Genomic DNA, 72,089 nt, shown 5'->3' on the forward strand with positions numbered 1-72,089 from the left:
TTCATATTGTCTCATTCTGTCAAATAGTGCTCAAAATTCTGCAGAAGTGATTTAAATTTTGTCTGTTGTAATAAAACCAATTAGCTTTCTGAAACAGATAAAGCAGATATTGTCTAATCAACAGGGAAAAAAAGAGGTTCATACTAATGAGATCTAGTTCAGGATTTTTATAGATTTTAGTTCTACGAACATCTTAAATATTTCACAGGTTGAAAACATAATTGTGATTGTCTATAAATTTCTGCCAGAAAGCAAAATAAATACAAAAGATATAATTATGCTCATAATCATTACTTGTATATTTGCTTAAGTATAATGGCATAGCAGCACATCTGGTAACATTTAAGTTATTGAGCACAAGCCTTTAGATAACTAACTTTTGATAGCGTCTGGTAAGGGAAGCAACAAAAGCAAAGTAAATACCTGTATATTCATCTGCTTTAAACATTCATTTAAAAGAACACAATTCAGCTTCAGACCCCAAGCCAGCTTTTGCTGAAACTCTTGTCAACCTGAGTAACTCCTTAAATTTTAAGACCTTTGTGCAGAGTTAGCTTGTTGCAGAAGTTGCAGATTTCAGTCTTCACTGAACAATCAGAAAGAGAAGCATAATGAGTATCAAGTGAATGGCTCATTGAGCTTTCCTGTTGAAATGTTCAATTTAAAATACAAAATTGAAGAGATCTATGAACAGTTTACTTAACACATTGATATAGTATAGGAACTTGTGAAGAAGGTTATAAATTTAAGAAACCATTATCTTTTATCAGTTATTGTACATTATGTTGCTTTTCAAATGGTGTTCTTTCAATGAGTATGCCCACTAATTGATTTAAAGACAATGTTTTAATTTGTGTTAATTGTTCATGAATATGTGCAACTATTTATTCTAATTAAGGATTTTGATTATTGTTGTGATTTTTTTTAAAAAAACAATGCAGGTAAACCAATTCCGAGTCACTTCATGACAGGCACTTCAGAAGTAACATTTTTATTTCTCTAGCTTCTATGAATTGTGTTGTAAAAACAATGAAGGGAAAAGTTATCGGTTGATGGGTGTAACACTGGATTTTACCTGGACAATAGCTTTCTTAGTAACCATTACAACATCATTTTCACTAGTCATTCCTGGAGACTATTTTGTATTTCTTCTAATTACAAAGCATATCTAAGTTGTAATACTTGGCAGATATTTTATTTTTTCTGTATGAGTAATTACAATTCATTGTCATGTCATTTTTTTTTCGCAAATTCTTCAAATTTAATACATGGCATGCTTACACATGATTTGTGTATTTTGCTTCCTCAGATAGTTCATGAGTAACTGGAGTGTCAGAAATCTCCTTTCCTTCTGTCTGTCTCTGCCTATTACCTTGTCCTTTTGTAAATGTACTGTTTAATTTTAGTTTTCTGTATTTATAAAAGCAACATTCCCTCTAATTTTGTTACAGCTGTCCAGACCATGCATTGCTCTGAGCAGGAAACTTTTAAATGACCTGAAAACTGTGCAGAACTTTAAATTTAAAAAAAATGAAAAATACAGCTGTGTGGAAGCATTTCAGTTACTGTGTGGCCATGCACCCGCATGGCTTAGAGGGAATAGTGTATATAAGTAAATATTACTTATTGCATGTAACAGTACTGATCAATAAACTGTGCAGATCAAGCATAATACTGGCTGCCTGCCGGGATGTTGTTTATTCTGGTTACCTGTTAAGATTTAAGTGAAGGTGGAATGATTTTGCAGCAATTGTAAATTGCTCATGTGGACGTGAAGGGAGATAAGTGAAAATACTTATTTACATTGGTCATAGCAAGTCAGGTGATTCACTATTATAAGCACCGGAGTATCTCAGTCATGTGATCCTCAAGCTGTGTTTGGGATCATGAGTGATGCTGGAACCGATTGTTACTTTTCTAATCAGGCCGCTGGGAGTAGTTGTTATGCCAGTGTTGCGGGAATAGGTTAATTTTTGGGCCATAATGTGTAATTACAGTTAGAAAAACACTGAGTTCGAATTATAGAATGGCAGAACATAAACAAAGACAATTGGCCCATCATTCCTGTGCCACATATATCCAACTAATCGCACTCTGTGGGGGTGGGTCTCTGTTCCTAAATAAAATACACATAAGGGACTTCATTTGCTTTTGTTAAGTGTATTGCTCAAAGTCCATTAAAGTCCCTGAAGACAGTGTGACTTGATCGTTTTCTGTTCGGGAGCATAGCTATACATCCCAAATGGTTGGTTTTGTTTCTTAATAGTATCAGTCTGCAAACTGTACGCCAAAGGTAGAATGACTTGCAGCCTCCCCCTCTAATTCCCCATTTCTTTTTTGCAAAGACAAATGATTTGCACCTGTATGGTATGGAGACAGCTGAGAATCACAAGTACAGCAGCATAAAAATCAGCAATTTTGAATTCATATATTCACAATATTCATAACAAAAGACGGTTGTTGACAGCTAATCCATTAGACAGTGCCCCAGGCCCAGGCAGCCTTGTTGTTGCATAGTCTCTGAACATGTTGCAAAACTACAAAGATTTTTTTCAACATAGTTACTGCAATCAATATTAAAGTCGTTGTTTTGAAATCCCAAGTAATATTTGTGTTAAATGTAGCAATAGCATTGAATAACATTTAGCTCTTTTCGATTTCTTTAGTCTGTGGTAGACATTTTTAGTGAAGCTTTTTTTTGTTTTCCACATGCAGGCTACAGATGAGGAGAACCAGCCAGGAGGTATGACAGACTCATCTCTATCTGTCTTTATTTTCTCTCACCTAATCCTACCCTCTGACATCTCTGTCGGGATTCTTCAAAATTGGATTTGAGTTTAAATTACATATTTGCTAGGTTTTCAGTTTTTCTATCCACTGAACAAATCGGAAATCAATATGTTGAAGCATCAGTGTGTGAGGGGTGGAAAGACTTGCTTGTTCCATCTTCGTTATTAATTTCATTTTTCAGATTGACCACACTAATGCGGCAATAATGGAACCTGATATTAATTACTAAAATATTGAAATGTACACCCAAGGTTAAAGATTGAAAGTTGGTCTCGTGTTTATTGATAATAATATCCTATATTGATTCCATTGCTACCAAAGCATCTATTCCAGGCCCAGAATGCAATTAAGATCAAGTGACTACAGATTTCTATTCAAATTTTACCCCTGCTGAGAGAAGGCAATGGGAAAACAAAAGGGTAATTCTGCTCTTTGTATTTAATCTATTTTAGTGTGGTGATCTGCAAAATGCACAGAACAGGTAGGAGAAAGTCAGACACTGGCTCAAAATTTGCTGTCACAGGCAAAATACATTATTGAGGTCATCAGAAATTATCACCAATTTCTTGAGGTCCTTAGAGCAACAATATATTAATAAATAAAGGTTTATTGCAGTGCAAGCACAATCTAGAAGCCTCAATAGCATATGCAAATTGATTTTTAAAAAAGCCGCACGTCTTCAGCTAATGCCATTGAGGGATCCACATCAACAAATGCAGAACAAATACAGAAAATAATTCATGAGAATTTAAAACTACTGTAAAATAAAGTTCAGGAAACAAAGCGATGGAAAGAAAAGTGTGAGTGTGAGAATAAAGAGAAGTAGGGAATGAGTGAAATATATAATCTGTTCAATAATTTAAACTTTCTAGTGAGATAATTATTAACTTCAAAATAATGAAACTAAGTAAGCAGTCAATACCAGAGTTTGTTTTTTGGTTGTAATTAAGATTTATTGTGCTTTTCTAATTTTCTTTTGACATAATTATTAATCCAAATAATGTAACTAAAAGTAAATTTTCAATGCCAGAGAGTTAGTTGTTGTCAGTAATTAAGATTTATCATGCAATTTAAATAACAGCTTTCAGTTAAGTGACACCTTTAATAAAGTAAAAAATGGCAACATACTTCAGGAACCCTGTCAAATAAAAAATTGATGCTACATAATGGGATACCTGAGCCAATGATGTAAAACTTAGTCATGGAGTGTCAATTTAAGATTGAGGACAGAAAGAAAGAGAGATAAAAACATTTAGATAATCAATTTTGGTGTAAAGACACTAAAACTGAATGCCCAAGCCCTAAATTGTCTGCAATAATGGACATATGATGCTAATTATGAAATTTGTAAATGTGGCTCCAAGGTTAAAGATTGAAATTCGGCCTCCAGTTTACTCCTTAGAATATCCAATGTTGATTCCTTTCCCAACCCAACCTGCAATTAAAAGCACATGAACACAGATTTCAGCAGTTTATCGGGAAGATACAGATGAAATAAGGCTTATTCAGAAAATTGCTGACTTTTGCATTCAGTAATACATGTATGATGTCAAAAGGATTCTATAATAAAATTGCCTTATTGACCCCGATAGTCTGTGGTGCCCACCTGACTGGACCAACTTGAGTTTGTTATGAAGGGCCAGTTGAGTTGACTCATTGTTATTGAATGTCTTCTAGTGGAGCAAAGCAAAGCAGGCTGTAAGCAGTATCTAGGCCTCAGACAATACATACTGAATATCCTCCCCTGAAACACTGCTGATCTTATGACAGATTGCTGCTACTAGAGGCTTGTGAATTGTTTGCAAATGTCTCTAAAAATGCTGTTACTAAACTAAATAGAAGCATCTTGCACTTATTTTAAATCATTAAAATAAAGGAAACTAAGCATTCACCTTCTTATTGAGGATTCGGGACCCAGCTGAAATGAGTGGGTTTGCAGAGACAAAGGTGAAAAGGTAAAGTTCCTCCCCACACCTCATTTGGCACACTGGGCGGAAACCTTGCAGCTTCTTTTGTGTTTATCTGTTTAATGGGGCTGAGTGACAAGGGTGGGACTCATGCAAAGAGCTTGCCAGATTTGATCATGGCATCTCTTGCTCTGAAGTCAGGGTGCAATTGCCACTACACCACCACCACGGACATCAGAGACAAAGTGGGAGGTAAATTCAGATGCACCCCCAATCTCCAGTTCATCCTGACTTCAACATTTCAATGTGCTAGGGAGGATTTGGAAAGTGAATAAGAAGTGGCTCGTTCCACCTGTTGTTATTGCAGGGAAGCAGAACCTTGATCTTCTTGATCCTAATGTAAATATCTTTGGATCAAGTGGGGAAGACACCAATTCCTTTAGAAGGACCTACCACTTAGTAACAAAGGCTCTAAGACAATCTCTGAGGCACAGAGACAATCTCTGTTTACCAGCAAGTAACCTTTATTGTCTCAACTAAAAAGCGTGTGGGTTCACAAACTAACTACCTGTGTGCACACCCACTAGAATCCCCTGACCCTCCGTGAACAGTCAGTGAAGAGAAAAGGCATTACTCAGAAAAGGTGTCTACACTGGCCAGGCTTCCTCATGGTCCCGATATCCATGTGTCCGTCGTGTCTTCCTCATCCGCGATGGTTGGTCTATGGAGAATTATTGCTGTTATGTATCTGGAGCACCTGATTCTTATCGTGTTCCTCATCAGTTGAAATGATGGATCTCCATCCCATTGCCTCAAGATCACCTGGCTTACCTGGGTCACTCTATTCCAGGGCTAAAACCAACGTTGTTCTATATTTCTTCCCCCAGTCTATATATTGTTCTTTTCAACTCTGGAAGGTCCAAACCAGACAAACTAGGCGACCCAGACACTGAGTCTAATGAGATTACAGATTGCTTCTTTGGTAGGTCCAGCACTTTATTTAATAAATAGCTACTCATCTGAGAATGGTTTCAGGTTTAGCAGGTCATTTCCTGAAGCTCCTTTTGGCTGCATTGAATTGCTCTGATTAGGTTATCCCATAGCAGGAATCAGCTCAGAGTTCACAAAATGGGGGGAAACAAAGCATTGGTTTGTCTCTTCCCCTGTCCTTGATTCATCCAAATTTCTAGACTGTAGTTCCTTCTGGCCAACAATCTGAAATGTCAACAATTCCTTCTGCCCCACAGATGCTGCTTAACACACTGTGTTCTTCCAGCATTTTGATTTTTGTTCCTTATTCCAGCCTTTGCAGTCTCTTGCACCTCCATTGTTAATACTACTGCAATTCTGAGGCCGGTAAATGTGAAAGAACCAAGCCAGAAAATGGCAATAAATCCAGTCAATGGTCAACTTGTGAAAAAGAATGTTTGCCACTTACTTCTGAGCTCTAATTGATTGCCGAGCTATAAAAGGAAATCACATTGAATTTTAATTATTCCATGAGAAAAAAAAAACTCCTCTAATTACAATGTTCAGAGAGATCTGTTGGTATGGACATGGAATGTTTCATGTAACAACCAAAGCATTTTTAAGTGCCACAATTATGCTTTTCAACTTAATGAATGGTTGCAGTCCTTTCTTGTTATCTTCATAGTTGAATTATCATTGTGACTGTATTGTAATTCCGCCTAATCTTTCTCACAAAGTCTGTCGTAGGTCAAGAAGATCGCAATGGGATGAGTGAGGAAAATGAACCAGGCAGGAGCTGTGAAACAACCCAGGCTGTAGAGTCTGGCAGTCAAGATGACTCTAACGAGAAATATTGCCCCCATCTCATGCTGGTTTTTATGACTGAACCTGCAGAAGAAAGTCCGGAGAATCTTAAAGGTCAGTTCAAAACAGTTCAGAAAAGAAATCATTGTCATAGTTCAGGCAGTATCAAACTGAAGGATTCTAGTGAAGTTTCAAGCTAAAGGTGAAATACTTCACGTAGCCACATTCCTTTTACTCACTCCTACGAGTCCACACAATTGAATATGTATCTTACAAAAATAAATCATTGCTTTTCCCCATGTTGGTGACAAACACAAACCCTCAGTAGGTACAAGAGCTGAAAAAAAATCTTGTTTACAACATTGCCCTCTTGAGTACTGAAATTCATTTGCAGTTCTCAAAACTGCACGGTCACTTCTGCTGTTGTCAAGAAGAAATAAAACACCGTAGAACTGCAGTTGTAGTATTCAATCCCTTGTGATTTGTGTGGAGCAGAGATTGCATGTTGGAATGCTTAGTGATTTTCCCCATGAGCTGATTTGCTGTGGATAGTAGAAGCTGTAATATCAAGACTTTCTTGCTTAGTTATCATCTTTCAATTCAATGGTACTATAATCTCGCAGAGGTTTTCACTGCTGGAATAATGCCTGTAATAGAGGGTCTGCTGTAGGTTAAGTCACTGCATTTATGTCAGTGAAACTTGAACTTAAATCCAAACTTGAAGGATGAGTCTAAAGTGTCCTTTTCGATAATTTACAAGTGCTCCCAGTAATATGAATGTCATGGATTCACACAGCATGGAAACAGGCTATCTGGCCCATCATAACCTTGGTGGGCTCTCTCTTTTGCATTAATCCCATCTTCCAACGCATGGCCTACAGCCTTCAATGTCTGGGGAATTCAAGTGCTCACCTAGATAGATCTTAAATCCTGTCAGTGACTCATCTTCCACCACTCTCTCAGGAAAAGCACTGAAGGTACTCAGCACTCTGAGGGCAAAAGGTTCCTTTCAGATCCCCTTTAAATGTTTTACTCTTTACCGTAAATCTGTCTCCTCTAGCTTTAGCTATTGCTGATATGGGGGAATGTTTCTTGAAGACTGCCCTGTCCACCTCAGATAATTTTATATACCTAAATCCTGTCTCCTCTAAAGTTGTTTTACTCCAGTGAAGATAGACCTAACATTTTCAGTCTCTCCTCAATTCTTCCTCTCAGGCAACATCTGGTGAATTCTCTCTGAACCCACTCTAGCACTATTACATCTTTCTGGTAACCAGAACTGAATACAATACTCCATTTGAAGTCTGACTAGTCTATTATAACGTCAGAGCATAATCCCCTTGTAGTTGTATTTATTGTCCTAACTAATGAAGGCCAGTATTCCATATGCTTTTTTAACAGGTTACCTGCACTAACATTTTCAGACGTACATGGGCTTGTAGACCAAGTTACCTCTGTTCCTCTCTCTCTACTTCCTAGGACCTCATCAGTAGTCACAACATCTATCACCACACATTTATCTGCCATTCCCCAGCCCATTTCACCAGCAACTACACATCTCCCTGTAGTCCAAGTCTACATTTAGCTCTGTCAACATCTCCAGCAATCTAAATGTCACCTGCATCTGGTTGGGATGATGTTGGAGTCAATTGTTAAGGATGAGGTTATGGAGTACTTGGTGACACAGGACAAGGTAGGACAAAGTCAGCATGGTTTCCTTAAGGGAAAATATTGCCTGATAAACCTGTTGGGAATTCTTTGATGAGATTACACGTAGGACAGATAAGGGGGATGTAGTGGATGTTGTATATTTAGACTTTTGGAAGGCCTTTGACAAGGTGTCACACATGAGGCTTCTTACCAAGTTAAGAGCCCATGGTATTACAGGAAAGTTACTAATATGGTTAGAGCACTGGCTGATTAGTAGGAGACAGCATGTTGGAATAAAAGGATCCTTGTCAGGTTGGCTGCCAGTGACTAGTGGTGTTCTTCAGTGGTCACTGTTGGGACTGCTTCTTTTTATGCTGTATAGCAATGATTTAGATGATGGAATAGATGACTTTGATGCCAAGTTTGCACATGATACAAAGATTGGTGGAGGAGCAGGTAGTGTTGAGGCAACAGATAGGCTGCAGAAGGACTTAGACAGATTAGGAGAATGGGCAAGAGAGTGGCAAATGAAACACAGTGTTGGAAAATGTGTGGTCATGCATTTTGGTAGTAGAAATAAATGTACAGACTATTTTCTAAATGGGGAGAAAATCCAAAAATCTGAGATGCAAAGGGACTTGGGAGTCCTTGTGCAGAACACAAGGTTAACTTGCAGGTAGAGTCGATGGTGAGGAAAGCAAAGGCAATGTTAGCATTCATTTCAATAGGTCTAGAATACCAGAGCAACGATGTGATGCTGAGGCTTTATAAGGCACTGGTGATGCCTCACCTTGAGTATTGTGAACAGCTTTGGGCTCCTCGTCTAAGAAAAGATGTGCTGGCATCGGAGTGGAATTAGAGGAGTTTCACAAGAATGATTCTGGAAACGAAAGAATTATCATACAAGGAATGTTTGATAGCTCTGGTCTGTACTCCTGAAATTTAGAAGGATGAGGGGGAATCTCATTGAAATGTTTCATCTGTTGAAAGGTAGAATAGATGTGGAAAGGATGTTTCCCATGGTGGGGGAGTCTAGGATGAGAGGGCACATCTCAGGATAGAAGGGTGTTCATTTAAAACAGAGATGCTGAGAAATTTCTTTAGCCAGAGGGTGGTGAATTTGTGGTATTTATTACCATAGGCAGCTGTGGAGGTGAGGTTGTTGGGTGTATTTAAACCAGAACTTGATAGGTTCTTGATTGGACATGGCATCAAAGGTTACGGGGAGGGGACTAGGGAGTGGGGCAGAGGAGGGGAAAAAGGATCAGCCAGGATTGAATCACAGAGCAGACTCAATAAGCCAAATGGCCGAATTCTGCTCCTATGTCTTTTGGTCTTATAGTCAAGTCATTCACAACAGAGTCATAGAGCAATACAGCACAGAAACAAGCCCTTTGACCCACCTAGTCCATGCTGAACTATTAATTTTCCTGGTTTAATTTTAGTATTAATTTTACTCAGACATGGATCATAGCCATACCCCTCCCATCCATGTACCTATCCAAATTTCTCTTAAATACTGAAATCAAACCCTGATCCAACACTTCCATTTGCAGCTCATTCCACACTCTCATAACCCTCTGAGTGAATAAGTTCCTCCTCACGTTTCCCCTTAAACATTTCAGCTTTAACTCCTAACCCATGACTTCTAGTTTTTGTCTCACCCAACCTTGGTGGATAAAGCCTGCTCACATTTATTCTATCTATTCCCCTCATAATTTTGTGTACATCTGTCAAATCTCCCCTAATCTTCTACACTCTAGGGAATAAATCTGTGACCCATTCAAACTTTCCCTATAACTCAGGTCCTCAAGTCCTGGCAACATCCTTGTAAATGTTCTCTGCACTTTTTCAATCTTATTGACATCTTTCCTGCAGGTAGACAGCCAAAACTACACACAGTCCTCCAAATCAGGCCTCCCCAAAGTCTTGTACATCTTCAACATAACATTCCAACTCATGTACTAAGTACTTGGACTTATGAAGCCTAATGATCTAAAAGCCTTCTTTACAACCTTATCTGCCCATCAATCCACTTTCAAGGAATTATGGATCTGTATTCCCAGATCCCTCTGTTCTACTGCACTTCTCAGTGCCCTACCATTCATCATGCAAGTCCAACCCTGATTTGCCCTCCCAAAGTGCGAGACCGTAAACTTGGCTGCATTAAATTCCATCTGCCTTTTCTCAGACCTTTTATTTCAGCTGCTCCAGATCCTGCTGCAAGCCTTGGCAGTCTCCTTCGGCGTCCATCACACACCAATCTAGGAGTCATTCACAAATTTGCTGATGAAGTTTGCCACATGATGATCCAGATCGTTGATATCAATGTTAACAACAATGGACCCAGTGCTGATCCCTACAGCACACCACTAGTTAGAGAGGCAACCATCTACTGCCACTCTCTGGCTTCTCCCACGAAGGCAATATTTATTTCAATTTACTGCCTCATCTTGAATGCCAAGTGACTAAACCTTCTTGACCACCCTACTAGACAGAACATTAGCAAAGATCTTGCTAAGGTCCATATAGACAACATCCGCTGCCTTGCCTTTAACAAATTTCCTGATAACTTTGTTGAAAATTTTTATAAGATTGGTTAGACACAACCTACCACACACAAAGCTGTGTTGACTGTCCCTAATCAGTCCCTGTCTATCCAAATACACATATATCCAGTCCCTTAGAATACCTTCCAATACACCCACTATTGATGTCAGACTCACCAGCCTATAGTTTCCTGGCTTATTCTTAGAGCCTTTCTTAAATAATGGAACACCATTAGCTATCCTCCATTCCTCTGTCACCTCACCTGTGGTTAAGGGTGTTTTAAATATCTCTGCTAGGGCTTCTGCAGTTTCTGCACTGGCCTCCTACAGGGTCTGACAACACCTTGTCAGGCCCCGGGGGTTTATCCGCCCTCATTTGCCTCAAGACAGCAAACACCTACTCCTCCGTAATCTGAATAGGGTCCATGAAGTCAATGCTGTTTTGCACCACTTCTTTAAATTCCATGTCTATTGTTTAAGTAAACACAGTTGTAAAAAATAAAGTTGTACAGCTGATCTTCCAGAGGACCAATTTTCTCCCTTGCAATGGTTTTGTTCTTAATATACCTGTAGAAGCCCTTGGGATTCTCCTTCACCTTGTCTGCTAGAGCAACCTCATGCTTTCTTTTAGCCCTCCTGATTTCCTTCTTAAGTGTTCTTTTGCATTTCTCATACTCCTCAAGTACCTCATTTGCTACTTAGCAACATGCTAAACTATACGATCTTCCTATTTCTGGTATCACCAGTTTGTGACACAAGTAGCAATCCTGAGGTTACAATCCTGAAGGTCCCGTCCTTTAACTTAACACCCAACTCCTTGAACTCACTTTGCAGAACCTCATCCTTCTACCTACCTATGTCATTAATACTGATATGGACCACAACCTCTGGATTCTCACACTCCCACTTAAGAATGCTATGGACTCAATCTGAAATGTCCCTTACCCTGCCATCCGGCAGGCACAGACCATCTGGAATCTCATTCTCTTCCATAAAACTTCCTGTCTACTCCCCTAATCAATGAATCCCCTATTACTACAGCTCACCTCTTCTCCCCACTTCTCTTCTGAGCCACAAAGCCAGACTCAGTGCTAGAAGCTTCCTCAGCTAGGTTATCCACCCAACAGTATTCAAAGTGTTATTGAGGGGAGCAGCCACAAGAGTACTCTGCACAGGCTGCCTGTCCTCTTTCCCAATGCTGCCAGTCACCTAGTTCCATGTCCTGTACCTTGGGTATAACTACCTCTCTATTTGACCTGTCAATCAACCCCTCAGTCTTCTGAATGATCCAAAGTGCCAGCATCAATCACTGTAGAACACCACATGTCACCTGTATCCAATCAGAAAAATAACCCTTTACCATCTCTCTTGGCCTCTTCTTGCAAAACCAATTTGGATCCAATTTGCCAACTCACCCTGAATCCCAAACATCATAATCTTTTGGACCAGACTCCCATTTTGGACTTTTCAAATCCATGTGAACCATATCTGCTACACTACCCTCTTTGATGCAGTTTGACTTTTTGAGAAGGTAATAATCAGATTGGTAGGACAAGATCTGCCCTTGTCAAAGCCACAAGGGTCATCTCTGCCTTTCCATATAATAATTAATCTTGTCCCTCAGATTTTTAACCAGTAACTTCCCCCCACTATTAATGTTAGGCTCACAGGTCTGAAATTGCCAAATTTTTCCCTGCTGTCTTTCTTGAAAAGAGGGATCATGTTTGATGGCCTCCAATCATTTGGCACCTCACTTGTTGCTAGCAAACATGTAGAACTCTCAGCAAAAGCACCTGCAATCTCTTTTCTTCCCATATGAGCTGGGATAAATTTCATCTAGCCTTCAAAGTAAATTTATTTACAAAGTAAATTTAAGCCTTGGGAATTTATAAGACGATTAGTTATAGGAGCAGAATGAGGCCATTCAACCCACTGAGTCTTTTTCACCATTCCATCGCAGCTGATTTATTATCCCTTTCAACCACCATTCTCCTGCCTTCTCCCCGTAACCTTTGATGTGCTTACTAATCAAGCACCTATCAATCTCTGCTTTATATATACCCAATGACGTGGCCTCCATAACCATCTGTGGCAATGAATTCCATAATTCACTCTTAAGCTCCTATGACATTATGTAGCTTCTCTTTATTAATACAGATTTGCACCAGAATTTCACTTTTCCCTTCACTGAATTCTCCAAATACGAAGTCTGTTTCTTTTGTGAAGAAGACCATAAGACATAGGAGCAGAATTAGGCCATTCAGCCCATTGAGTCTGCCCCACTGTTCCTTCATGGCTGATCCCAGATCCCACTCAATGCCATACACCTGCCTTCTCGCCATATCAATCAGGAAATAATCAACTTCCCACGGACTTGGCCTCCACCACAATCTGTGGCAGATTCCACAGATTCACTACGCACTGGCTAAGAAATTTTCTCCTTGCCTCTATTCTAAAAGGTCACCCTTCAATTTTGAGGCTGTACCCTCTAGTTCTGGATACCCCTACCAGAGGAAATATCCTCTCCACATCCACCTTATCTAATCCTTTTAACATTGGGTAGGTTTTTATAAGATCCCCCTGCAATCTTCTAAATTCTAGTGAGCACAGGCCCAAAGCTGCCAAACGCTCCTCGTATGTTAACCTCTTCATTCCCAGAATCATCCTCGTGAACCTCCTCTGGACTCTCTCCAGTGACAACACATCCATTCTGAGATATGGGGCTCAAACTGTTGACAATACTCCAAGTGCAGCCTGACAACTGTCTTATGAAGCCTCAGCATTATCTCCTTGCTTGTATATTCTATTCCCCTTGAAGTAGATGCCAACATTGCATTGGCCTTCTTTACCACAGACTTAACCTGTAAATTAACCTTCTGGGAGTCTTGCATGAGGACTCCTAAGTCCCTCTGCACATCTGATGTCTGAAACTTCCCCCCATTTAGATAATAGTCTGCACTATTATTCCTTTTACTAAAATGCATTATCATACATTTCCCAACACTGTATTCCATCTGCCACTTTTTGCCCATTCTTCCAATTTGTCTAAGTCCTGCTGCAATCACATTGCTTCCTCAGCACTACCTATCCCTCCATCCATCTTCGTATCATCCACAGACTTTGCCACAGAGCCATCAATTCCATTATCCAAATCATTGACAAACAATATGAAAAGTAGTGGTCCCAATACTGACTCCTGAGGAACACCACTGGTCACTGACAGCCAACCAGAAAAGGCCCCCTTTGTTGCCACTCATTGCCTCCTGCCTGTCAGCCACTCCTCTATCCATGCCAGTGCATATCCTGTAATGCCATAGGATTTTATCTTGTTAAGCAGCCTCATGTGTGGCACCTTTTCAAATGCCTTTTGAAAATCCAGGTAAATGACATCCACTGCATCTCCTTTGTCCACACTGCTCGATACTTCCTAAAAGAACCCTAACAGATTTGTCAGACAAGATATCCCTTTACAAAATCATACTACTTTGACTTATTTTATCATCAGTCTCCAAGAACCGCGAAACCTCATCCTTAATAATGGACTCCAACACTTTCCCATCCACTGACATTAGACTAACTGGCCTGCAGTTGCCTTTATTTTGCCTTCGTCCCTTCTTAAAGAGTGAAGTGACATTTGCAATCTTCCATTCCTGCAGGACCATGCCAGAATCAAGTGATTCTTGAAAGATCATGACCAATGCATCTGTTATCTCTTCAGCAATCTCTCTCAGGATTTTATGATGTAGTCCATCTGGTCCAGGTGACGTCCACCTTACCTTTGAGTTTTCCTAGCACTTTTTCCTTTGTAATAGCAAAGGCACTCACTCCCACTCCCTGGCACTCATAGATCTCTGGCACACTGCTAGTATCTTCCACAGTGCAGATAGATGCAAAGTTCTCATTAAGTTCATCTGCCATTTCTTTGTCCCCCATTTCTACCTCACCAGTATAATTTTCCAGTGGTCCAATATCAACTCTCACATCCCGTTTACTCTTTATATAAATGAAAAATCTTTTAGTGTCCGGTTTTATATTATTGTCTAGTTTGCCCTCATATTTCATCTTTTCCCTTCTTATAGCTTTTTAGTTGCCTTTTGTTGGATTTTAAAAGCTTCCCATTCATTTTTGCTACATTATATGCCTTTCACTTGGCTTTTATGCAGTCCCTAGCTTCCCTTGTCAGCCATGGGTGTCTACTCCTGCCATTTGCGAACTTATTCTTCTATGGGACACGTCTGTGCTGTGCCTTGTGAAATATTCCCAGAAACTTCAGCCATCTCTGTTCTGCCGTCATCCCCACCAGTATCCTCCTCCAATCCTCCTGGGCGAGCTCCTCTCACTTGTCTGCATAATTCCCTTTATTCCTTTGCAATACTTATACATGTGACTTGTACTTCTCCCTGTTGAATTGCAGTATGAATTCAATCACATTATGATCACTGCCTCCTAAGGGTTCCTTTACAATAAGTTCCTGAATAAGATCCGGGTTATCAAGAGAGCCTTTCCCCGAGTAGAGTCAAACACAAGCTGCTCTAAAAAGCCATCTCATAGGCATTCAACAAGTTCCCTCTCTTGTGATTTGGCACCAACCTGATTTTCCCAATCCTCTTGCATAATGAAGATCCCATTACAGTTGTATCATTACCCTTGTTACATGCCTTTTTCAGCTCCCTTTGCAATCTCAACCCCACATCTTGACTGCTATTTGGAGGCCTAGATATGATTACTATTATGTTATTTTTACCCTTGCAGTTTCTTAATTCCACCCACATATATTCAATATTCTCTGACCTTATTTCACCTCTTTCTGAAGATGCAGTTCCATCTCTTACCAACAGTGCCACACCACCACCTATGTCTTCCTGCTTGTCCTTTTGATACAAAGTATGTCATTTGAGGTTAAGCTCCCAACTATGACCTTCTTTCAGCAATGACTCAGTGATGCCCATGTTATACCGATCAATCTCTAGTTGCACCTTGAGTTTGTCCACCTTATTCTGAATGCTACGTGCATTTAAATATAGTACCTTCAGACCTGCATTCTTCGTCCCTTTGAATTTTCGCTTTGCGGTACAACTTAACTCTTTGCTCTGTCTGCATTTGTACCCAATCACTGGCTTGTCCTTCCTTACATTCATGTTACATCCATCATCTACTTGTAAACCTGTTGGCTCATCCTCAGCTCTATTGTACTGGTTCCCATCCCCCTGCCATATTAGCTTAATCCACTCCCAACAGCTCTAATAAATCTAGTAAACCCTCTAGAATACCAATGAAGAATAAAAACTTGGCAAATCTAAGTCCACAGGACAGAAATGATCCTTTAGACTCTGATCATAAGATATGAAAAAATAAATAAAAATGGAACATAGTGAAATACTCAGCATTCTGGTGAGCGTTCAATGTGCAGGAACTGAGTTTTTCATATGTGCTGTCAGCAGCCATTCAAAGCAGTTCACCATGTTTGGCGCCAGTCCCACTGGGCGGTAGTCATTTAGTTCTGAAGGCATAAAGTTCTTTGGTACAGGAATTTGAAGAATGTTGGGATAGCAGCCTGGATGAGTGAACTATTGAAAATGTCTGTGAAGATGTCTGTCTATCAGTCATTACTGTGGTATCAGCTAACAGGTTGATGGAGCTCTAACCTTTAGATTTAGTCAGAAAGAATCTTCTAAAGTCAAGATGTGATTTTACAATGATCTGGTGTTTGTGGTTACCTTGTTAAAACCGCTGATCAGGATTTTGTTCCAGATGTATTTAACTCCATATATTGAATATCCTAACTTACATGGTAGCATTCAAACTCAGATCTTTGGATCAGTAGTCCAGATTTTGGGTTGCCAGACTACTAATATAACTCAATGTTCCCACAATCTTTCAGTGAATATCAACAACTTGCCATCTTATTGTATTGTCCACAGAGCACATGGACACGAACTATTCTAACTGATTGTCACGTGATCCAATCCAAAATGCCTTCTCTCAAGAGTTATGATAACAAACATACGTTGTGTACTTTGACACGATTTCCTCGGTTTTCCTTCTGCCTCAGATCCATGGAAAATTCGTACAGAAGTAGCATGCATTGGTATTGCAAGTATCAAAGTCTGAAACTGCTCTGAGAGAGGTGTCTGTGCCTGTTTCTAATTGGTGGTGTAGTTGATGCTTGAAGCAGATTGTCAATTGCCATTGTTACTCTGAGCAGGTTCTTGGCAACTGGATCAAGGCCATCAGTTCTTTCCACCAATTATTATAAACACTCTGTTCAAACTTTACTTAGGTCAATCCACTCTCTTTCAATTCACACCACTTAAATAAACTAGTGGCTATGTTACTATGTGCCTCCTGTACTCCTCCTGAGTATACTATGGCTATAAAAAGTATTCACCCCACTTGGAAATGTTCATGTTTTATAACATTGAACTTGTTTGAACAAAGTGTATGTTTGTGATCTGCTGCTGAAGTCCATCCACTTCAAGGTTTGGCGCATTGTGCACCCAGAGATGTTCTGCACACTACTGTTGTAACACATGGCTTTTTGAGTGATTGTTGCCTTCCTGTTAGCTTGAATCAGTCTGGCCATTCTCCTCTGACCTCTTTCAATATCAAAGTGTTTTGGGCCACAAAACTGGGTGTTTTTTTGTTTTCTCACACCATTCTCTATATAGTGTAGAGGCTTGTGTGTGAAATTCCCAGGAAATGGGTAGCTTCTGAGATACCCAAACCACCCCTTCAGGCACCAACAGTCATTTCACGGGCAGAGTAACTTGGATCACATTTCTTCCCTGTTCTTATATTTGGTCTGAACAACAACTGAACCTCTTGACCATGTGTGCATGCTTTTACGCATTAAGTTGCTGCCACGTGATTGGCTGATGGGATATTTACAGGTGTACGACTCTACCTAATAAAGTGGCCACTAAGTGTTCATCCCATGGTCCTCTAGAGGCTTTTGCAAATCTTCATATAAATATTTTAATTTGTCATCCACAATGTCTGTGTTTCATATCATTTCTGTTGTCTTCATGAGAGGCATTGCTAGTGATCCCCCAGTGAACAGCTCAACCCATGTCAAAAATTACTGGAAACAGCACTTCCATTGATATTTAGCTCAAGTTATAGCAGCATGTTCAGGAAAAACCCTGGGGAAATTACCGTTCAATGCCTGATGAGTTATTAATAATCTTGTGGTGCTTTTCTCTTTGGTGACTGTTTAACCTGTATGATGAGATTTCATGTTTGCACTCATTACCAGTGCGAAGATGAAATGCAAATGAACATTGCAAATATCATGATAGTCAGACAGAGTAAATCTGCACTACTTGCCCCATCCAGCTGAGCAAAGGCAGCTGCTTAGGTAGAGCAAATAGAGCTGATCATGTAAGATCCATTTTTTTTATCCTCAGGCTTGAAAAAGAGTAATGCCATTTTCAGCTAGTCAGGTTTTCGAGTAATTTCAGTGAATGAATTTCTAGATGCAATTGGTTTCAGTTAGGCAATTACTGTAAAATCCAATGTAGAAGTTGATTTTCCAGGATTTGTTTTTGAAGCGGCCAAAAGCTTGAGGTGATTTATAAGTTATAGATAATATGAGTTACAAAGCAGTGTGTATATTGGTTAGTCTTTCCAAACTATGTTTCACAAGAACAGTACATCAGTCTACCAAATGGATTCCCTGTCCACTCACTGCCAGCCTACAGTGCAAACCAGCCGTTCAACTCCTGCTGCCAGACAGAGCTCTCCCACGTGTCAGACTCACTGTCCTCTGCAACTTCCACACCGGCCTTTTCGCTCCCACTGCTGCCCTAGTCTTCCCACGTCTGTCGTCAAATTGTCTCTCTGACCCTGTTCGACTGCACTTCCACCTGACTAACCTGACATGAAAGACTTATAGTACTTGCTTATAATGCTGATTACTGCTTTTCTCTATCAGCTAAAGGTATGCCTTTCAAGCTTTGGCAAGTTTTTCAAACCTTGTGATCAGGGCGGCAAATCTCCATGTTCTGTACTCTGCAAAATGTGTGGGGAATGAACAGCTCTTAGCCAACTGAATTGAAAGCACAGTGTGAATAACTGCTGAGTATTTTCCTGAAACTGAATGTAAAAATGGTTGTGACAAACATAATTGTATACCCGATTTACTGACAATTATATCTTAGCGTGCAGTGCTCGTTATACAGGGAAATAGACCCAGTGGCCACTTTATTAGGAACACCTGTATACCTGCTCAGAGAAGAACAGCCTAACTGGTTCAAGCAGACAGGAAGGTGACAGTAATTCAAATAGTAATGAGTTACAGCAGTGGTGTGCAGAGGAGCATCTCTGGATGCAACAGCAGAAGATCACAAACATATACTCAGTGGCCACATTATTTGGCACAAGAGGTACCTAATAAAGTGGCCATTGAGTGTATTACAGCAGCAGCAAGATTACACCCGAAAACAATCCAAAAATGAATCATCAGTTACTCACGCTTTAATTTTGTTGACTAAGGAAGGGAATTTAGTCAATGCAGCAAGAAAGCCACCAGTTCTTTTCTGATGTTTTCAATTAATCATTTACACCCATCAGAGCCACTGAAATGGGTAACTGGACCTCAGATTACCATTTCATCTCAAAGAGGGTTTTTCAAACAGCTGAAGACTGACTTTTCTGACAATTTTAATTATGTGTTGTCCCAAGGCTAATCCCATAGCTATTGTTCTTTCTTCCGAGAAATAGAACATAATGATTAAGTTTAACACTTGTCATATTCAACATTAACTGTTATTTTCCAACTGACAGCATGCTGAATTCCCCAGTGAAGCACAACACTTCTTTATGATCCATATTAGGATGTTTTGTGACAGATCATTACTGCACGTCAGTGTATCTGGGTTACCACCTATACATCAAACACCAAGCAAGTCAATGTATCAGTTCTGAAATAGCTTCTACTCTGTTTTTAAAAAAACTGTTTCACTGCTTACTCATATCTATGATCAGATTGTCATTTCTAAATCTTTTGTATGTAATGTGACTTTTTTGTATTAAATCCTATTTGCTACCTGTATGTGCAGACGGATGATAAGTCCAGGGCAGAAACATTTCAATACCTGTTGGTCCAATATTAGGTGATTATATTAGCATATTATTTCTTACCATGTACTTTTTATAAAGAATATTGCAAAATCTCTCTGACACCATCCGAATAATACTATGAATTGTACCAAGTGTGGAATATTATGAATCTCCAGACTATAGCCTTAACATTACTCATTATTTGCTTCTAATTAAAACGTATACTCATCTTGTTTCATATGAAGTGTGGATGGATAGGTAATTAGTCATCTTTCAGACTGAGAATAGTTGTGGCCATAGACACATTAACTCTCAGTGTGCTCTCTGCTTCAATGCAAGATATGTGTGACACAATTACTATTTCCAAGTACTTCATAAGCTGATTTTTTTTTCTGATATCTGTAGATGTTGATAAGATATTGTTTTAAACACAATTATTTATCTTTTTTGATTTATCTGCATTCATTTTGCATGTTTCTATTTACTTCATTTATGCATATCTTGCAATTCGCAGAAAGGCCATCATTGATGTCACAGTGGTCACTTCCAAATTAATATATCAGTTTTTCAAAGCATTTAGGGTGTGTTTATTCCCCGTAGATTTAGGCAGTCCAGAGAGCTATGAGACTCTGCACTGGTGATCAGTCTGCTCTCTGAGTTACTTGTGGAGTTCATAGATGTGAGGTGTGACCATGAAGAGTGAGTAATCAGTCTTCATGGAGATTGAATATCTGTGTGAATGTGTGTCTCTCATATTGCACAAGATGTCCGGGAATCCAATGGAGGAAGTCTCAGGGGTTCAGGCTGATGAGAAGACTCTGAATTCTCTGTCCTCTGGGTAAGAAGAGTCACCAGTAAATGCAGGGGTATAAAAAGCCTAAATCGTGTATCCTTTCATCTGATGGTAAACATTAAATCCAAAAACGGAAGAATCTTTTGTGATTTATAGTGACATATAACCAATAAACAAAAATTTCCCCTGTGAGTATTATAGTACAAAATAAGACAATATTTTGTTCCATGGTATGAAGGCATTGCCAATCTTTTAAAAAAAAAAGATCAAGCTTTCTCCCCCTTGGCTGTATCCAGTAATGATAAGCTATTACACGAAACTTGTATTTTCAGGACAAATGGCACACAAAACAGAAGTGAAGGATTTTGTCAGAAAATCCAAGGTCAGCTTTATATTGTTACTACCTTTGATATTAGGTATCTTCTTGCACACTTTTTGTTTCAATTTCAAAAGGAAAAGGTTATTATAATATTAACTTAAATCCTGATAGTTACTAAGTTGGCAACAAATTATTTTTTTATTTTGTGTGCTGTTTTGGTGGAAATTTTAAAATCGTGAACTGTGCAATCTATGTTCACTACTGTTTTGTACTTATAGCACATAAAACAAAAGAAAGTGGAGCAGAAGTAAACTTGCCAGTAGTTCAGCCGGTAGGTCAGTGATTGTATGATGTGATGGGAGCAGTGTTTGGTTGTTAAATGCCAATTATTATATGAAGGGTAACGCATTCATGTAGGCATACCAATGAAACTATTTCATTTAAAATCAATGACATTGGTAACAATGGGATGTAATATTTAGCTATACTAGAGCAATCAGTGTAGTTTGCATTTTAGAAATGTTGTTAGCCTCATCTTTCTTTTAGCCGGCCTGTGGTATAGGGCATCCACACCAGAGTATGGGGCAAGTGATCCTGGGTTCAAATGCGGCAGGCTCCTTTCATGCTTTCCAACGATGCTGGGTTGAGCATTGACCTAGCAACTTGGCCTTGTAATAAAACAGACAAATGCTAAAGAAATGGCAAGGCCATCACCTGACGAACCACTAGGTGCAGAGAGAAACTAACTCATCATTCTTTGGAAAGGTTACTTCCAAATTTGTCTTCAGTAGTTAAGCTATTTTTACCTCTTTCTGAAAATTTTCATCTGCTAAGGTACTCAAATCAATATTTTCAAACCAATCTCAGTTCTGTCAATAAAGAGGAATGGATTTTTAAAAAATCATGTCACCTCAATTTAGTCTAGTTTCCTTTTAAGACACCCTCCTTTTGTAGGAGAATGGAGGGAATATTAATCAACTTGTGCCCCTGACCTACTTTCTGCATTTCCTGATAACTGTGTTAAGGCTTGGGAGCAACTAGCAAATAATTTGTAGTCAGGAAAAGACTTCAGGAGGAAAAAGATAATATTCCTCTTCATCACCGGCAGTTTAACAGCAAATTGTGGCAATGCTCATCGTTCCCAATCTATCCCTCAGTTATTTTTTGTAAACAACATCTGTCAATTGTTTCAACATAATCACAATCAGTGACTCTCACATCTGATCTCAAAGGAGACATCCCAGGAAGATACAGCAAAATTTACAGCATGGCTTTCTACTTTTCCATCAATGGTCACTCTAAAGGTGGAGTTCAGAAGATCCAGGCATCCAGCAGCAACCATGCCTAACAGCCAGTCACATTGAAGAGCTCTCGTAGACAGCAATCCAGTCAACCAAATCATATTTTTAAACTAATTTTTGAAATATTTTACAGAGATATAGATTAAGGATGAAAACATAGATGAGATTAAGGTAGTGGGTGAAATATAAACTTCAATTATGCAATAATTTTTTTTGAAAGTTAATATTTTTATTACATATTACAACCCAAACATTATCTTTCAAGAATCAATAGATTGTGGCATTGTACTGGATGACTGGAAAATTGAAAATGTTATTCTGCTATTTAAGGAGGGTGAGAGGCAGCAGAAAGGAAACCATAGACCTGTTAGCCTGACATCAGTTGAAAGTTGTTGGAATTGATATTTAGGGATGAGATTATGGAATACCTGGAGGCAAGTGACAAGATAGGCCAAAGCCAGCATGGTTTCCTGAAAGGAAAATCCTGCCTGACTAACCTACTGCAATTCTTTGAGGAAATTACAAGCAGGGTAGACAAAGGAGATGTAGTAGATGTGGTGTACTGGGATTTTCAGAAGGCCTTTGACAAGGTGCTGCACATGAGTCTGCTTAGCAAGATAAGAGTCCATGGAACTACAGGGAAGTTACTAGCATGGGTGGAGCATTGGCTGATTAACAGAAAATGGAGAGTGGGAATAAAGAGATCCTATTCTGGCTGGCTTTCGGTTACCAGTGGAGTTCCACAGGGGTCGAGTTGGGACTGCTGCTTTTTATGATGTATGTCAGTGATTTGGTCTATGGGACTAATGGATTTGTGGCTAAATTTGCCAATGATACAAAGGTAGGTGGAGGCGGGGGTAGTATTGAGGAAACAGAGAACCTGTAGAGAAACTTAGATAGTTTAGGGGAATGGGCAAAGAAATGGCAAATGAAATACAATGTTGGAAAGTGTATGGTCGTGCATTTTGGTGGAAGAAATAAACAAGCAGACTATTATTTAGATGGGGAGAGAATTCAAAATGCAGCGATGCAAAGGGACTTAGGAGTCCTTGTGCAGGATACCTACAGGTTAACCTCCAGGCTGAATCAGTGGTGAACAAGGCGAATGCAATTTTGGCATTCATTTCTAGAGGTAAAGAATATAAGAGCAGGGATGTGATATTGAGGCTCTATAAGGCACTCGTGAGACCACACTTGGAGTATTGTGTGCAGTTTCGGCCTTCTTATTTTAGAAAGGATATACTGATATTGGAGAGGGTTCAGAGAAGATTCGCGGGATTGATTCCAGGAATGAATGAGGAACATCTGGCAGCTCTTGGGCTGTATTCCCTGGAGTTCAGGAGGGCGAATCTCATAGAAACATTCAGAATGTTAAAAGGCCTGAACAGATTAGATATGGCAAAGTTATTTCCCATGGTAGGGGAGTCTAGGACAAGAGGGCACAACTTCAGGATTGAAGGACATCCGTTTAGAACAGAGATGTGAAGAAACTACAAGTCAGAGGGTGGTAAATCTACAGAATTTGTAGCTACAAGTGGCTGTGGAAGCCAAATCTTTGGGTGCATTTAAAGAAGAGATAGGTTCTTGATTAGCCAGGGCATGAAAGGGTATGGGGAGAAGGCAGGGGAGTGGGGATGACTGGAAGAATTAGATCAGCCCATGATTGAATGGCAGCGCAGACTTGATGGGCTGAATGGCCTACTTCTGCTCCCATATCTTATGGTCTTATGACATCTGAAGTAAATCTTTTAGGATGAGGGAACACATGAAGTAGTAATCATGGCACCGTGTGAGATTTTTAAAATGAGTCAAAATTCAAACAAATTCAGGGAAAGAAAAAATCAGAATCTGTTTACTCACTTAACATGAACTGTTGCACAAAATAAAATAGACATTCACTCTGAGCCAGTGCAAGGATACAAGAACAGATCAGACAAAATGGCTAGTGACAGTGTGTCCTTGTGCCTTAAGAGACCTCACTGAACTCTCCATCAAAGTTTTTATTTGGAAAAATTGTTCATGGGAAATAACACTGGACAACAAAGTTTTTGCTTCCTGAATACTTTTAGGTGTATCTTACGGCTTTTGGGCTGCTGATCATGAACGTCACCATGAAATTTCCCTATCACGCTCCACTTATTTTGAAATCACCTATATTTGTTATTTCAATTCATAATTCAAATCACAATAACTGGTGCCAAGGTTAAGGAAGGCTTTTTGTTGGTCCACAAATCAAACCGGTCATCAATGACAGGAAATTCAAAGAATTTCGAGTGGGACCGGAGAAAATCACATGGAAGGCATTCAAGGATGTTGTTGAAAACTACAGAGCTCCAGATTATGTGCAGCTGGTGTCAACATGCTTCAAGCATACAAAGCAATGAAGTGCAACACGTCACTAAAGATTAATTTTCTACATTCCCATTTAGACTTCTTCCCTGCAAATCTTCACACTGTCAGTAACGAGCATGGGGTAAGTTTTCACCAGGACATTACGGTCACAGAGAAATGCTATCAGGGCAACTGTAATCCATCAATGCTGGCTGATTATTGTTGGACTCTTAAGTGAGAAGCCTCGGGCACTGAGTATAAATGAAAATCACCAACAAAACATTTTTTAGCTTCATTCAACTATTGCAATGTGTCAGTGCCATTATACAATTAAACACATTATATTCAAGAAAAGTTAATTTCTTGTTTCTCCAACTTCCTACGTGATTAAAAAGTAGTTTGAAATTATATTTATGTTCAGCTTCAAGCCGTCTATCATAAACAAAAATAAAATTCTGAGGAAGCAACATTTTCAAAAAATTTGTTGTCGTTGTAATTATAATTCTTAAAGCCACAATTCTGCATAAAAAGATTGCAGAAAGAAACATGCTTTGAGGCTTCACCATTTTTTCAGTAAGATTATGTTTGTCTTCAGCATGGCATCAGCTCCACTTCCCTACCTGTTCCCTAAACTCTGACTCTTTTGATCTTAGATATGTCCAGTGATTCAGCCTTCACTGCTCTTTCGTCCTTCAATGCTTTGTGGGTCCTTTAATGCTATCTTGTTTAAGCACATTCTTCTATAACTGTGTTCTTCTACCTTGTTTTCTAAGCAATGCATAGCTACCTTTATGTGTTCAATATTGTGGCTTTTAGGTAAAGTATGATACGCTTTTGCTCAGAATTTATTTCCATTGTTATCCAATTCGAATTTCTTTCTTCCAAACACTCACTTCCTGTTCCTCCTTGTCACTCTAGAAATTCAACCAAGAGCTGTGGATGTGCCTGACAGCACGTTTAGGATGATGACTTTTCCAACACAAAGCTTCTTTCTGGAGCTTTGTGAGGGAGTTGCCTGTATTGTCCTGGGGTCACCCATCCTTGGTAACTCCACGTCGACTAAATTTTACCATTGTCGAGTCAAAGTTCAAAAAAGTTTGAAAGTTCAAAAGTACATTTATCAGCAAAGTATGTATACTATATACATTCAACCTTGAATTCGTCTTCTTACAGACAGCAACAAAAACAGAAACCCAATAGAGTCCATTATAAAAGAAGACTGTCAAATGCCCAAAGTGCAAAAAAGAACAAATTGTGCAAACAATAAAAAGTTAGCAAATACCATTCAGAACTGAAGTTTACAAAAGTGAGTTCACAGCCATGACGCCTGTATTTATCACCCCAGCTGGTCCAGGAGCGTGTTAGTTGCAGGCCACAGTTTCAGTTCAGCACAGAGACACCGAGCAGTGAGCTAAACCTTGCCTCCAGCCCCGACAGTCTGACCTTTGCAATCTGGTCCTGTGCTTAAATCGGACAAATATGTACTCATTCCCTAATCTCAGACCTGGGCTCCGCCACCTTGATTTGGCCAATACTCAGCCTTTCCAATCTAACCTGGTGCTTAAATTGGTCAAACATCTGCTTGTTCCTCACTCCTGGGCCCAGGTCCCTCCACCTTGCCTCAGATCTGCAGCTTTGAATCGGCTCTAAGTCTGTTCCAGCAATGCCCAACCAATGGCTTGTTCCTCACTTTCAGGCTCGGGCCCCGCCACTGCCGTTCAGCCCGTCCATGCCATGTGCAATTGTCCTGCACCTTTGAGACTTCAGTTCACACCGCAAAAATGCCAGGTCATACATGTGGTTCAAAAGCTCAACTCTGAAAGGAAAGTTACAGTGATTGTTATCCAGAAGAAGTGTGATTAATAAAGTAATTAATAGATTTGTTTGCTGTCAGTACGGCAAGCAGTGTTTCACCAGCTCCATCTTTGTTGTTTCTTCTTTCTTCTCTTTCCTTTAATAACTGTTTGATAAAGCTGTTGCAAAGAATGGGCGAACCCAGACGCAGGACACTGGCACGGAGACAGAGTTAGGATGCAGACGAGAGCGTGAGCGTGGCTGGAGCTGAACGGCAAACAGGAGGGTGAACAGAAAAGCAGGAGGCAGGCAAAACTTAACTTGATACAGGGCATTGTGGAGTTGAATGGCAAACAGAGACAGGCGGCAGGCAATGCTTATCTTGACACGGAGCGTTGCTGGAACCAAATGGCAAACAGGAAAGGCAAGCGGCAGGCAATACTTATCTTGACATGGAGAGACAGAGTTACACGGGTAAACCTCCATACTGAAGTAAAACTTAGAATACACAATCCTAAGCGGCCGGGAATATGAATTACCACACTGGTTAAAACAACGATCTGGCAGTGAGTGGATGCGAAGCTGAGATATTTATGCTGCAGGTTTAGATGAGTATCAGATGTGTCACAATCAAAGGGAATTAGGGGAATATGGGGAATTAACAGCCAGGACCGCGACAAAAGCTGAAATTAGTAAATATACTATTTTTATAACTTTATGTGGTATACAATCTGTTATTTTGTTTCGACCAATAATTGTGTATCGGCAGTATTTACACAGCATTTGCTCAAATCAAGGTTTCTTTCATTGGAACATCACAATGTTCCTGTTTGGTTGAACCCCAAATCATACCGACTCTAGACATATATCGTTTCTGAAAGGTGGCCTTCTCACTGCTGAGTGATGTGCCTGTTAGCAGAGGTAGCTAACAGGCCAAGTTTGCATAGCAGCCCGATGAGAGGGCTACACATGAAATAGAAAAAGTACCTACATTTCCCTGTGCTTCCAATCATCATCTAACCTCCATTTAGTATGATCCAGAAATTCTAGTCAAGTTTCATATTAAATAGCACAGCATATTCAGATGAGAAAATCCTTAACTAACTTTAAATGCTGTACTACTCTTATACTAGATCCATGTCAACTATATTTGTCCATTAAATTCAGCACAGAAAATAATGATTCCTCTTCAGTGTATTGATTGTTCATAAATATCAAGATGTGCTTAGATATGAGTTCTGTGATTTTACCGATGTTGAACGAGTTGTGACGGTTTTCAAGACTTGGAGGTGCACTGTTCCTTTCTGCCTCAAGTCTTCATTCTTTCAGCTGGCAGCAGATCCACATTTCCGATGTGCAGATTAAAAAGCTAATGCAAGTCTCTGTAGAACCTGAAATTGATAGTCCACGAGACCATAAAAGAACAAAACATCGGAGCAGAATTAGGCCACTTGGCCCATCAAGTCTGCTCCACGATTTAATCATGGCCGATTTATTGTCTCTCTCAACCCCCTTCTCCTGCCTTCGCCCCATAACCTTTGATGCCCTGGCTAATCAAGAGCCTATCATCCTCTGCTCTAAATACACCCAATGACTAGGCCTCCACAACCATCTGTGGCAATGAATTCCACAGGTTTGCCATCTTCTTGTTAAAGAAATTCCTCCTTATTTCTGTTCTAAATGCACGTCCCTCTAATCTGAGGCTGTGCCCTTTGGTCCTAAACTCCTCCACCATAGGAAACATCCTCACCACATCCACTCTAACTAGGCCTTTCAGTATTCAATAAGTTTCAATGAGATTCCCCCCCCATTCTTCTAAATTCCGGTGAGTACAGATCCAGAGCCATCAAACGCTCCTCAAATGTTAACCATTTTATTCCCAGGATCATTGTCATGAACCTTCTCTGGACCCTCTCCAATGCCAGCACATCCTTTCTTACATAAGGTGCTCAAAAATGCTTACAGTACTGCAAATGTGTTGTGACCAGTGCTTTATATTCCATCCTTGCTTTTATATTCTAGTCCTCTTGAAATGAATGCTAACATTGCCTTTGCCTTCATTATCACTGACTCTACCTGCAAGTTAACCTTTAGGGCATCCTGCAGAATCAGAATCAGGTTTATTATCACTGGCATGTGCCATGACGTTTGTTAACTTAGCAACAATAGCACAATGCCATACATGATTATACAGAGAGAAAAATGCAAATCAATTGGAGTAACTATATACAGTATATGTATATTAAGAGGATTAAAAATAGTGCAAAAGCATATTTTCCTATTCTACATAATCATCTTTTTCAGCCTTCTATGCAGGATTTAACATTTCTAGACTGGCATAGAAAGGGCATTAGGTGTTTTGAAGATCTTCTCATGGATAACCGCTTTGCAACTTTTGAACAATTGTAAAGTTTGGCCTACCTAACACTCATTTCTTTAGATATCTCCAAATTAGACAATTTTATTACCAAACTTTCCTGAGGTACCTGTTAAAAATGTTGTGGATTTGTTTCTTCATGTGAATCCATTGGGTAAAGGTTTAATTTCTACTCTTCGAGATATGTTAACGATGTTGAAGCGAGCCCCCTTCGACAAAATTAAAACTGCCTGGGAGAATGATTTAGATTTTTCTTTGTACGACGAGGTTTGGGATTCAATTCTCAAGTCAGTTAATTCAACTTCTCTATGTGCTCACCACTGCCTTTTACAGTTCAAGGTGGTACACAGGGCTCATATGTCTAAAACTAAATTGTCGCAGTTCTATCCTGATATCAGTCCCTGTTGTGATAAGTGCAAAGGGGGTGAGGCCTCTCTTATTCAAATGTATTGGGCTTGTCCCAGCTTGGAGAAATTCTGGAGAGATGGTTTTTCAATTTTATCTCACATACTTAATTGCTATTTGGAACCTAACCCTCTGATTGCTCTTTTCGGTACTTCGGGAGAAGCTGACGTGCATTTAACTCCGACTAAGCGTTGTACATTGTCTTTCACCTCTCTTTTGGCCAGACGTGCAGCCCTTCTTAGGTGGAGAGATGTTGCCCCACATACTCATGCTCAATGGCTCAGAGATATTATGTCCTGCTTAGACCTTGAAAAGATTCACTTCTTAGTTCAGATATAAAGTTCCAAAAGGTGTCGGGACCTTTTCTTGAATATTTTCATAATTCCCATTTAGATTAAGGGTGCATCCCTACTTTTTTTTTCTTTTGCATTTAAATCCCTTACTTCCAGCTTCTTACGGTTAAGATTTATGGATTTTTTTTTAAATGTGTAAACATATTATAGATTAGTTAGTAGGCAATATACCTTTTTATAAATACAGCTCTGTGTTGATATAGTTCTGACTAACTTTTTTATATATTGTTAAGTTGGGTTGGAGTTGGGCAGTGGGAGGGTGGGGTGGTAACTAACTTTATACGAATCTACTATGGGTTCTTTGCTTAATATGAATTGTACTTTGGTAAGTTTGTTTTGCACTGCATAAACCTCTTTTATTGTTTTTTTTTGTTTTGTTGCATTGTAAAAACTCATAAAAATTAATTTAAAAACATTTTTAAGAAAAATGAGGTAGTCTTCATGGGTTCAATGTCCATTTTAGAATCATTTGGCAGAGGGGATGAAGCTGTTCCTGAATCAATGAGTGTGTGCCTTCAGGCTTCTGTATCTCCTTCCTGACAGTAACAATGAGAAGAGGGGATGTCCTGGGTGATGGGAGTACTTAATAATGGATGTTGCCTTTCTGAGACACTGCTCCTTGAAGATGCCTTGGGTACTATGGAGGCTAGGACCCAAGATGGAGCTGACTAACTTTAAACTTTCTGTTCTGTGCCATAGCCCCACCACCAGCATCACCATCCCTCAAAGTGATGCAGCTTATCAGAATGCTCTCCACGGTACATCTATAGAGTTTTTGAGTGTTTTAGGTAACAAAGCAAATCTGTTCAAACTCCTAATGAAATATAGCCGCTGTCTTGCTTTCTTTATAGCTGCATCGCTACGTTGGGACCAGGTTGGATCCTCAGAGATCTTAATACCCAGGAACTCCATGAGCACTCCCAAGTCCCTTTGTACCTGTGATTCCTGAATTTTCTCCCTGTTCAGAAAATAGTCTATGCCTTTATTCCGTCTACCAAAGTGCATGATCATGCCCTTTCCTACACTATATTCCACCTGCTGCTTTGCTGCCCATTCTCTAACCTGTCTCAGTCCTTCTGCAGACTCCCTGCTTCCTCAGCACTATCTGCTCCTCAACCTATCTTCATATTGTACGTAAACCTGGCCACAAAGCCACCAATTCCATCATGCAAATCACTGACATATAATGTGAAAAGTAGCAGACCCAACACCAACCCTTGTGGAATACTACTAGTCACCATTAGACAATCAGTAAATCTACCCCCCTTTCCCACTCTTTGCCTCCTGCCAGTCAGCCAATCCTTTGCATATCCTGTCCATTATTTCCTCAAATAATTCCAACAGTTTTGTCAGACATGATTTCCCTTAAGAAAACTATGCTGACTTTGACCTATTTTATCATGTGCCTCTAAGTACACCAAAACTTCATCCTTGATAATAGACTCCAACATCTCCCCACCACTGAAGTCAGGCTACCCTAGTCTATAATTCCCTATCTTTTGCCTCCCTTTATTCTTAAAGAGGAAGAATGGCCATCTGTCATAACAGCCTTCTGCAAAATTAAGAAAGATTGGAGATTCTGTTAAATGTGCGGCACTGTTAGTGTCAGCAACTACCATATGTCTGGTCCAGTTACAGTATGTTCCTGGAGTCTGTGATGGTTGATGCCATGAGAAGGGAAAAATTAATTTTTTCCATCAAAACCTTTTTGCATCTGTCCATCTGCTGCATGTTTCTGTTCATAATTATATTGTCAGGAGTGAACACCACACCAATCATGCAGAAAAAGTCTGTTTTTTTTTTGGATTGATGAAACCCTTGATTATGCAATGTGGCATCACTAGATTAATAAAATATTCTTAATTTGATATTTAGAAAATGTGTGGCAACTCTCTCACCGAAAGGACCATGTGGTTGATCTATCCCAACAACTGGAGATATGTATTTCACCCCAATCTACAACCTCCATGTCATTCACACTTTTCGCTCTTCCATTAGCCTTAGGGAGCTAATCCTGTTTAACATAGAACATAGAAATTTATAGCACATTACAGGCCCTTCGCTCCACAATGTAACTTTCTCTAGAGACTGCCTAGAATTTAGCCTTCTACTTTTTTAAGCTCCATGTACCTGTCTAAGAGACTCCTAAAAGACCCTATTTTATCTGCTTCCATCATTGCTGCTGGCAGCACATTCCACTCACCTATCACTCCCCGTGTGAAAAACTTACCTCTGGCACCCCTCTGCTATTTCAAAGCACCTTAAAATTATGCCCCCTCATGTTAGCCATTTCAGCCCTGGGAAAAGCCTCTGACTATCTACATGATCAATGCCTCTCATCATCTTATACACCTCTATCAGGTCACCTCTCATCCTTCGCCGCTCCAAGGAGAAGAGGCCAAGTTCACTCAACCTGTTCTCATAAGATACACCCTCCAATCCAGGCAACATCCTTGTAAATCTCCTCTGCACTTTCTCTTTGGTATCCACATCCTTCCTGTGTTGAGGTGACCAGAACTGAACAGAGTACTGTAAGTGGGGTCTGACCAAGGTCTTATGCAACTGTAACATCACCTCACAGCTCAAACTCAGTCCCACGGTTGATGAATGCCAACACACCATATACGACTTCTTCTTTGAGCTTATATCAGGTGGTAGGCTAGTTATTGTGAATACAGCACACTTCCTCTGTAAAAGTCATGAGTAAACCTGCTAGGTTTATGTGATAATATATATGTACAATATGTGATATATATATATATATATATATATATATATATGTACAATATCTGAAATACATCTTATGGAAATGTTTGTTTGATCAGGAACTTCAATAAAAAATAAATTACAAAATAAAATTAAAATAGGGATACATTATCAATGCAGTATTATTTGCAAAGCAGGCTATTTGCTGACAAATTACACATTTTATATAATGTATAACACAAATAGTCAATTACTGTTCATGCTTCATCACAATACGTTCTCAGTGACCATCAATAAATAAGTAAGGCTGTTTATCACTGTATAAAAACTTCTGAGTTTTAAGGTATGCCATGTCTTCTGTGTGCACTTTGAAGCTTTGTAAACTAAATATGGAGATGGCTATTTTATTACAAAAATACTTGTCACAACAGCATTCACAACTAAGTTATTTATCCCATTCTCCTATACTATAGAAAATCTAAGTAAGTAAAACATGATTGATATGATATATCTCAGAACATACAAGAACTGCAATCACTATTTCCATGATGGAGTAAGAACAAATACTTCGCACTTCCATGAAAAGAAGGGAAGTGGACTGGCAATTAGCCAACTCTTTTGTTGGTACCAAGCAGGATACTTCTTCCTTACTCACTTCAAAGACAGAACTGGGTGTTTGATGTCACATTTCATTCAAATGATAAAAACATAGGGCTTACTTAATGCAAAAGTTTAATAGATTTGGTTGTGCAAATGAAAATGAAAGAGCAATTCAAGAGAAGATTAGCAGTCATGTATGAACTTGATCCTGCTGACATATTAAATCAGATGGCGATTCTTGATTTGTTGGAAATGACATGACTTGAAGATACTGAGCAAACTGCAGGTATTATATAGTGTGAGATTTTATTGCAAGTGCAGAGGTTTGATCCCAACATAATTTGAATCATAGAAGGAAGCTAGTTTGTGAAGTGAAAATTATCCAAATGTTGTGCTTTGGATATTAAGTTGCAAGTGCATTTCAAGAGACATAAATACTAGAAGCTAGGAATGGAAAGATTTGGAGGAAAGATTCTAATGGAATGAGTATTTATGTTGTTCTTAGAAAAGGATATTTTGGAATGAAGAGCACATCTACTGTATATCTGATTACTTACCCTGTTTTTCATTGTCTTGCAACCCATCTTGTTCACAGCTATACATGGTGAGCTTACAAGGGAAATGAACACTGTGTCAGAAAACGGGAAATAAACACCGTGTCAGAAAATGTGAAATATATGATATTCTTAAAGTAAATAAAAAACATCATATCAATGAGTATCCAACAGGATTCAAGTGATATACGCAAAAGAGTCTGCAGATGTTGGAAATCCAAAGCAACTCACATAAAATGCTGAAGGAACTCAGCAGGTCAGGCAGCATCGATGGAAACGAACAAACAGTCAATGTTCTGGGCCGAGACCCTTCTTCAGGACCGAGAAGAAAGGGGTAAGATGTCAGAATCAAAAGGCAGGGGGAGGGGAAGGAGGCTAGCTAGAAGGTGATAAGTGGGTGGGAATGGTTAAGGGCTGGAATAGAACGAATCTGATGGGAGAGGAGAGAGGACCAGAGGAGAAAGAGAAATAGGAGGGGACCTAGGGGTAAGTGGTAGTTAGGTGAGAAAGGGTAAAAGGTCAGAGTGGGTAATAGAAGAGGGGGGAATTTTTTACTGGAAGGAGAAATCAATATTCATGCCATTAGGTTGGAAGCTACCCAGATGGAAATAGGTGTTGCTCTTCCACCCTGAGGATTCGAGTGAGCAGCTTGCTCTGAAGATTATTGAAACAACTACTTGCCAACTTTTGGTTACACAGAACTGTGAAGCTGTTACCTTGCAGAGAGAGATGAAGAAGGAAAACGCCCCAAGTGACAGACACTGCTTCTCACTCTACCTGTGAATAATACTGTTCCAAAGGTGCTGGCGATCTATTTATTGTCATAGCAAACAGCATTTATCTTTCCTTGTTTTCCTGCACTGGAATAGCAGCAAGATCAACAGTCAGCTGAGTAGCAGTGGGTCATAGTGAGAAGCAGCACATTAGCAATTAAACAATATTCGATCAAGCAACCTGCACTTTGGTGAGTTTCAGTCCATTCCCATTTTGTTGATTTTATGATAGATAGATAGATAGATAGATAGATAGATAGATAGATAGATAGATAGATACTTTATTCATCCCCATGGGGAAATTCAACTTTTTTCCAATGTCCCATACACTTGTTGTAGCAAAACTAATTACATACAATACTTAACTCAGTAAGAAATATGATATGCATCTAAATCACTATCTCAAAAAGCATTAATAATAGCTTTTAAAAAGTTCTTAAGTCCTGGCGGTAGAATTGTAAAGCCTAATGGCATTGGGGAGTATTGACCTCTTCATCCTGTCTGAGGAGCATTGCATCGATAGTAACCTGTCGCTGAAACTGCTTCTCTGTCTCTGGATGGTGCTATGTAGAGGATGTTCAGAGTTATCCATAATTGACCGTAGCCTACTCAGCGCCCTTCGCTCAGCTACCGATGTTAAACTCTCCAGTACCTTGCCCACGATAGAGCCCGCCTTCCTTACCAGCTTATTAAGACGTGAGGCGTCCCTCTTCTTAATGCTTCCTCCCCAACACGCCACCACAAAGAAGAGGGCGCTCTCCACAACTGACCTATAGAACATCTTCAGCATCTCACTACAGACATTGAATGACGCCAACCTTCTTAGGAAGTACAGTCGACTCTGTGCCTTCCTGCACAAGGCATCTGTGTTGGCAGTCCAGTCTAGCTTCTCGTCTAACTGTACTCCCAGATACTTGTAGGTCTTAACCTGCTCCACACATTCTCCATTAATGATCACTGGCTCCATATGAGGCCTAGATCTCCTAAAGTCCACCACCATCTCCTTGGTCTTGGTGATATTGAGACGCAGGTAGTTTGAGTTGCACCATATCACAAAGTCCTGTATCAGTTTCCTATACTCCTCCTCCTGTCCATTCCTGACACACCCCACTATGGCCGTGTCATCAGCGAACTTCTGCACATGGCAGGACTCCGAGTTATATTGGAAGTCTGATGTGTACAGGGTGAACAGGACCGGAGAGAGTATGGTTCCCTGCGGCGCCCCTGTGCTGCTGACCACCGTGTCAGACCTACAGTCTCCCAACCGCACATACTGAGGTCTATCTGTCAAGTAGTCCACTATCCAATCCACCATGTGAGAGTCTATTCCCATCTCCGTTAGTTTGTGCCTTAAGATCTTGGGCTGGATGGTGTTAAAGGCACTAGAGAAGTCAAGGAATGTAATCCTCACAGCACAACTGACCCCCTCTAGGTGAGAGAGTGATTTGTGCAGCAAATACGTGATAGCATCCTCCACTCCCACCTTCTCCTTATACGCAAACTGAAGAGGATCCTGGGCGTGCCTGGTTTGTGGCCTCAGATTCTGTATTATCAGCCGCTCCATGGTCTTCATCACGTGCGATGTCAAGGCAACAGGTCTGAAGTCATTCAACTCCTTTGGTTGTGGTTTCTTCGGTACCGGGACAATACAGGATGTTTTCCACTGTCTGGGTACTCTTCTCTGCTCCAGGCTCATGTTGAAGATGCGCTGTAGTGGTTCTCCCAGCTCAGTCGCACAGGCCCTCAGTAATCGTGGGGAAACTCCATCCGGTCCAGCCGCCTTGCTGGTACAGATCTTCCTCAGTTGACCTTCCACCTGTGCAGCCGTAATCCTGGGCGTGGGCAAGGTCTCCTGTGAGTGGCTATTTTCCTGTGAGGGAAGTAAGCCTGGTGTGGATTTCTGCGGTGAGGATGAGATTGAGCTGTCGAACCTGTTGAAGAAGTTGTTCAGCTGGTTCGCTTTCTCCACATCTCCACTTATGTTTGCCCCCCGCTTTGCACCGCATCCGGTGATGATCTTCATCCCATCCCACACCTCCTTCATGCTTTTTTTCTGCAGCTTTTGTTCTAGCTTCCTCCTATACTGCTCCTTTGCCCCCCTTATCTGTACTCTGAGTTCCTTCTGAACTCTTTTAAGCTCCAACCGATCACCATCTTTAAAGGCCCTCTTCTTCTGGTTTAGGAGGCCTTTGATGTGACTAGTGATCCAGGGCTTATTATTGGGATAGCAGCGAACAGTTCTAACAGGGACAACTGCATCCACACAAAAGTTAATATAGTCCGTTGTGCATTCAGTGACCTCCTCAACGCCCCCACAGAGCCCCCCTTGCAGTACATCCCAGTTAGTAGTTCCGAAGCAGTTTCTCAGGGCCTGTTCAGCTTCAGGAGTCCACTTCCTAAAAGAGTGTGTGGTAGTGGGATGCCTCATCACAATTGATTTATATCTGGGCTGTAACAAAACCAGGTTGTGATCAGCTTTCCCCAATGAAGGCAGTGGGGATGCACTATATGCCTCCTCTACGTTTGCATACAGTAGGTCAATAGTCCTATTACCCCTGGTGTAGCAATCCACGTACTGGGAGAAAGCAGGTAGTGTCTTGTCCAAAGTCACATGGTTGAAGTCCCCTGTAATTATCACCAGTGCCTCAGGGTGCTGTGTCTGAAGCCTAGCAACAGCGGAGCTGATGACGTCACACGCTACCGTTGCGTCGGCATGCGGCTGGACATACACATTCACCACAATGACGCTTGCGAATTCTCGAGGCAGGTAATATGGCCTCATACTCATGGCGATCAGCTCAATATCTCTTTCACAAACGGAGATCTTTGTACTCACATGCCCGGGGTTACACCATCTTTCGTTAATGTAGACAGCGAGTCCCCCTCCTTTCTTCTTCCCACACTTTTTGGCATCTCTGTCAAATCTTACCGTAGTAAAACCAGGTAATTCTACATTTACATCCGGGATTTTAGCCGTCAGCCATGTTTCGGAAAAACACATTAAACTGCATTCCTTGTATTCTTTAACATTCCTTACTAATGAGGCTAGCTCATCCAATTTATTTGACAGCGAGTTCACGTTCCCCATAATGACCGAAGGAACAGCGGGTTTATAACGCCTCTTCATCTCCGTCCACTTATCCCTTATCACTTATTATGGTTAGATAGCGTAGGAGCATTGACAGTATAGATCAGAAATAAATTGGCCGTAGTCATTGATGAGCCCAGGCAAACTGATTCTTTGGATTATGATTGCTGAGAACATGACAGAATAATTCAGTGATAAGTTTGCTGATCAAACTTTTGTCTTGGTTTATTATGAGGATGCAAGCGTAAAGTCAATGCAACAGGCTCCAAGTATTCTCTGGTCAGCTACTCACAACACTGCTGTTGTTCAGAATGCATTCAGGTTCTCACTTACAGTATGAGGCTCCGAAAAGCCTCAGCAGCTGAACACACTCTCAAGTTTAGCTTTATGGGTAATAGAAGTCATAATCAAGTACATGCTTGTACAGGTGCAGTGGAAAACTTATTGGAGCAGCATCACAGGAACATAGCAACAGATACAGAATAGTCATAAATAAAAGCATAAATTAATAACATCAATTATATGAAATTTTACAAGAAAGTTTGTGATTAGAGCAAGAAAAAACAAAGTGCATTGTTGTGCAAAGGAGGCAGTGCTGCTATGCTGAAGTAGTGATTAGATTTGTGCAGGTTGGTTCAAAAATTGAATAGCTGAAGGGAAGGAGCTAATCTTGAACATGGTGGTGTGGGACTTCAGGCTTCTATGCTTCCTTTCTGATTCTGAAAAGATGTTGATATTTGATAAGAGATGTTGCCTTCTTAAGGCAATGCCTCATTCAAGTCCAACATCTGTAGAAAATAGACCTGCTAGATAATGAGGTTCAGCATTGAAAGGCCAATCACAAAACCATTGATTTTGTAGTAATTTCACCAATCATTGATGTCGTAAAATGCTCACATTTGAATGGGTGCACATGTAGCCACACAGATGCAAACTCAAGTTTTTTTTATGTAGACTTTTTGCTCATTTCTTTGGTGGAGACATGTTGACTTCAAAAACAAGCAAATGTTCCTCCTCTGTTTACTCATAGTGATAAAGTGGAGCCCTATATTGGAGCTGTGTGGTTGTGTTTTATAGCAAGCATGCAGCTAGCTCTCAACATCTCAAAGCTTCCTTAGGCCTGTAAAGTGCTATATTTAATTCACATTACTGAATGAGGCCTACATTATCTCTGCAATGTGAGGAGCTGTGACAAAGCTCAGAAGTGTTTATTGAAATATCATAGAATATCAAATGCAAACAAGATTCATTAAATCCTGTTTACAGCAAACATTCCCACTGCTGTCAAAGGTTTAATGCTGTTATAAAAAAGCTCTGTGGCATTACTTCACTGATTGAGAGTGGCAATGATGAATCTTTGTTCACTCATTATTTTGACAGATTTACCTAACAACAAGTGTGCTGATTCACAGTTTACAAATGATCACTTATACAGTACTTCTGGCTCACTGCCCTGACTGCCATGGTTAAGTACAAATGCATAAGCAGATTATCAGGATTATTGATCTCCATGTTAACTTTAGTGCTCATTATCTGCTTTAGTAATTCTTGAAGCATCTTGCTTGTCTGATCATGGGCTTTGTTGAGTGACAAACTTTTACAAATGATTCAAAGCACATTTATTATCAAAGAATACATAAATGATACAGCTTGAAATTTGTCTGCTTACAGGCAGCCACAAGGCAAAGAGCTGAATAACCCAAATTAAACATAAAGACTAAAAACCATTGCGCAGAGAAAGAGAACCAAAGGAAAAAACGCAAATCATGCAAACAGTAGAAGCATTCCGAGCCAGACTGGGCTGCAGTTCTGCTCCCAGAGCAGCCAGATCAGTTCACAGCCTCGTTGCTGCGGAGTTGAGGAAATCGATCTGTTTTACACAGGACTTACTTTATTTTTCCATAGTGGGACCGTCTACTTTTCAGGGTAGTTCCTACAACAGTGGCAGTACTTTCTCGTGTGTCCTGCTCACCTCACTGATGCTGATGATTGTTGTTTGCTAACGTTCATAAGTGAACTCTTCTGACCAGGTATTAATTTTTATTCACACAAGCAGTTTTTGGTCACTTTATGCTTTGTATTCTGAAAGTATGAGGTCGTTGCTAATGCGAGCACCTAGGGCAGTATGATATCCTTTGAGGGCTATGTTTTCTGAAAGATCTCTCTGAAGATCTGGAACTTCACGTTTTGCAGCAGGTGGTCTCAAGTAGCTGGACGCTGATCAATCGTCTCTTCAGCTTCATGTATCATAGAACAGAACAATTTTCTCTTTTCCCACATTCTGTATTGAAATGGAAAGTTCTGTCCACGCAAGTTCTGTTGCTTCACTCTCACCAGCTGCAGGTGAAAACACGCCAAACCCTGACGTGGCAGTGCCATGAATCAGACAATGGCATCTGTCCACTCTCTGATATTCTGTGTATCTCCACTATTCAAATGTACACTGCAGATTGATGTTGTGCGAAAAGAAATCCCTTTATATTTATGTAACACACACAAAATGCTGGAGGAACTCAGCAGGCCAGGCAGCATCTATGGAAAAGAGTAAACAGTCGGTGTTTTGGGCTGAGACACTTCATCAGACTCATAACAAAGTTGCCACGTGCTAGTTTTACTGATCAGTTAAAATGTATACAGGTCCAATCTTAAGAGATTCTGTAGATGGTTCAATCCTTTGAAACATATTCATAGTCAAACCCGATATGTCAGTTGCCATTGCATTTCTACAGGATAATTGTGTCACACATCAATAAAATTGGGAAATTGTAGGCTTGGAAGATAACTGCAGGAAACAGGAGCTTTTGGTTGTTACTCATCACAACAGTGCAGGCAACGGGTGGAGAACCAGCCCAGTTCTGAAATGTTCCACAAATAATTAAAAATAATAAAACCTCTTCACCATTTCCTTCCAAGATTTTCGATGATCTGCAGATATTCTCTGGAGATCAGACGGTGACTACAGGCAGCACCTACTGATACCAAATCAAATGCTGTTTAGAATTAAATCAGCTTCAGCACTGTTGTCTGATTAAGCTCAGAAAGAGTTCTGTCATTGACACAAGATTAATATATAATGGATGCAGGAGCTGACGGATTCACTGAAGAATCACTTTCATTTGTGGGAAAACAGCTTAACACCTTGAAGGTAGTGATCCCACTCACATAAGAGTTGCTATGGTTACCATGAATGTCAGTTCTTTTGAAACTGGACATTTAAAATCATCTGATCAGAATAAGTTGGGAGTAAAGAGCCACTTGCCTGTGGTTCTGCTATATCTTTCCCTCTGTGTATTGATCTTGAATCACTCAAGCGTATCCAAAATAACAAGAAAAAATCTGCTGAATGTCTTGCTGCTAGTTTCCATTCACAGCTTCCATCTTGTCCACAATAATTCAACCACCTGTAAATCTGCCTGCACTCTTTGCCACTAATGCATTAAACTCCAGGAGTCTTACGCATTCCTATTCTGTCATCTCCTCAGTCCCTTACACATTCCATGAATTTCTGTCTCTAGTATACTCTGTGCATTCCCATCCTCATCAGTTAAGCAGGAAGGCGAGGCTTCAGTATTCTTATGTGAAACCCCTTGGGAAAACTCTTCACCTCTCCTTCTTCCCTTTCTTCTTTGAGAAGAATTTAACATCAATCTCTGTAACTCCTTCAATCTGCAATGGAATCTTGCCACTAAGCACATCATTTCCCCCCCCCCCCCGCCCATTCCCACTCCCCAATTTCCAAAGGGATCACTCATCACTCCCTATGTGACTCCTTTATCCTCTAGCCTCTCCCCATTGATTTCCCTCCTGGCACTTAACCCTGCAAGTTTGACAAGTACTACACCTGCCCCTATATCTCCTCAGGGCCTCATACAGCCCTTCCAGGTGCGGTGACACTCCACTTCAGAGTCCAGCAGGGACATCCATTGTATCCAGTGCTCCCAGTGCGGCCTCTTCTACCTCGGTGAGACCCTGCGTAGATTGGGGGCATCACTTCATCAAGTGCTTTTGCTCCATAAACCACAAAGGGCAGGGCCTGCCATTCCAATTCAACATCCCATCTGCGTTCCGACATGTTTGTCAATAGCTTCCTGTACTGCACAATGAGGCCACACCTAGGCCAGAGGAGCAACACATAATATTCTGTCCGGGTAGCTTCCAACTAGATGGCATTAACATGGATTTCTCTAGCTTCCAGTAATTTCCCATGTCTCTTTTTCCACTGGCCATTCTGATTTCCCACTCACTTCTTCTCAGCTCGTCACCTTCTCATTGATAAGCAGGTTTCGAAGATTCAGATCAATGAGGGAGAAGGAGCACTCCAAATTTCCTGCAAGGTATCTTATTAGAATAAAATAAATGATATGGAAAAAGAAACATAAAGATAAATAAAACTTAAGTCTTAAACAATGTGTGAAAGAAAACTGATTTTTTTAAAAAGTCCCACGAACTTCAGCTAATTGATGCAAAGGATTATCAAAGGAACAAGTCTAAAACAGAGTACTGAATAATTAATCTAGTAACAAGTCTCATGCACTTCTGCCTGTTGGCCTGGAGACTCTTAGATGTCCTTGGCACTAAGTGAGATTCCAGTCTAAGGACTGAAGTCTGATAAACTTGCTCACAGTTCACACTTATATAGTCAAGAAAGCCTGTGCTTCTTTTCGAGTCTACACGTACTAGTCAGCAACAATTCTAAAATTATTTCCTAATGATCAAAGTACAGGCAAGATTTTACTTTTCCACTGAACTAGTCCCACTTGCTTCTGAAAATCTTATCAGTCACGACTTTACTTAGCCAATCAAAATGGTTTCGCTCAACTTTGAAGAAGAAAACAAGTTTTCGCATCCCTTAATGGCTTATATCTGTACACTTCAAGGATTCGTGGATCTCATGAATCAGTACCTTATGCTTTACTTATCTTTCTAACTAACATACTTGTTCATTATAAGTACTGTGATCAGACAACTCCATTCCAAGTAAAAAGATTTGTTTTTAACCTTTTCATTACACTCATTAGTTCCCTCTGGTGCCTTCTCTTCTTCCCTTCATTCTATAGTCGACGGTTAGATGGCTTCTTCTTCAGCCCCTCTCCCACCAATCACCTCCCAGCTTCTTACTTCATCCCTCCTCCCTCACCCTCCTTCCCCCTCACCTGGTTTCACCTATCACCAGCCAATTTGTACTCCTTCCCTTCCCAACCCAAACTTCTTAACCGGGCTTCTGACCCCTTCCTTTCCAGTCCTGATGAAAGGTCTCAGGCCAAAATGTCAGCTGGATTCCCCTCCATAGACGCTGCCTGACTTGCTGAGTTCAACTGGCATTTTGTGTGCATTGCTCAAGCTTTGCATCTCTTGTATTTATGACTAAAATTCCGTATTCCACTCAGGCCTTTTCCATAAATGAAACACTATTTCTTTTTCTTTGTTGGAGCAGGACTTTTTTACATTCTTTACTGGAACATATTATTCACAAGGATAATAGCACAACAGGAAATTGAAGGCTCTGGGGACAATGGGTTCTGATTTATTGTTACCAAGTGCTTAGTCAGTTTAAAATGTCATATTGAATAGTAACAGACTACAAAGGTTTTGCTCCCTCGCAGTTTGCATCACTGTTTGCAATACATCACATAATTAAAGCAGACTAAATTATTCAAGAGCAAATAAATTAACACACTGCTGCTATCTAAGAACATATAAAGACACTTGTATTTCCTTGAACTAATATTCTTTTGCCAAGGAATTCCACTCAATATCACTGTAGGTTGCAAAGGGCAACCCTACCTTGTGCTTAATGTTAATTAAGGAATAAGCTATTTCTGGATCAACTCATTAAAGTTATCATGATATCTGTAGGTGAATCACTGATTTTAGTTGTTGAAATACCAAACCCAAGTAAATCATTTGGTATCTGTGACAGTATTGTGGGCCACCTTCTGCACCTTGTTTGAGGTCAGACGCAAGTGTTAGTGGAAGCAATTGATCATCTTAAGCCTCGCAGTATTTGTACCATATTCACATCAGAGCTTCAACAGGCACGTGAGTAAAGGACGAATATTTTAAACAGTCTCTTAAATCTATCTGTTTATATTCCTTTATTCACTATTTAACTCATTCATTTAAAACTTTTTAAACCAGCTATTTAAAAACTGACAATAAATTATAGATGATTCAATATATAGATAATAGTGCCTAAATTAATTATTTATATACTAATAATTAATGAACTAGATTTCAAAGTATGTGTGATTTTGAGTGCATTTTCTATTATAAAGGCCCACTTATGGAGCAACAGTATGTCACTAATGGGTTTTGGATAAAGAAGAAGTCTTATGTTGGCACAAGAGATTCTGCAGATGCTGGAAATCCAGCGTAAACAGAGCAGGTCAGACAACATCTATGGAAATGAATTTCCATAGACATTTTTGGCCGAGTCGCTTCTTCAGGACTGGAAAGGAAGGGGAAGATGGCAAAACAAGAAGATGGGGGAGGGGAAGGAGTACAAGCTAGAAGATGATAGGTAAAGCCAGGTGGGTGGCGAGGGGAGGGTGAAGTAACCTCAGCACAGTGCCATTGGTTCTCTTCACACCAAACAACACAGTGATGAGGTTACTCTGTTTTATTGATATGTGACTGCCAGAGAAGGGCTGAGTCCTCGACTAGGTTCTCAGCACAGTAGCCCTGTCACTATCATATCTGTGTCTGTATAATAGGATAATGATCCTTTTCAGCCGTGATTCCTTTGTCACTTGTGTTCCTGGGAATGCTTCCTGACAACTAACTGAGGGATCAGTGTATCTGTTTTGACAATGTTGATTGAGTGATGAATATTGGCCAGGACAGCAGTGATGACTAGCCTGCACTTCTTCAGAATAACACACAGAATCAGAATTCACCTGAGAGGGAGCACGCTTTAATGCCTTTTCTTAAATGAGTGCTGCACTGGAATGTCAGTTAGTATTTTTGTGCTTGAATCACTGGAGTGGGACTTGGACCTGGCCTTAGAAATGATAGTGCTGCCGGATGAAATGTTTAGCTGTGTGCTATCAGAGTGCAGCAAATAAGAAAGTTAGGAACTATATTGAACTGAACATTAAAAAATACTCCATCTATTTTAGCTTATCTCTAAAATGCTGGTATTCCTCATTATTTTCAATGCATTCATATTGTTCCTGTGTGAGATTAGATTTATGCAACTCATGGATCAGACATCATTACCAGTGTTACCTATGTTTGGATCAAGACTTATTAATATTCAACATGGATATTCTAAATATAATGGTGTAGTGACTGAAAAGTGTGATCTGCTGGTTTAGACTGTGGTAAGAACTTGCCACAGGGAAGGGTTCTGACAGTACCATTTGCTGCTCCTGTATGTGAAAAGAAGTCACTTGGTATGGGGAATATTGAAGATCTGCCAGACACCATCCCGTGAGATCCTTAGCTATGAGATTAATATTTTCATATTTATAAGTGGGCTATGTTTATGCGTCAGTGAGTTTGTGGCAAAAGGCTGGCAATGATGAGGAAATCACTGCTGAGGCTCAGCACTCGCTGTGCTGGCAATGATGAGGAAATCACTGCTGAGGCTCAGCACTCGCTGTGCTGGCAATGATGAGGAAATCACTGCTGAGGCTCAGCACTCGCTGTGCTGGCAATGATGCGACCCTCTCTCACAGCTCACCCACAAGTACACTTGGACTCTTAGGAGAATTTACTTTGGGATCTCATGAGAATTTACCCTCTTTTCTGGAGAGTCACTTTCTTAATGAAAGAAATGAGTTGTGAGACTGGACATAGAAAGCAGGCAATAACATTCCAGATGTGTCTGTAAGATGTTAAGAGGCCCGTGACAAATTTTTGTTAGTGAGTGGTTAAATTTCTCAGACAAAATCTAATCCAAACTCAGACATAATTCTCGACATAATACTAGAGATGAAACCCCTGGGATTAATGAGAAAGAAATTGAAGGCAGTGATGGTGTTGTCTAAATGGGCATTAAAAACATCCTTGGTCACACCTATCTGTGCCTTGCACACTAGATGATGCTGAAGAATGCTCGGTAATTACAATCAGAAGGCATTGAATTTATCATTCAGTTGCCCATCACATAGATAAGAAGGAATAATTCAGGGATTCATTTTTGACTATGAGAATCTTTCTCAGTCCTCTACCTGGCCCAATTCCATGTTCACTGGTTGTCTTCCAAAATATCAATGACGTAATTACAACAATAATATGATCAAATATGTTATCTGTGAAAAGGGAGAGAGTCTGAATGGAGAAAGGGGACTGATGGAGAGGTAGAATGGGAGGGGTGAGAGAAGAATACAAAGAAGAAAAACAGAAGGAGAGAAACAAGAGCATGGAAATTGGACTAGTGACATGTCATTGACTGGAGAATGAGCGATCAAACTAAGCAACATGTTAATTAAAGATGTATGGGCTCCTTCCTTGAAAGACACTGAATCTCTTGCCTTGCTCTTCACTTCCTGTCACTTTCTCACCCTCTCTCGCCTGCGCCATCTTTTTCCTCTCTCTCATCACTCTCTCTCTCTTTCTCACTCTCACTCTCTCTCACCCTCACTCCCTCTCTCTCACTCTCGACTCTTCAAACACTCATGATTCCTGCAGCTTTGGGGCTCAGAAAAAATTGTACTTGAATCAGGATTATTGTGTGGGGGGTGGGGTGGGTACTCCTGACAACCTCGTGCCTCATTGCAATCTTCTAGTAAGTGATCCATTTTAATTGGGGACCCATATTTTAAAAAATGCTGCTCCACAGCAATTAACAGAAAGATACATAAAATAATGCTAATTTGTATTATTGTAATTGCTTATTTGATGCTTTCTAATATAAACTATATTCACACCTCTCTATTTTCTAAGTTACATATCAACATACATCAAAAGATTCTGATAAACTGGACAACTACTTTGTAACATCATAATTCACTTAAAAGCAAACAAATAATTCTTCATTCTTAAATAATATTTTTGTGGTCTGAAGTTTAACTGATGTTCCATTTTCTTGTTTATATCTATGCTACTTATCTGGAAATTAACTTCAAAAATTACTTCACATTTAACAGTAACAATAACTATTTTTAATATTAACCTAAATGCTATAAAATAACATGACCCAAGGGTCTAATTTGTCAATGCTTGCAAATGTGTTTTAAACATTTTAATATGATCTGTAACATTGCATCTCAAGATTGGATTAGTCAGTATATGTCCGGTACAAACATTCATTTCTACAGCAGCTCGATAAACCTGTTTAAAGATTAAGAACTAAATCCTAAAGCTGACAGATAAACAAGCTCTTAATGAGCCTTTATGGAATAGTTGCTAATGAAACCAAAGGTAGCTGTGAGCGTTTCTTCAAGCTCCTTTCAACATGACTAATGAACCTCTAGCCCCATAACTCTTCTGTGCTTAAATTGTCTCCACTTAAACATGTTGTACTACAGTCCAGCACCAAATTCATATCATTATGCTGTGCCACATATTTTTTTCCTCTGGTTTCCTTAATCAATTCTCAAAGAAAGCAGTTAATCCTATCTGTCTCTTTGCGTATCTCAAGAAACTTAAGATATTAAGACAGTGACAAACGTGTCTCTCGTAATTAGCCAATCATTCAAGGTTAACTTTCTTTGGCAGGAAGTATTTAATGTGTTAAATTTTCTGTATCAAGATAGTTAAAACTGCTGCTTCCTGCTTGTTGGAGTGTGCATCACATTGCTGGTTCATTGGGGTTTGTAATCAGGCCTGCCTCAAGATAAAGCTCTTCATTATATAAAAGTGAAAAAAAATCTTTACATGGCAGTTTAGAATTAATAGACCATAAATGTTCCACTAGCAATCACTTACAGCCAGTTGCTTAGGCCCAATAACTGGGGTAGGAGTAGATACATGGAACCAGGGTTCAATATTAATAGAACCAGACGACTGTGCAGTTAGCTGGTGCTAAGAGCGGTTCAAGTACATATCTAATTTGTGTTCCTGCTGTCTTTTGCACTCCATTCACTATTCATTCTAATTTACACAAGGAAAGAAATAACTTGCTACTTGGAGTTGTGAGTGGCATTCATGTGCTGGCCTTCCTTGTGTTGCAAGAGCCTCAGGAAGGGTAAGAGCCTGGTTTTTGAAATAGATCTTTTGCCAGATGAGAAGAAGTGATTTTTTTAAACATGCTTTACTGGATTCCAGCTGTCATGGTTTTTTGTAGCTATCATATATGCTCAGAAGGATTATTACATCCAATCCAAGGAAAATCTGATAACGTTGATGTACCTACGTTGATATTTTCCTGTCATCTGTGTCCAATTTAAATGATTTTCCAGTCACAATGGTCTCCAATCAAAATAGAAATACCTCTAAAACCTAGAACATAAAACCTCATTTTATAACTGAGAGAATTCAGTTTAGAAGCTTTGAGAGATTGGGGAGCTTAAGGCAAAAGAACCCTTGGGATTGATGTCAATGATATAATAGAACTCACCATGCAGTTTGAAAGGGGGAGACTAAAATGTTTTAGTATAACAGTGGATAATTAATATACAGAGGCATTGGAGAAGCGCTGGCCAAAGTAGATTGAAAGGGGACACATGAGCATGGATGAGTGTAGAGCAGTAATGGCTGGAGTTTCTGGGAGTAATTTGGAAAATGCAGGATTGGCACATCCTAAAGAAAACCAACCATTCCAAAGTGAGAATGAGGCAACAAGTACTCACAAGGTAAACCACAAAGTACACTGCAGATGCTGTGGTCAAATCAACATGTACAAACAAGTTGGAGGAACTCAGCAGGTCGGGCAGCATCCGTTGAAACGAGCAGTCAGCGTTTCGGGCTGAGACCCTTCATCAGGACTGAAGAAGGAGGGGGCAGGAGCCCTATAAAGAAGGTGTGGGGAGGGGGGAAGGTGCCAGGTGAAAAACCAATCAGAGGAAAGATCAAGGGGTGGGGGAGGGGATAGGCAGGAAAGGTGAAGAAAGAATGTAAGGGGAAAGCACTATGGGTAGTAGAAGAAGACAGAATCATGAGAGAGGTGATAGGCAGCTGGAAAAGGAGGCAGAGTGAAAGTGGGATGGGGGAAGGGAGAGAGAGGGAATTACCGGAAGTTGGAGAATTCGATGTTCATACCAAGGGGCTGGAGGCTACCCAGATGGTATATGAGGTGTTGCTCCTCCAACCTGGGTTTGGCCTCATCATGGCAGTAGAGGAGGCCATGTATGGACATATCCAAATAGGAATGTCAAGCAGAGTTGAAGTGGGTGGCAACTGGGAGATCCTGTCTGTTGTGACAGACGGAACGTAGGTGCTCAACGAAGCGGTCCCCCAATTTGTGTCAGGTCTCACTGATGTAGAGGAGGCCGCACCAGGAGCACCGAATGGAATAGATCACCCCAAAAGACTCACAAGTGAAGTGTTGCCTCACTTGGAAGGACTGTTTGGGGCCCTGAATGGTGGTAAGGGAGGAGGCGTAGGGACAGGTGTAGCACTTAAGCTTGCAGGGATAAATGTCAGGTGGAGATCTGTGGGGAGGGACGTGTGGACCAGGCAGTCACGGAGAGAACGATCCCTGCAAAAAGCGGAGAGGGGTAGAGAGGGAAAGATGTGCTTAGTGGTGGGGAGGAGCAACACTTCATATACCATCTGGGTAGTCTCCAGCCCCTTGGTATGAACATCGAATTCTCCAACTTCCGGTAATTCCCTCCCTCCCCCTTCCCCCATCCCACTTTCACTCTGTCTCCTCTTCTAGCTGCCTATCACCTCTCTCATGATTCTGCCTTCTTCTACTACCCATAGTGTTTTCCCCTTACATTCCTTCTTTACCTTTTCTGCCTATCTCCTCCCCCACCCCTTGATCTTTCCTCTGATTGGTTTTTCACCTGGCACCTTCCCCCCTCCCTCCACCTTCTTTATGGGGCCCCTGCCCCCTCCTTCTTCAGTCCTGATGAAGGGTCTCAGCCCGAAACGTTGACTGCTCGTTTCAACGGATGCTGCCCGACCTGCTGAGTTCCTCCAGCTTGTAATGACTCACAAGGGAAGTCTAAGACAGCATAAAAGAGAGGATGTACAATAAAACAAAAAATAGTGAGAAGCTAGAGGACTGGGAAGCTTTTAAAACCCAACTGAAGGCAACCAAGAAGAGAAAAGATGAAATATAAAGATAGGCTAGCCAATAACATAACAGAGAGGCAAGAGTTGATATCAGACTGCTGGAAAATGATGCTGGAGAGGTAGTAATGGGGATCAAAGAAATGACAGATGAACTCTTAGTATTTTGCATCAGTCTTCACTGTGGAAGACACCAGCAGCATGCTACAAATTCTAGAGTGTCAGGGAGCAGAAGGAAGTGTAGTCAGTGTTACTAAAGTGAAGCTGTTTGGGCAGATCTGAAGGTAGGTATGTCACCTGGACAACTGCACCCCAGGGTTCTGAAGGAGGTAGTGGAAGAAACTGTGGAGGCAATAGTAATGATCTTCTGCGAATCACTGGATTCTAGAATGGTTGTAGAGGACTGGAAAATCACAAATATCACTCCACTCTTTAAGAAGGAAAGGAAACAAATGACAGGAAATTATGGGCCAATTATGCCTTGACTTCAATAGTTAGTAAAATGTCAGAGTCTATTAATAAGGATAAGGTTTTTGGGGTTCTTAGAGGCACACAATAAAATAGGCCAAAGACAGCATGATTTTTGTTGTGCACTTAATATTTCAAGTAATATTTGAGTAATAGTGTAAATATATTGTTTGATTAGCATTCTTTGTTGTTTACATAATTTATTATGGGTTGTATGTAAAGTACATGAATGGTCATTATGCCATCACATCATATATATGCACCCCACTAAATGAGCAAACAGAGTGCGCATGTGTCTCCTGCCTCTGTATTTTTCATTCAATTACTTTTATATTTTGGAGTTGCAAAACATAACAGTGGCAATGAGGAAGTTTTAAACAAACATGAGATGATTACCTACCTGTGGAAGCGTAGAGAGACACTTGAGTTTTAAAAAAGCACAGAGAAACGTCTGAGTTTTTAAAAAATTGCAGCACGTATTCTTTGGGACTGAAGAGATGGTTGGGTTTAAAGAAAGACAAAAAATTGACAAAATTCATGGTTTCAGAGGCAGTGAGTACCAAGTGATAATAATAGTATTTTTTTATAAAGCAGAAATGGCTGGCTACAGCAGAATATTAGAAATGTTTGATTGTACAAAAGATAACTGGTTGCTGCATATGGAATGAATTGAACAGTATTTTGAAACAAATGAAATAGCCAATGAGAAGCAAATGTTAGTTTGCTAAGCAAAGTGAGTGGATGAGTACACAAGTTGCTTAAGTCTAACTGCTCCAACCAAGACAGCTGAAATGAGCTTTGCTTATATCATGAAAGCAATGTTGGAACATTTAGAACCAAAACCATTGTTGATTGCAGAAAGCTTTAGGTTTCGTAAGCAGAATCAAAAGGAAGGGGAATCTATTTCATCATACATGGCTGAATTGAAAATAATGGCTGAGCATTGTTAATTCAGTGATGGGCTTAATAATGCACTGAGAGTTGTTATTTAGTTTGTGGAATCTTACAAGAAATCATTTAAAAAAACAGCTTGTGCTGCCTTTATGGCAGTTATTTAGTTTATAATATTTTCGCTTAGTAATTCGTGTGTTAGCATTTTTTAGTTAAAGTTAGGATTGTTTAAGTAAATTCATTGTCTGTAATATATCGCGGCATGCGATGACGTCACATCCGGTTTCGTCGCGTCTTGTGGGAAAATACTGGTTTGGGAAAGACGGAAAGGTGGGGGGCTCACATGTGCAAGTCCAGCGCAAGAAAAGTTGTCTTCTACGCATTAGAAATCACAGTGGAGCAACACTGTAAGTTCATAGATAATCGATATGTTGAATTAAAATGTTAACGCTGATTCCGTTAAAAGTAACGACGGTCGATAAGGTTTATGTTTTCATTAGTTAAAGAGTTGCGGATAGTCGTGTTGAAGTGTATTTAAAGCAGTCAATGGCGTAAGTAGATTCTGACTGTATGCTGCACTTTAATGTAATGTAGTTGTTGTAGTTTTACTTTTGCAAGTATTCACGATGTAAATGTGATATCTAGAAGGAAACAAATACTGTACAAATCTTGTATTGTTTTATCAACAGTTTTCACCATACGTTAATGTGGAAGAGTGAACAGTAAATGGTTAATCTTACTGTGACCCTGTTTTCATTAATGACGGTTTACTTCGGTGTTTAGTTCGGGTTCCGTTACACCCGAGCGAGAACACTACACAGCTCCTAACTGGAGCACAACCCACATTATAAAGAGCAGTTGAAACTGCTGTATCAATGGAAACTACAGTCAGAGACACAACTGAGTTGCAGTCAGAAATGAAAGTGACCATGAACTTGCAACATCTGAACAGAACCTGTCTGAATGAATTGTGCTACCATTATGGCAGGTGCTCACATAGCCCAGACCAAAAAAGATTTAAAGGTGAAATTTGCAGAAAATGCAGCAAAGTAGAACACATACAAAGAGCAGGTCAGGCAGACAAAAATAAATTACCACACAAGGAAGAGATAAATAAAAAGTCAAGTTGCAATTTCAAAAAGAGCACTAATCTGCATGTTGTTGATGAAAAATCTGATAATGATGAGAGTAAGACAGGACTGAGTACCCTTGAGATTTACAACATGAAAACTAACAAGAGACAAACAATATAGCTTACACCAGAAGTAAATGGCAAATTAATTAAAATGGAATTAGACATTGGCTCGGCTGTTTCAATTATTCCACAAAATGAGTTTGAACAGTATTCAAAGATACTGAACTAAAGCCTGCAGATATCCAACTAAGAACTTACACTGGAGAAAAGTTAACTCCTGTGGGAATCACATTTGTAGCTGTGAAATACAACAGCACAAGCCACATTGAGTTTATATGTGGTAAAAACAGGTAGACAGTAGACCGGTAAACAGGTAGACAGTAGACAGGTAAACAGGTAGACAATAAATTGACAGTTTTATTTGGTATAATTCCTCAATATATTCATGGTATTTCTCCATCAGACCGACATGTAATTGCATTTGTTACATTATTGGCCAGAAAGGCTATTTTGTTGAAATGGAAAGATGTTTCTGCTCCTACTTTGATACAATGGTTTTCTCATGTGATGTTATGTCTTAGTTTGGAAAAAATCAGAAGTCGAACTTTTGATCCTCAATTCAATTTTGAGAAAAGGTGGGGTTCATTCACCCGCTATTATCATCTGATTTGAGTTAATTAATATGGTTTCCTTCCGACTTGTCTTTAAGTGGATTTGAGTTGGCGGATTGATGTTTTTTTTGGAAGCTTCTATGATGTTTAGTTCCGGGGTTGTGCTCCCAATGTTTTGTTTTTTTTTTTGTTTTTGTTTTTTTTCCGTCTGTAGGGTTTTTTTTTAGTTAGTAGGGTTTTTTTCCTTCTTTTTCTTTCAAAAAAAATTCTTAACACTTTATTTTTTCTTATTATTGATATATTGCTTAGCTCTGTTAATCAGTTATTTGCTAATTTAATTATTTATTGTACATAATGACATGTTGACTCCTCCCCACGGATCTCCCACCTGGCCCTTATCCCTGCAAGCGTAAGTGCTACACCTGTCCCTACACCTCCTCCCTTACCACCATTCAGGGCCCCAAACAGTCCTTCCAGGTGAGGCAACACTTCACTTGTGAGTCTGTTGGGGTAATCTATTGCATCCGGTGCTCCCGGTGCGGCCTCCTCTACATCAGTAAGACCCGACACAGATTAGGGGACCGCTTCGTCAAGCACCTTAACGCTCCGTCCGCCACAACAGACAGAATCTCCCGGTTGCCACTCACTTCAACTCTCCCTCTCATTCCCATTCGGATATGTCCATACATGGCCTCCTCTACTGCCATGATGAGCCCAAACCCAGGTTGGAGGAGCAACACCTCATCTACCGTCTGGGTAGCCTCCAGCCCCTTGGTATGAACATCGAATTCTCCAACTTCCGGTAATTCCCTCCCTCTCCCTTCCCCATCCCACCTCTACTCTGTCTCCTCTTCTAGCTGCCTATCACCTCTCATGACTCTGCCTTCTTCTACTACCCATAGTGCTTTCCCCTTAGATTCCTCCTTCACCTCTCCTGCCTATCCCCTCCCTGCTTCCCCTCCCCCACCCCTTGATCTTTCCTCTGATTGGTTTTTCACCTGGCACCTTCCCCCCTCCTCCCACTTTCTTTATAGGGCCCCTGCCCCCTCCTTCTTTAGTTCTGATGAAGGGTTTCGACCCGAAATGTTGACTGCATCTTTCAACGGATGCTGCCCGACCTGCTGAGTTCATCCAGCTTTTTTGTACGTCTTGACTTAATGTATCTTTTTTTTGTTAATCTTCAATAATAATTAATAAAAAAGATTTAAAAATGAAAAACAGGAAGAACAACATTTTGGAGTCATGGGTGGCTGAGACAACTACAACTTGATTGGAGATCCACCCACCATTTGCATGCCACATCCCCTACAATATAGTCAACTGAAAGTGAATTAGGAAATGTACTGGATGATGCCACGGTAGTGTTCAAGGTTGGCGTTGGAAAACTCAATCATATCAAAGGTAAAAAAGTGTCAAATGAAAATGCCACACCCAAATTTTACAAAGCCTGTCCGGTTCCTTACACCATCGGTGATAAAGTAGCCAGTAAGATGGATTGCATGGTGGCTGAAGGAATTCTTTTCAAGGTTGAGTGGAGCCCATGGGCAATGCCAGTGGTTTCAGTAGCCAAGACAAATATGTCTGTCAGGATCTGTGGTGATTTTAAGGTCACCATCAACCTAGCACTGAGAGAATAGAGAATATCTTTGCAAACCATTCTGGAAGGAAACAGTTCAGTAAAGTGGAGGTCTGAGCCATAAGCAATCACAAAGGGTTTTATCATTATAATAGACTTATCTTTGGACTAGCATCTACACCTGCATTCTGGCAGGAAGTTATGCTGCAGGGTTGCTCAGGCACTCTGTGTCACCTGGATGACATCATAGTTACCAGTGAGGATGTCAAGGAATCTCAAGACAGTGTTTAAAAAAATTAAAAGGTTAGGGATGCAGAGCATAACATAACAAGTGGGAATTCATTAAACCAAGCATCATTTACTGTGGTCATACCACACAGGTGTGCTGAGAAAATTCAAGTAGCGTTTCATTCCTACAGTTCAGGAAGAAATGTCAATGGACAAAGCAGTGTGAAGTGCCTTTCAAAAAGATAAAAGAAATGGTGATGTCAGGCTCTCTACTCACACATTGTGATCCACATCTCCTATTGAAGCTTGCACGTGACACCTTGCTTAATGGTATAGGTGCCGTTACGTCATATTATGAGTGTTGGCAATGACACCCCATAGCCTTTGCATCATGTTTTCTTACTGCTGCAGGGAAAAAGTATGTAAAAGTCAATAGAGAGGCCTTGAGTCTGCTTTAGGGTGTAAAATGTTTCAACTAGTACTTGTATGGGAGAGAGTTTTTCCCCATTATTATTCATCAATCATTAGTGTCCATTTTCAATCCCCAGCAGGGTGTTCTTTTAACAGCAGCAGCACAAATGCAGAGATGGGCTCTGTTTCTTGGAGGACACAATCACGAGATCAAATTTAAGAGGATGGCTAATTGTAGAAATACTGATGGATTGTCCTGTTTATCCTTGGAAAAGGAAATACCTGAAAAATTCACAAAAGAGGACTCTCTTTTTGACGTATTCTCACTAATGCAAATTGGAAAACTCCCTATTGTGGCAGAAATGATCCGAAAGGAAACCCAGAAGACCCCACACAGCCTCAGCTCTACATGACCACCCAAATTGTCTGGAAGGTGCAGCAAAAATTCCAGTTCCCCCATTTATACAAGCGGTACAATCTGCCCTTGACAGAGGTTGCCTTTTGCGAGGATTTTAAGATGTTGTACAATCCAAGCTGAGAGCTCTAGTGTTGGAGAGGCTACAAGCTGGTCATCTAGGCATGGTCAAAATGAAAGCGTAGGCTCGAAGCTTTGCCTGTTGGCCTGGGATTGATCAACAGATGGAGCAGCTTGCCATGCACTGTTCTGGATGCCAATACATTCAATAGCTGCCAAAAGCAGCTCCTTCTCCCTGGGAGTGGCCTGCATCGCCCTGGCAGGGGATTCATATAGATTTTGCCAGACCATTCATAGACCCAAATTTCTTGGTGGTAATGGATGGAGCTACAAAGAGTCCAAAGGTGTTCCCAACAGCCTTGTAAACAGTTCATTTGCTGAAAAGCCTCCTCTCAAGGACTGGTGTTCCAGAACACTTAGCCAGTGACAATGGACTAATTTGTTGCAGAACAGTTTCAGTTATTCCTGAACATGAATGAATTGAATATGACATGCTACATCTGCACTGTACCACCCAGGCTCGGTGGAAAGATTCGTCCAGAGACAACAGAGCGCACTGTGATCAATGCCAGCAGAACATACTATACTGACACAGAATCAGACGCTTGCCAGTTTCCTCCTTACATATCACAGTGCAGCACACTCCACAGCCAATAACTCACTGGCTTGCTGATCCTGGGTCATCTCTTGTGTTCTGGCTTGGATCTCCTCAAACCCAATCTCCGAAGGAGTTTGCAGGACAAACAGCTGAGACAAATGGAGGACTTCTCAGACAAGGAGGTTCAGAGTTTCACTCCTGAGAAAGCAGTCCTGGTGTGGGACTACAGAGAAGATCAAAAGTGGGTACTTGGATAGATTAAGGACAGAACTGAACCACTTTCCACACGGGGGAGATTGCGCCTGATGTCATCAGGAGATGACACATCAATCAGTTGAGGAGAGCAGAGTCAATTGTTGGAGAAGAAAGGTGTTCAGAGCTGTCAGACTACTTGCTGCAGTCCCAGAGTCAACTCTACAAGCACCATGGAGGAGGTGCCAGAACCTGAGGTTGCTTCACAGCCGCAGTCTCACCTATCAAGCAATGATTACCCTCCCCCCCCACCATGTCAGAAAAGATGTTATCCCGCAAGAGTAAGAAATGCTCCACAGCAATTAAATCTTTAGGCCTGAATGAAACAATTTGAAATTTACTGTGCTGTGTATACAAGTTGAGATGCTTTCGCTATTGAGATGGAGTTTATGGCTAAACAGAAGGGAGAGGTGTGTATTTAATATCTCAATAATATTTCAGCAATCTTGTGTGTATATATATATATATATATCATTTAATTAAGCATTGTGTTATATAGTATAATATATATATTGTGTGTGTGTGTGTGTGTATAAGTAGAGGTGCATTCTCTATTGAGTTGGAGTTAACAGCTAAACAGGGAGGAGTGTTATGTATTTAATATTTCAGAAATATTGGAGAAATAGTGTAAATATATTATTTTATTAAGCAATCTTTGATTCTTTGTTGTTTAAATAATTCATTGCAGGTTATATGTAAAAGTGCATGAACTGTATAGTTCATTATATGTGTGTGCCTCACTAAAATAAAAATATACACGCATCTCTTGGCTCTTTTTTTTCTTTCCATTAGTTTTATGTCTTTGCAGTTACAAAGCATAAGTTTCCTAAAGGGGAACTCTTTCCTGAAAAACCTTTTGGAATTCTTTAAGGAAATAGCAGGCAGGGTAGACAAAGGAGAGGCTGTTACTTGGATTTTCAGAAGATCTTTGACTATGTCCTGCACATGAGGCTGCCAAACCAGATAAGAGCAGGAAAGATATTGCCATAAGGGATGATAGAAGAGCAGCAATGGCTGGAATTTCTGGGAGCAATTTGGAAGGTGCAGGATAGATACATCCCAAAGAAGAAATACGCTCAAGGGAGGATGACGCAAATGTGGTTGACAAGGGAAGTCAAAGCCAACATAAAAGCAAAAGATAGGGCATATAATAGAGTAAAAATAGTGGGAAGTTAGAGGATTGGGAAGCTTTTAAAAAAAAACAACAGAAAACAACTAAAAAGGTCATAAAGAGGGAAATGATGAAGAACGAAGGTAAGCAAGCCAATAATATCAAGGAGGATGCCAAAATATTTTGCCGATGTAGTAAGGTTAAATGAGAGGCAAAAGTTGATTTCAGACCACTGAAAATGACACTGGAGAGGTAGTAATGGGGTCAAGGATATGGCGAATATATGGAACAAGTATTCTGCATCAGTCTCCACTGTGGAAAACACTTGTAGTATGTCAGGTGTTTGGGAATGTCAGGGGCAGAAGTGAGTGCAGTTGCTATTACTAGGGAGAAGGTGCTTGGGGAAGCTGAACGGTCTGAAGGTAGGAAAGTGACACGGACCAGATGGACTAGACCACAGGGTTCTGGAAGAGTTAGCTGAAGAGATTGTGGAGGCATTAATGATGATCTTTCAAGAATCAGTAAATTCTGGCATGGTTCTAGAGAACTGGAAAATTGCAAATGCCTCTCCACTCTTCAAGAAGGAAGTGAGGCAGAAGAAAGGAAATGATAGGCCAGTTAGCTTGACCTCAATGGTTGGGAAGATGTTGGAGTCCATTATTACGGATGAAGTTTTGGAGTACTTGGAAGCACATGATAAAATAAGCCAAAGTCATCGTGGTATCCTTAAGGGAAAATCTTGCCTGACAAATCTGTTGAAATTCTTTGAAGAAGTAACAAGCAGGATAGATAAAGGAGAATCAGTAGATGTTGTGTACTTGTATTTTCCAAAGGCATTTGACAAGATGCCACACACGAGGCTGCGAAGCAAGATAAGATGGTATTACAGGAAAAGTACTAGCATGGATAAAGCAGTGGCTGATTGGTAGGAGGTGAAGAGTGGGAATAAAGGGAGCCTTTTCTGACTGGCTGCTGGTGACTAGTGGTGTTCCACAAGGGTTGGTGTTGGGACTGCTGCTTTTTACATGATATGTCAATGATTTGGATGATGGAATTGATGACGATACAAAGACAGGTGGAGGGGCAGGTAGTGCTGAGAAAGCAGGGAGGCTGCAGAAGGACTTGGACTGATTAGTTGAATTAGCAATGATATGGCAGATGGAATACAGTGTCAGGAAGTGTATGGTCATGTACTTTGGTAAAAGGAATAAAAATGTAGATGATTTTCTAATCAGGGAGAAAGTTTAAAAATCTGAGGTGCAAAGGGATTTGGGAGTCCTCGTGCAGGATTCCCTAAAGGTTAATTTGCAGGTTGAGTCAGTGGTGATGAAGACAAATGCAATGTTAGCATTCATTTCTAGAGGTCTAGAATATAAAAACAATGCTGAGACTTTATAAGGCACTGTTGAGGTCTCACTTGGTGAGCCCCGTATCGAAGAAAGGATGTGCTGACATTGGAGAGGGTTCAAAGAAGGTTCACAAACATGATTCCAGGAATTAATGGTTGATTGTGTGAGGAGTGTCTGATGGCTCTAGTCCTCTACTCACTGAATGAGAAGGGGATCCTCATTAAAACCTATCAAATGTTGAAAAATCTAGATAGAGTGGATGTAGAGAGGACGTTTCCTATAGTGGGGGAGACTTGGACCAGAGAACTCATCTCAGAATAGAGGGACATCCATTTAGAATGGAGATAAGGTATCTATTTAGCCAGAGGGTGGTAAATATGTGGAATTCATTGCCTCAGGCAGCTATGGAGACCAGTTTTTTGGGTATATTTAAGGCAGAGGCAACACAAAATGCTGGAGGCACTCAGCAGGCTTAAGGGCCTCAGGCTGAAACATCAACTGTACTCATTTCCATAGATGCTGCCTGGCCTGCTGAGTCCCACCAGCAGTTTGCGTGTGTTGCTTGGATTTCCAGTATCTGCAGACTTTCTCTTTTTTTGAGAGGTTTTTGAAGGCTTTAGGGTGGATAAGTTATGATCAAAGTGTGGAACAGACTTGATGCACCGAATGGCCCAATTCTGCTCCCGTTTTTATGATGTTATGGTCTTATGGTTATGGGGAGAAGTCAGAAAAATGGGGTTGAAAGGGAAAATAAATCAGCTAAATCAGATAGCAGAGCAGAGCAGATGGGCTGAATGGCCCAGTTCTGCTCTTATGTATAATGGTCTTATGGTCTTATGTGTGCTTTCTCAATTTATGTTCCTACATAGGCAATTATAACTAACTAAATGTTGTTTCCACTGGAGTCAGTTACAAAGGGATTTACAGTGTCTAAGAGACTAAACGTGCTGGTCATTTCAGACAGCTGTGATCAGACTTGATTATCATATAAACAACACCCGATGCAGAGTAGGGGACCACTTTGTCAAGTACCTTCATCAGTCCACAACAAGCATCTGTTCCTGTCGACCAATCACAAACAAGAGAAAATCTGCAGATGCTGTAAATCCAAGTAACTCACACAGGATACTGGAGGAACTCAGCAGGCCAGGCAGCATCTATGGAAAAGAGTACAGTCGATGTTTTGGGCCAAAACCCTTCATCAGGATAGCACTGTGGACAACCTTTTCAATTCCAATCTTCAATCTCATTCCAACATGACCCTCCTGGCTTCACCTGTCATCTCCTAGCTCAGAAGTTATCAACATTTTTCATGTCATGGAACCTAATCATTAATAAAGGGGTCCGTGGACACTACTCCCCCTCCCCCTACCAGCTTCTTCCGACTTCTTCTCCCTTCCTGTCCATTCCTGATGGAAGGTTTTGGCCCAAAACATCGAATCTTTACTCCTTTCCCCAGATACTGCCTGACCAGCTAGATTCCTCCAACATTTTGCATGTTACTATCATATAACCTACCTGCACCATTGTCCCTATCCATTGAAAGCCTACAGGGAATAAATTGAAAGGTCCTGTTTCCCGTAGCATAACATTTTTTTTAAAAAAGGTGCAATGACTTAAAGAGATTGGTAGAAACACTAGAGGAAAGATGAGAAAAAAATAACTATTTTCATCTGTGGGCTGGATGGCTGAAAGATAGCCGAGGGTGAAACCTCCAACAGGTGAAGAACCATGGCCTATATGTGTTTGGACATGGTGCCGAAACGTAATAGTTGATTGGTTATTTTTTTCAACCAGCTCAAATGGCCCCTTTTTGATTGTAAATCTTCTATGATTGGATGGTTCTAGACTCTTCCCTAGGGTATCGTAGCAGTAGTAACCCAGTAAACTGTTAGCTTCTTGCTGCAATCTCATTCTGTATACCCCATATAAATTGTGCTTGGCACCTTGTGTATTTTTGTGTTCTTACAAGAAAATCTAATGCACCGTCTCAGTTGCTTTGGCAGCTCTTTAAAGGATTCAGGAATGATTAAGAACTTTTTGCTTAATCAGCCAGGTGTAACTCTATTTTAATAAAATATCTCCGACCTGATTCAATTGCATTATGCTTTGTACAATGTTTAAAAATATAAAGATGGGACAAGATAATCAAATAATGTGACATAATAAAAGCCAGAAAAGCAATCTATGATTGAGGGCTAAAGTACTTGATGAGAAATCTAATTTGTCTTTCGAGTAAGGTGCAGAATGCTGATATTTCTAAAAATCTGCTTCGGGAGTAACCACATCAGAACTAAAATAATTAATGGCAGTTTTCTGCTTAGGAAATAGTTTGGTCACTGTAGAACTAATCCAGAAAATGAAAATAATACATCCCTACCATGAAAGGCAATGGGTATTTCTTTGCACTCAAGGCCATTTGCTTTATGCTTGCCAGTACCTTGTTACATCAATATTAGAAAACAAGTTTTGTGAGTGTGAAATGTCAAATGATTCATACAAATCACTTCAAGGCAACATTTCCCATTTGACAGAGAACAGGGGGAGCAAATCTGCCAGGGAAGGTTGCACACACCTTAAAGAAACTTCTGTTAACATTAATGGAAGGAGCATCAAGCAGGTGGTATGCCAGGGTTCCATAGTACAAGACCATCAGAAGCAATTACAGAAATGGCTCAGCTGTTGATATAATAAGAACAAAATAATCAAACATCACACATAACATTGTCCCCACTGGTCTTTGTGTTATGAGTATATTAGATTCCCATAAAGGTGAAATTTGGAGCATGTACAACTGGGAAGGGAAAATGGCAATATCCTGGCCAGTTCATTCAGTTTCTAAGTGCATTAAAAAGTCCATTCTTTTTAAATGGAGAGCAATTACAAAGAAGTGATATTTGTCATTTCTTATCGGGAGTGCGGTACACTGAGCACTCACCTCCCCCACGGAAAATGTGCAATAAAAGGTAAAGTGATTCAAGCACCCCTTTATTGAGATCCATTTCAACTTGGCAGCTGTAACTGATGGAGCTTCACCTCCAGAAAGCACAGATAGATGAACCATTACTGCTGCTGTCTGTGGAGCGGACTGACCATTGGAAGTTTCTTCTAACCCATTTCATTGCATCTGGCAGTAATAATTCAAGTAGGTCGCTGGTGTATCTTTTAACGGGAGTTAAATTTTCTTCATCTTTCTGTGGGGAACTAGGAAAGATTAAGACAGCATTGCAATTCTTTCCAAAATGCATGTTATTAATTGCACCATGTGGTCATTAGAATTGTAGTATGCAATATGAATCAATTCAATGACATCATTGTTAATGGCTATGCATCTAAAATTTGTCCTATTTCCTTAAAAGAATGTAATATCTTTATTTTGGAGCAGTTTGATATTTACAGTTTACTTGGAGGAGCTTTCAGGAACTTAAGGGTGATATCTTCAGCCCTCATGCCGGAGACCTAAGGAACAACTAGGAGAGAAACACACAAAATGCCGAAGGAACTCAGCAGGTCAGATAGCATTTACGGAGAGGAATAAAAAGTCAAAGTTTCGGGCTGAGACCCTTCATCAGAACTCTCAATGAACATCAGGACACACTCTATGGTCCTAGGACCATAGATGCTGCCTGACCTGTTAAGTTCCTCCAGCATTTTGTGTGTGTTGCTCTGGATTTCCAGCATCTGCAGAATCACTCTGTTTATGACAATTAGGAGAGTCTTTTTATCTGGATCTACTTTGTGCATTTATTTTTTCACAAATGAAAGGAGAATCAGTTTTCATGAGATCAATTGACAGGACAAAGGGGACCCAAGGTTTTTACTCATGCTGATGAGGTATTATGGTTAGAGAATCAAATGCATTGCAGATTACTCCAAATTTTTCAGCTAAATTGAGATCTTACTGGGAAGGCATTAGTGACTGCCCTTTGTTTATTGTGAGCTAACACTGCTTTCTAGCTTATCGGAAATCTTTAGTCCATCACTGGAGCTGAAAATTGCCAGATATTCCCCACTATTCCCTCTGTAAAGCTTTTGTCCATTCTTTCCAGAGACACGTTAACCCAGCAGAAATGGTTTCATGTGTGGAAACAGTAACATCTGTGTGTACTGGCAATGAAATTTGTACATATCCCCCTGAGGTTTGACATGCAGTTTGATTTACGTACTTCTCCACGAACAGGGGAAAAGGCCAGTCTATGGAGCCAAAGCTGTTTTGTATTAGCGTCAGCTACCTTGCACTTGCGTTCTGGAATGTCATGGCTGTTTTTGACTCAAAATATATTCCAACATGCCGTACTTCAAGAATAAAATGTGGAAATCTCCAGACATCATGGGCTCCTGGTCTTCACAGATTTCTATCCTAAATCTAACCTTGACCTTAGACCATAAGACCATAAGACATAGGAGCATAATGAGGCCATTCAGCCCATCGAGTCTGCTCTGCTATTTCATCATGCCTGATCCCGGATCCCACTCAACCCACCTGTCTTCTCGCCATATCCTTTGATGCCCTGACCGATCAGAAAATAACCAACTTGCACCTTAAATATACACACAGACTTGGCCCCCACTACAGTCTGTGACAGAGCATTCCACAGATTTACTACACTCTGGCAAAAATATTCCTCCTTACATCTGTTCTACAGGATCGCCCCTCAATTCTGAGGCTGTTTCCTCTAGTTCTGGATATGTACCCCCATCAGAGGAAGCATCCTCTCCACATCCAGCCTATCTAGTCCTTTCAACATTTGGTAAGTTTCAATGAGATCCCTCCGCATTCTTCTAAATCCTAGTGAGTACAGGCCCAAAGATGCCAGACACTCCTCATATGTTAACCCCTTCATTCTCAGAATCATCCTCGTGAACCTCCTCTGGACTCTCTCCAATGACAACACATCCATTCTGAGATATGGGGCCCAAATCTATTGACAATACTCCAAGCCAGGCCTGACTATAAAGACTCAACATTATCTTCCTTGCTTTTATATTCTATTCCCCTTGAAATAAATGCCAACATTTCATTTGCCTTCTTTACCACAGACTCAACCTGTAAATTAACCTTCTGGGAATCTAGCATGAGGACTCCTAAGTCCCTCTGCACCTCTGATGTTTGAACCCTCTCCACTTTTAGATGTTAGTCCATACTATTGTTCCTTTTACCAAAATGCATGATCATACTTTGACCTTGTGGTGTATATCTATTGCAAGTGTCATTACTATTAAGGTTACAGCAAATACTTTGTGTATAGATGATAAATCCATCTGTAACTAGAATAATAACACCTAAATAATAAGATAATTGTGAAACTACAGGACTAGCAGCCAGCATTCTGGACCAGTGATGAGTATCACAGACTGTTGGTTTGCAGGTGCAGCAGGCTATCAAGAAGGCAAATTGGATATTGGCCTTCATTGCTAGAGGGATTGAATTTAGGAACAGGGAGGTTATGCTGCAACTGTACAGACTACTGGTGAGGCCGCAAGTAGAGTACTGCGTGCAGTCCTGCTCTCCGTACTTGAGGAAGGATATACTGGCCTTGGAGGCGGTGCAGAGGAGGTTCACCAGGTTGATTCCAGAGATGAGGAGGTTAGACTATGAAGAGAGATTGAGTTGCCTGGGACTGTACTCATTGGAATTCAGAAGGATGAGAGGAAATCTTATAAAAACATATAAAATATGGAAGGGATAGATAAGATAGAGGCAGGAAGTTGTTTCCACTGGTAGATGAGACTAGAACTAGGGGACATAGCCTCAAGATTCAGGGGAGTAGATTTAGAACAGAAATTAAAAGGAACTGCTTTTCCCTGAGGGTGGTGAATCTGTGGAATTCTCTGCCCAATGAAGCAGTAGAGGATACCTCAGTAAATACATTTAAGATGAGGCTGGATAGATTTTTGCATGGTAGGGGAATTAAAGGTTATGGGGAAGAGGCAGGTAGGTGAAGATGAGTCCATGATCAGATCAGCCACGATCTTATTGAATGACGGAGCAGGCTCGACGGGCCAGATGGCCTATTCCGGCTCCTATTTCTTATGTTCTTATGAGAGTCAATCCCTCCATAGCTGGTGGGGAAATTAAATCCATACAATTAAATAGAAAAATCTGAATCTTTACAAAAAAAATCCAGCCTCAGTTAGCGTTGACTATGAAACTACAGAATTTTCTTTGAAAAAGCACATGCAAGATTTCCATCAGAGGAGATTACTAATGGGAAAGAAATGTGTCCCCCTGTACCTGGCTAATGTGTGATTACAGAAAAAGTAACATGGTGCAGTCTTAGCTGTCTCCTCAGTTCAGATGTACTAATGGAGGGTTAACAATTGCCAGTGTTGACAGCAGTGTTCAGATTGGTGGCACAGTTGCATTAGGCAGGAAGAGTGGCACTGCAGGACTGCACAGGTCCAGCGGTCTGGATTTGGTTCTGATTCCCGGTGCCATCTCTGAGGGAGTCTGCATGATCATCATGTGTGCCCCTCCCAAGTTCCTGGTTTCCTCCCACATCCCAGAGAGGTTGGTTGTTTAGTTACTTGGCTAGTTAATGTTCCCGTAATGTAGATGAGTTGTGGGAGAAAGGGTGCGGAGATGTTATTTATGGGCATGTGAGAGAACAGGCTGTAAGAAAATATGTGGAGCGAGTCCTCTGAGTCATAACCATCTTAATAGTCTTAATGGGGACAGATGTCACCTTGTATGTCACCTGGATATGACAGCTCTTTAAATGAATAACACTAAACAGATAAAACTAATGAATGTTCTGCGAACAAAGCTCAAATAAATAGACTAATTTAATTTTGTTAATTTTTCTACAAATTCCTGTCAATTACCACTTTTAAAGTTGATAATCATTCTAAAATAGCATACAAGGTGAATCACTTGGAGTTAAATATCGAATTCGTAGCCCCAGAGGTGAATTGAACAAAATTTGGATGCATCATTTGGGATGCCAACACAAATACACAGGAGTATTGAATTAGCTGCAAATAAGGAAAAGTCATCATAGCGTGCATTTTCCCACTGTCAGCCTTACAAGAATGACTGAAGTTCCTATGGCTATCGGGTAAAGGTCAGAAATTCAGAGGTCATTTGCAACAAAAACTACCTCGTAGAGCATCTGGGACTGCTGCTCTAAAATGTCTTCCGAAAACCTCTCCATCTCCTCTCCTAATGAAGAGAATCTGGCTCACATAAATTGGCTCATTTTCTAACCATACCCCGAAAGGAAATTTTGGGACACCTCTCTACAACAAAGCCACGGTATGATTGGAATTTGTTAAGATGGAAGTGATTTCATGGCAGCTGGGAGTGAGGTGGTAACGTGTCAGAAGGCAGAAACAGCAGAAAAAAAGCTGGTGGTGGTGGGGGGGGGGGGGGGACTGCTAGATCAGAATGGGTGAATAGAGCCAAAGAGGAAGGGGAAGATGGAAAAGCTGAGGACTGCTACAGACATGATGAGAGAAGGAGAAGGGAACAGATGGTGTGCAATGAAATGAGAAATGATTGGAGGGGAGAATGTGGAGAAAATCTAAAACACAAGTAATTTTATTTACTTATTTATTGATAAAGCCCTTTATTAATAAAGGGCCCTTCTGGCCCTTTGAGATGTGTTGCCCAGCAACCCCCAATTCAACCCTAGCCCAATCACAGGACAATTTGCAATGAACAATTACGGTAACCTATGAAACGGTAGCTCTTTGGACTGTGGGCAGAAACCAGAGCACCCAAAGCAAACCCAGGCATTCCACAGGGAGGACTTACAGATGACATCAGAATTGAACTCCCAATTCCAACACTCCAAGCCGTAATAGCATCATGCTAACTGCTGTGATACTGTGGCACCAAAGCAATATAAAAATAACTTAAACAAAGAAAACCTAAGTTGTAAAATGTAAAAGTAAGCTAACAGCTGCTGGGCCTAAAGAGAAAAGTTCCCAGAAACAACAGATCAAAGTGCTGGAACTGTTTGTTTTGTAAGTATCTCTAAGTGTAATAGTTGGTATTTTAAAGGCATTCATTTGGTTTGAAATAGATGGTAATATATTGCCTAGGTAGTAAGTTTAAAAAGCTCTTGGTAAAATAAAACCAACATCTAGGTGGTGTAGGCCGGAGGTGCATGCCATAATATTATTTGCCATTTATAATGGAACACCATGTTTCCGAACAATAATATTTGTTAGTTTATTCAAGACTTTAGAAAGGGATCTGTACCTCTGAACAAGATGTTCTCTTCTTTCTCCCTACATTGGATTAAACAAAGGAAGAACACTAATGTAATAGCTTTCCTAACAATTCCTTTATAAGACCTTAGCCTTCTTTATAAAGGAAGCTTTGAAGTATAGAAGCTATTCAGATTTCCAATTAAAGAACTGGTGACACGACCTTGGCATTATTGAGTTACATTTTCAATGCTGCAGAGGAGATACAAGGTGCAGCGGGTTGTTACTTAAAGTAGTTCTCATGCAGCAATTGAGCACTAACTCTTCTTTTCTCCTTCTTTTTCTGTTGACGATGAAGGGTCTGAAAAATGGAACATGAAGAAAAGCTGAAGAAATTCCTGTGGAGCCGCAGCTGTTCCATCTAGTCAAAGTCGGATCTGTGGCCTTCTCATTAGGCTGCTGAAGTACAGTTACATTCGCAAAGCCAGCAGACCTTTAATTGCTCATTCTATTTGGACCTGTTTAGCGCTTTCACCCTGCAGAGAAAAAAGACATTTAAAGATTACTGAAGCAAGTTTGTAATGAAGCAGTTACCTCTTTGTTTATCCTTTAGCCAACAGCAACAAAAAGGATACTAATTAATGGATGAATTATTGGCATCCCATGGTGCACTGCAGGGACATTTAAATGAGAGCAGTTTCTTGTTTGCCTTTTAGCTGACAACAAATCATAGAGAAGTACAGTTTTTTTTCTTATGGCATATTATCAAAACCAACTATGTTTGCTCAATTGCAGTAACCCACATTTCTGAGTTTTAACAGTGTCGCTCTATCAGTTAATTAATTCTAAAAATACTAGTGGTTTACATGTGATTTCATGTAATTGAAATAAAGCCATTTTCTGTCAAGTTTCAAGTTTTTGATACGTAATGAAGTTTATTGCATTTCTGCGTATTTAAGTTTTGGAATTATATGGGAAATTGCTGATTCTGCCTGAGTTTTTATGTCTGTGTCTGTTGCAAATTCAACTCTAGAGATCACACAGAAAATTTAGAAATTGTAATTTCTAAATTTCTAAATTGTAACTTGTAACCTAGAATCCTCAATTGCTCCAAGGTGTTTGTGATAGTTCTCTACAGTGAATCAAATACAATATATGGATATGTATTAATGAGCTTTTCCACATTATTTATTAACTTGAATCAGACATTTGATTTTATTCCATGGCTTAGCATGTTAATGCAGTTACATAATTTGGCAGAGGGACATAATAATCGTGTGAACATCAAAATCATGAAATAATTTTCACAACTAAAGTGCACAATTTAGGATGAACTGACTCTTCACTCTGCTCATTCTTTTGCAAAGTAATTTGACTTTCGAACTGATTGTAATTACTATATTTTTATTTAGCTCAATGGTATTTTTAAAGGAAAGATTTTTTAACTGGAATTTTCAAAGTGATGATTTGTGTATACTATTTACAATAAACTGTAAACCACTGTCCCTCTTCATGGCATGGACTGGCATTGAATAATGGACAAAAGCTACAAATGTTGAATGTTAAATGAAAGCAGAGGTTTCCATTAATACCTTGCAAGCATAGAAGCATCCTTGAACATAAAGAGTAAGAGTCAGGTGAAACGGGAGGAGGATCCCACATCCTTTCTGGCTTAACCCTCTCCAAGTAAAGACAGCCCCTCTCATTTGCAGCAGCATGGTCAGGAATTAATCTCTGACATGGATCTGTCATCTGCCGACTATTGCTTGAGACAGAACTTCAAAATAAGGCCACGCTACATCCAGCTCTATATTCTTCCCCTTTCTTATGCATTTACATGAGTTGGGGCTGATGATCAGATCAAACATGGCAATAAGTGACAGGATGTGTTGAGATCTCCATGGGCTTCTCTTGTTCTTGTCAAACAAAGAGGAAGCAGAAAGTGGAACATCTGCCAACATCTGTATATACAACACCAATCAGGTATGTATACACAGTAGGGATTGAAGGGTTTGAGTTATAAGAAGAGCTTGGATGGGGGGGCAGTCTTTGTTCCCTGGAGTAAAGGAGGCTAAGAGGTGACACACAATATAGGTCTTTAAAATTATGAGAGGCATGGACAGGGTAGATAGCCAAAGTCTGTATCCCTTCGTAGAGGTGTTTAAAATTAGAGGGTGTGTGTGAAAGTGCTTACTGTATGTATAATATGAAAGGAAGAGGTTTAAAGGGGATGTAAGGGATATGTACATTTTTCACACAGTAACAATATTTACAAGGCATCTGGATAGGTTGTTGAATCAACAAGGCACAGTGGGATATGGAATCAATGTAGGGAGGTGGGATTATGATAGCTACGTAGCCATCAATGTTAGCATAGTTGCATTGGGCCATGGGGCCTACTTCTATGCTGTACAGCTCTGAGTCTCTGAACCTTAAACAGATGAGTCTCTGCTCAGAGGGCACAACAATCTGGCAACAGCTTCTGTAATAAATTGGAGCATAGTCATACAGAAATTCTCAGTAAAGGGACAAAAATGTAAATGCTTGGAAGTGTGTGAATTAACAATAGACAGTGAGGAGGGTAAAGGTTGCCAAAGCAGGCCTAATGTAGGTCAAATTATGTGAGCCAACACTTTGGGCAGATCAATGCTAATGAAGCTTTTCTGGCAAATGTAGAAACTGGATAGATTTTAAGAGATTTCTGATGGGTGCAAAATGGATGAATGAACATGTCATGTATCTAAATTTCCTGATGACACAAAACTAGAGTGCACTCCCCTTGAATGAATGAAAGCATTATAGACCTCTATAGACATAACCTTTTTGAAGCGTACAAAAAATTTTACTGCATGTTTCAATGAGATCATCTCTCATTTATCTGAACAGTGCATTCTGCTTAATCTTTCCTCTTAAGATCACTTTGGCAAACAATCCAGTAAACTTCAATGTGTGGTCCCTATTGTAAGCAACACACAAAAATGCTAGAGGAACTCAGCAGGTCAGACAGATGAAAGGTCTCAATGAAAGAACTTGATGAAAGGTCTCAGTTTGAAACGTCAGCTGTTTATTTTCCTCCATTGATGCTGCTTGGCCTGCTGAGTTCGTCAAGCATTTTGCATGTGTGTGTGTGTGTGTCATAGTAAATTTTGTAAAACATTGGATGCAAGCTCTGAAGGGTAAAATGACAATTTAACTCTTTCTGAACCATTCACATGATGATGTCTGTAGCTTCTAAATATCTGTTGGTCACTTTGACAGCTAGATTAATGGATTCTTTCTTAGCGTCGGCAGTTAAGCTTATTGTTTATGAGTGTAGATATTAATGTTCTTTTGTAAGTCCAAAGGAATGTTGTGTGCTACGAGTTAAAGGGGAGTGACCATTGAAGTGTCTAATTGATTCATGAGGTTAAGCTGAAGACTGTGGTGATGGACACATGTTGTTTGAATGGAAGTAACCAGGCTGAGTTAATGTAAGAACAAAGAGTTTGTCTGTTTCTGGATCTCTCTGCCTTGTAAAGCTTGTAAATACATTGGGGTGCCTTTCCCTGTTTCGTTGGACTTCAACTGATGGCCAGAAATCATCATAGGTGCCTAAGACCCAGGGGTGGTTTCATGAGTGGATCAGAATTTGGAGAACCCTGACAACAGCAACAATCAAGTGGTGGCAAGGATTGTGAGCCCCGAAATCTTTGTGGAAATCATTGTGACATGCTACGCAGTATTTGTCTGGTTTATTCGTGATTTCTATTTCACGATGAAGTTTCAGAATATTGGAATTTTTGCGAGGAGGGGATTTCACTCAGGTCCACTGCTGAGTAGAAAACCCAGCAGCTTGTTGCTACAGCAAAAAGGAGCTTTGACCAGCACCCATTCGGCATTTGGGATTGATTAAAGGAAGGCAGGGTCGAGCATAGCGTCCATTGTCGCTGTGGCTGTTGTCTGAGTGGACAGAGTCAGAGTGGCTTTAGCTTTCGAGGCTTCAGTCAGAGAAAGCAAAGTGAAAAAGAAAGCTCTAGCTTAAGTTTTTTTCCTTCCCTTCTTTACATCTGGTCAGCTAGGACAGTAGAGACACTATCCAGGCAGGATAGTGGAGCGGTCCTCTTGCAGGATGTGGGAAGGCAGGGAGAGCTCCAGTGTCCCTGATGACTGCAATTGCAGGAAGTGCATCTGCTGCAGCTTCCACGTTAAGGAGTTGGAGCTGGAACTGGATGAGCTCTGGATCATTTGGGAGGCTGAGGGAATGATAGATAAGATACAGAGAGAGGTAGTTATGCCCAAGGTGCAGGACACAGAGGACTAGGTGACAGTCAGGATGTCATAACCAGAGGAATGCCAGTAGACTATGGCAGGGTCTGAATGAGATCACTGGGTGCAAAGAAAAGGCTGGGAAAATCAATAACTGTAGCGCTTCTCTTCCTGACGAACTTTACGTATTCTACGCAAGTTTCGAACAGAAGAGGAGCCCCCTCCAGATGAACTGGACCTGGTGGCATCATCACTGAGGAAGACGTTAGAAGAGTCTTCCTGAAGATAAATCCAAGGAAGGTGACAGGCCCAGATGGCATCCCAGGACGGGTTCTCCAGGTCTGTGCAAGCGAGCTAGCTGGGGTGTTTGCTGACATCTTCAACTGCTCCCTGCTTCAGTCTAAGATCCCCTCGTATTTTAAGAAGGCAACGATAATCCCGGTGCCAAAGAAAAGCAAGGTGACATGCCTGAATGACTATTGACCTGTGGCTCTGACATCAATTGCTATGAAGTGCTTCGAGTGATTGGTTGTGGCACACATCAACCATAACCTACCGGTCAACCTCAATGCTTCGTAATTCACTTACCGGAGCAACAGGTCAATGGCAGATGCCATCTCTCTAGCACTACATTCCTCCTTAGAACACCTGGAGAATAAAGACGCATATGTAAGGCTCCTTTTCATTGACTACAGCTCTGCCTTTAACACCATCATTCCAAATAAACTGATTCCTAAGCTCCAGAACCTGGGTCTTAGCACTCAGATCTGCAGCTGGATCTTCAACTTCCTCACAGACAGGACCCAGGCTGTAAAAATAGGGGACAAACTTTCCTCTACAATCACTCCGAGCACCGGTGCCCCACAAGGCTGTGCACTACCTTACTTTCCCTTTTCTATTTTCTAATTATGATTTATAATATAAATTTTTATTATATTTACTCCGATTTGTACTTCAGGGAGCGTGAAGCGCAGAATCAAATATCGCTGTGATGATTGTACACTCTAGTATCAATTGTTTGGTGACAATAAAGTAAAGTAAAGGAAGGGGAAAGGAGTTAAGGAGCCAGTGCAGAGTACTCCTATGGCCATCCCCCTCAACACCTGGTATATCACTTTGGATAGTGCTCGTTGTGGGGGGTGGGATTGACCTAACAGAGGGAAGTATAATGGTTGGGTCTCTGCCACTGAGTCTGGCTCTGTGACTCAGAGGGGAAAATGGGGCGGGGAAGGGGGGGGGGGAGAAGAGGCATGCTGCGGTCTTAGGAAATTTGTTAGTTAGAGGAATGGATAGGTGGTTCTGTGGGCAAGAACAAGAATCCCAGATGAAATGTTGCCTC

This window comes from Hemitrygon akajei, chromosome 17 (assembly GCF_048418815.1).
Source record: "Hemitrygon akajei chromosome 17, sHemAka1.3, whole genome shotgun sequence".
In the NCBI taxonomy this organism is placed as follows: Eukaryota; Metazoa; Chordata; class Chondrichthyes; order Myliobatiformes; family Dasyatidae; genus Hemitrygon; species Hemitrygon akajei.